The sequence below is a fragment of the Anabrus simplex genome, chromosome 2 (assembly GCF_040414725.1).
Source record: "Anabrus simplex isolate iqAnaSimp1 chromosome 2, ASM4041472v1, whole genome shotgun sequence".
In the NCBI taxonomy this organism is placed as follows: domain Eukaryota; kingdom Metazoa; phylum Arthropoda; class Insecta; order Orthoptera; family Tettigoniidae; genus Anabrus; species Anabrus simplex.
In genome coordinates this window covers 500031931-500104019 of record NC_090266.1, presented here as the reverse complement: position 1 = coordinate 500104019, position 72089 = coordinate 500031931, and positions in this window count along the sequence as shown.

Below are 72089 nucleotides of genomic sequence, written 5' to 3'. Positions count from 1 at the left end.
TACTCGGAGGCCCAGGTTAGATTCCTGGCCGGGGCAGGGATTTTTATCTGGTTCTGAGGGCTGGTTCGAGATCCACTGAGCCTACGTGATTACAGTTGAGGAGCTAACTGACGGTGAGATAGCGGCCCCGGTCTAGAAAGCCAAGAATAACGGCCGAGAGAATTCGTCGTGCTGACCACACGACATCTCGTAATCTGCAGGCCTTCGAGCTGAGCAGAGGTCGCTTGGTAGGCCAAGGCCCTTACGGGTTGTTGCGCCATGGAGTTTGGTTTGATTTAGTAAGGTTGTAGGCCTAAAGGAGAGGGCATTTGAGGATCTGATAAGACCCAGGTAGAACGTCGTTCAATTGTAAGGGACCATTACAAGAATTACCCGATTCAAGAACTGGAAGTGATCCCAAGAAAAGCAGCACGATTTGTTCTGGGTGATTTCCGACAAGAAAGTGGTGTTATGTAAACGTTACAAACTTCGGGCTGGGAAGACTAGGAAGTAACGAGACGAATAGCTAGACTAAGAGTTTTGTTCCGAGTCGTCGGCGGAGAGATGGCGTGGAGCGACATAAGCTTGAGTGGAGCTTTTAAACGCAGGAAAGGTCATAATATGAAGTTAAAACTGAAATTTAAAAAGGACAAGTTGAATCAAATCTTCTTTTAAAGATCACTTAGGGATTGGAATAATTTACCAAGGGAGATATTCGATAAATCTCCAACTTCTTTGAAATCATTTAAGAAAAGGCTAGGTAAACAACTGACAGGAAGCTGCCACCTGGGTGACAGCCCTAAATACCTGTCAGTGGTGATTGATTGATTGATTGATTGATTGATTGATTGATTGATTGATTGATTGATTTTGTCGCCAGAAAACAGAAACAGCCGACAGGGCAGCATAGCTAACATTTGGATGAGTGTGATCAGTGATTCCGAGAACTCCCCATGTCCCAGACATAAAGTATTTCCATGTCTCAGACGTAAAATATTTCCAAAGGGATTTTCAGACATTGCAGTATCTAAACGCGTTTAACCATACATATCACGTGGACATGCGCATTATTCAACACATGAAGGAATGTCTTCCAAACTACTGTAAGCATCTGAGCATATCAATCAATCAATCAATCAATCAATCAATCAATCAATCAATCAATCAATCAATCAATCAATCAATCAATCAATCCCCATTGATCTGGATATAGAGCAGTCGTCCAGATGGCAGATTCCCTATCAGATGTTTACCTAGATTTTTCTTAAATAATTTCAAAGAATTTCGACATTTATCGAACACCTCCCTTGGTACTTGACCCACACATGGAATATGTAACACATTTCTCCCAAGAAGTGAACTTAAGGTGTTTTCAAAATGAGAGATTGAAATACATTTTATAATATTAAAATACTACATTAAGATTCGTTTAAGTGCCCCAACTCTTGTAGGTAAACACATTCGTGATCAGTGTTCACTATTTTGCATCGATCAGATTATGATAAGTACGAGGTTATTACATCGTCTATCTCCTTGTACTCGAATGTATATGTTTTATTCTCCATTTTGTTAACTCTCATGACAAGTGTTTCCTGCATAAGGAAGTCTAGTACAAAGCATGAATTAATTTGGCATTCCTTGCAGTAGGCTACTATTTACTACTATATTGGTCCATCGCCGTGGTCTAGTGGTAGTAGCCTACATCAGTTTCCTGTCCGTTTCCAGAGTTCCATTCCCAGCTCTGATATAAATTTAAGAGTGTTCTGAATATGACTGAAACGTGGTGCACTCGGCCTCAGATAACTGTCTTAGGTCTCGTGCTGAAGCAGCACACCTTGCACCAGCCCTTCGTACCAATGTGGCCACAATGAAGCATCTACTTGAGTCTGCATGTGTTTTCCAAGTTGAAATTCGGTGGCCAAGATGTGCACCTCAATGTGAGACGAATTTATATTACTTAATTCCAGTTTAAGTCCGTGCTCGTGAAAGGAACAGACTTGGAGATCATCCGTTGAACAAAAATGATAAGAGGAATTTTGTAATTTGTATAATGATTTAAGATAACATCCAGACAAGTTATTTTAGTTACATGAGAATGAAAATTTCTACATTCGATGGCCTAGACAAAATTCATTAATTCATCTTTATTCACTGTTCTTCAACACTTGAACAAGACGGTCACGAAACTTTCAACAGAATGAGGTGCTAGGAGCTAGGCTATACAAACGGAAGTTCAATTAGCAGGTGCGGTGCTAGCGTCGGTGCGTACTTCTGTGCGAAAAGCGGTGCACTCTTATGACCACCATCATTTGGTAATACAGTTCAGGGTGCGACTAAGGGTAGTGCAAGGTGCGGTGCTTAGAAGTCTTGTTCCGTGACCCAAGCAAACGTCGCCGGCATTGCGCCATGGAATATTATTGCTTCATCCTTAATCCTGAAAGTGAAACAGTGAAGTTATCTCTATGTAGGCTTTTAAATTAAATCCAATACTGGCTGTGTGGAAGACAAGTACAATAACCTTAGCCTAAGGGAGGTAGGGAAGAATGTTCGCAGTTCGTACAGTATGATATATTTTTTTTAATTTGGCAATTGGTTTGTCCGAGGGAGGAGCTTAAAATACAATGAGGTAGGTAGTAACTTCATTCGCGAATCGGTTTATACCACCCGCCGACTATTCTTCAGGCAGTGAGCATGCGCAATGTCTAAAAGCAGTCTTACCGGGCGAGTTGGCCGTGCGCGTAGAGGCGCGCGGCTGTGAGCTTGAATCCGGGAGATCGTGGGTTCGAGCCCCACGGTCGGCAGCCCTGAAGATGGTTTCCCATTTTCACACCAGGCAAATGCTGGGGCTGTACCTTAATTAAGGCCACGGCCGCTTCCTTCCAACTCCTAGGTCTTTCCTGTCCCATCGTCGCCATAAGACGGTGCGACGTAAAGCAACTAGCCAAAAAAAAAAAAAAAAAAGCAGTCTTAAGTATATCACTGCCCTGCATTTGAACACATCGCTTCACTGCGGCTTCAGGACGTATTCTGCATGCGTAACGAGCAAGCAACAGTTGTAAGTACATCACTACACTTCAGCTGTACAAAGCACTTCACAGCGGCTTCAGGACGTATGCATGCGTAATGTGCAAGCAGCAGTTGTTAAGTACATCACTACACTTCAGCTGTACAAAGCACTTCACAGCGGCTTCAGGACGTATGCATGCGTAATGTGCAAGCAGCAGTTGTGAGTACATCACTGCACAGCAGCTTCACATTGTATCTTACATACATGTTGTATGGAAACGTTCTACGTACAAGACGCAAAATTAATTTCACACTGGAAAATATCGCAATGTTTATCAGCAAAGCACTGGGTCGTTCATCGTTAAATGCTATCTGAATTACAAACACGAAATTTTCTACTTCAGTTTTTTATTTGTGAAATAGGACAATATTTTGACGTCATGCGTATTCAGGACCCTACCAATGAGCAGCAGAAAAACATACAGATTTTGTACTTATCTCTCAAACACGCCGTATTATAGTACGGGGAGTATAGGCCTAGTTTGACTTCGCACTTCGGTTCACAGGCCGTGGGAATCCCCAGACGGGTGCTATAATATATAACTTGTGTCAAGCCTGACGTGATAAGAAGTATTGGCAGCTGAAGCAGCAGGATGTTTATCTCTGTCGCTCAGTTCGCTAGTAACGATTGGGCTGCTAAGGTGTGCTGTAAGGTAATTATCGCCATGGGTAAGTACATTATAGGGCAAAGAATATTTTTGATTGAGTGTTATTTGCATAAGAAGGAACCTGTTAACAGGTGCCTTCGAAAATTCCGTAGACAGTTTCTCGGTTTTACAGTACCACCAAAACGTTATGTGCATCAATTCGTTCACAAGTGGCGTAGTACTGGTTCCGTAACTAATAAGAAAAACAGCAAAGGAGAACAGCTCACACACAAGAGAGGTTTGAAGATAAGTCGCTTCGGAGAGTAGCTCAGGAAACGGGTATTTCACATTCATGAGCACGTAATGCAACACAATTATTACATTTACGATCTTACCGTACTCATTAAGCCATAACATAGCAGCATACAGATGGTATCGTAGACCCGAACTTCTTTTTAATGAGTGACGAAGCCTGGTTTTATTTGAGTGGATATGTCAGTTCACAGAACAATAGGATCAGGGATACAGAGAACCCGCACACTTTAGAGCCAAGACCTCTGCACGACGTGAAAGTGGGTGTACGGTGCGCTATTACTGCCCGACGAATTATCGGTCTGATATTTTTTCAGGACACAATAGTTCCCACCGTTATATTCACAACATTCTCGAACCATTTTTTGCTGAATTGACTGAAGAAGGAAAATGGTACTGCTATTTTTTTTTTACAATCTGCTTTACATTGCACTGACACTGATAAGTCTTATGGAGACGATGGGATAGGAAATGCCAAGGAGTGAGAAGGAAGCGGCCGTGGACTTAATTAAGGTACAGCTCCAGCATTTGCCTGGTGCGAAAATGGGAAACCACAGAAAAACATCTTCAGGGAGTGGGGTTCGAACCCATTATCTCCCGGATGCAAGCTCAGAGCCGAGTTTGCAAGAAATGTTCGATGATGATCAGATCATCAGTAAAGGCTCATGAACCCCTCGTTCGCCTGATTTAAGCATCTGCGACTTTTAGGCTATCTCAAAGGAAATGTTTATAGGAATAATCCTCGAATTGCAAAAGAATTAAAAATCGAAATCAGGAACACTGTGCGTCCCATCACTGTCCATGAACTGCAAAGTGTGTTTCGAAATCTCATTCCAAGATGTGAAGCTTGCATCACACCTCAGGTAGATAACCTTCAACATCTTCTGTAAATACTGGTGAGTTCAGTTTCATTTACTAGTTTATTTATTTATTTATTTATTTATTTATTTATTTATTTATTTATTTATTTATTTATTTGTTTATTTATTTATTTATATTGCCTTGAGCATGTACTGTATATAGGCCTACCTGGCGAAATCAGTTCCGTTTAGTTCGTATGGACGAAATCATGTCGGTTCTTTGAGACGACTACGTTCGCTCTCCATTACTGCACTCCCTGTCCCGAGTTCTCTCCGCTCCTATGCCTCGGTACTCCGCTATGGAGTCTTAAAATATACTCCTGTAGAAGACAAATGCTTTCTTTCTCTAGCCAGGGGTGTCTTCAGAAGTGGAAGTCTCATTTATAAAGTTTTAGACCCAGTGACGGGAATTAGAACCCACCTCCTTCTGCGTGAAGCTAGTTCATTTATACAGCTTAAGCTAGGCAGCCGCATTCGCAACATACTGTCCGATTCTCAGAGGTTGAAGAAATTGGGAAAGAAAGAGACAGAGTGATGGGCCTGATGGGCCTTGTCCTACCAAGCACCGCCTGTAGATCGCGAGGTGACGCGTAGTCAGCGTAACGAGTCATCCTGGCCGTTATTCTTGGGATTCTAGACCGGGGCCACTATATCACCGCCAGATAGCTCCTCAATTGTTCTCACGTAGGTTGTGTGGAACTGGAAACAACCCTGACCCAGCAGGGAATCGAACCTGGGACCTCTGGTTAAGGCTATCCCTAGACCGTGGGGCCGGTATAGTCTCGCACTGATAAATAATAGCCTATATGAATTTGATAGGGCCTATAAGGATTTAAACTAATGTAGTATTGTAAATTTACATTAGATGTAGGCCTACTTATAGGTAATTTTTTAGATAGATGTGTGATATATATAAAATATATTATATATATTAAATGCAGACTGGTATATAATATATATATAAAATAACATGTACTGACTGAATGATTCATCATCGCTGAGCCAAAACTACAGGACATAAAGAAATTAAATTTTGGGGATACATTTAAGTTATATTAGAGTGTAGGTGCTCACTAAGGGAGGATTTTTGGATATTCCGTCGCTAAGGGGGGGGGGGGTGGGGGAGGTTGAATTGTTCAATGAGCATATCTATATCTCAAAAACTTAAAAGTTTACAGACATAAAAGTTGGTATTTATAATCTCCTTTAAAAATAAAGAAATACGTATTTTTGTTTTCGAAGAATCCCCTTAACGGGGGTTGAAAAAAGGTGAAAAAGAGGTTGAATAACTTTTCTCAGGATAACTCAAAAACGGAATATGTTACAGATATGCAAATTGGTATTTGTAATCTCCTTTAAAAATTAAAAAGCACATATTTTTTGTTTTGGATAATCCACTTAATGGGATATGAACAGGAGTGACAAAAGGGGTGAATTTTAAAAAAAACTATGTCTACAGTATATCTCAGAAACGTTAATTGTTACAGACGTGAAAATTGGTAATTGGAATGTTCTGTCAAAGTAAAGAAACACAGATAATTTATTTTCGGAAAATCTGCTGACAAAAGGGGGTGAATGTTTAATATAAGAATATATACAGAACATCTCATAAACTTAACATGTTACAGACGTGAAAATGAGTATTTTTAATGTCTTTTAAAAATAAAGAAACACATATTTGTTGTTGCCGGAGACACTTAGTGGGGGAGGAATAAAAAGGACTGAAAAGGGGGTTGAAATCTTTCTATTACGATAGTGATATCTGAAAAAGTGAAGACGTTACAGAGGTGAAAATTGATATTTGGGGTCTCCTCTAAAAATAAAGAAATACGTATTTCTTTGTTTTCGGCAAATCCACTTAAATGGGGGAGTGATACAATGAGTTGAATTATTTGATGAGGATACGTATATCTAAAAAACTAAAAATGTTAAAAACTGGTATTTGGAATCTCGTTTACATATAAACACGCATTTGGCGGGGGGGGGGGGGGGGTGAAGCGGGAGTTGAATTCTTTTTATGAGGACACTTATATCTCAAAAGATCAAGATATAACAGATACCCATGAAAATTTGTATTTGAAATCTTCTTTCAAAGTAAAGAAACACGTAATTATTTTGTTTTTGTAAAACCCACTTCAGGGGGTTGAATTAATTGAAAAATTAGTTGAATTCTTTGTATGAGGATGCATATATCTAAAAAAACTAAAGATTTTACAGACGTGAAAATTGGTATTTGCAATCTCCTTTAAAAATAAAGGAACACGTATTTTTTGTTTTCGGAAAATTGGCTTAAGATGGGGGGTGAAAATAAGTAAAGGAGTTTAATTCTGTTTATGAGGATACTTATATCCCAAAAACTGAAGATGTTACCGACGTGAAACCTGGTATTTGAAATCTCCTTTAAAATAAAGAAATACGCATTTTTTGTTTTCGGAAAATCTGCCTAAGGGGTTGAAAAAATTGAAAAAATGGTGAATTTTTAAAATCAGTACTGGTATATCTACAGTACATATCAAAAACTTAACCTGTTACAGACGTGAACATTGGTATTGGAAAGTTCTTTAAAAATACAGGAACACGTATTTTTTTTGTTTTCGGAAAAGACACTTAACGGGGGTAAAAAGAAGTGAAGAAATTAGTTGAATTATTTTTATGAGGATACTTATATATCAAAAACTGAAGATGTTACAGACGTGAAAATTGGTATTTGGAATCTCCTTAAAAAAACAAAGAAACTTTTTTCGACTTGAGAGAAGACCGTTTCTCACATGTACAATTTTATGTCGCATGGTCATCTTAGCCCCAAATGGCAATACCATAAACGTGGTTTACATAGAGTTTCGGGGGTAAATGAAACTTAATTTTTCAGTGAGTTTTTGTACCTTAGGGATTTTCAGGTAATGTCTTAGGACAGTACCGAGGAAGGATTTCTTTTATCAAATTACGAAATCCACGCGAGCGAAGCCGCGGGTAACTGCTAGTCATTCAATAAATTAGATCACATGACCCGTCAACCAATCGTAAATTAGGCCTATTATAAGCATATGTTAAATGACATTTCTGGATTACAAGTTCATAAATATTACACAAAAACTTCTAGCTTCGGGCAAGTTTAAGAAACTGGGTAACAGGTCAATAGGTATAAGATCCATATTTTTGGTAAATATATTTGTAAACTGTTTTATGACCGAATAGTAATGGTAGTACTGGAACTATCACCTGTCTGTCGCTTCGGGCTGTTAACGTTTCCTCGCTATAACTTTCTGCAATCCTCTCAGCGTCGGATTATACCTCCAATTTATTACGAATAACTGGACGAGTTGATTACATGGTACGGGTCTTGTACTGTTAAGTTTACATTCGGAGGATGATGGGTGCGTTCTTTCCCCGCTGTCGGCAGCCTTGAAAATAGTTTTCCATGTTTACACCAGGCGAATGTCGGAGCTGTACATGATAAATCAAAGCTAAATCCAGCCCTTTCCTATCTAAGCGTCACCATAATCCCGTGGGGCCCTGTGTGTAAGTGAGAACTTAAAACTTGGAGCTGAACACAAATATAACTTAGATATAACAGCAATAAAGTTAGATCATCGGCGAGAATAGCGTATTGTAAGCATACCGCGATGTTGACCAGGATGTCTCAACAACCCGACATCAAACAACAACAACAACAACAACAACGGCCTATGATCTCGATCCGATGCAGTGTTGAATCCAAGGGAGGTGCGGAGAGGGGACAGGAATCCCCCGATTGTCACTAACTTCCACCTCTGGTTCAAATGATTGTATTCCTGCCAAAATCAAGCAAAAATGTCTCTAACCCAACTCGAATTTTAAATTCCCACGTTAAAATTGAAATCCTCACTGGAGGTAAATGACTTGGATCAAAACTGCGGTGGTATTTAAAGGTGCTCAAATACGCCATTCTCTTGTCAGTTGATTTATTGGCACGCAAAGGGAACACCTGCGGGACAATTTCGGCAGTTCGGCATCTCCAAAAGCGGCAAAAATAGTTAGTCAAATGTAAAACTAGTAACATTATGACAACAATGACGACGACGCAGACAAAGACAACACCACTCAGCAGCACACCTAAACTAAATCAGCCGGGCTGAGTGGCTCAGACGGTTGAGGCACTGGCCTTCTGACCCCAACTTGGCAGGTTCGATTCTGGCTCATTCCGAAGGTATTTAAAGGTGATATAATACGTCAGTTTCGTGTCTGTAGATTTACTGGCACGTAAAAGAACTCCTGCGGGACAAAACTCCGGCACTTCGGCGCCTCCGAAAACAGTAAATGTAGTTAGTGGGACGGGAAGAAAATAACATTATTAGGCTATTATTTAAACTAAATCACGAGCAAACCTGTACATAAAATGTCCAAAATCTGCTAGTTTTTGATATCGTGGTCATAGCCATGGGACCACCAGTTTTACGTGGAATTCAAACATCAAGAAAGTGGCTTTACATTTCAAAAATCCCGCCCCTGTTAGTGAGGAATCGAATAACGACAGCCTTGATGAGAACCCGGTGACCATGCCGCTTGACTATCACACCCCCTATGATAAGACAGACCAAAGCAAATGCTGATGTCTCTAACCACGAACCGTTATTTGTCAATACTTGTAGCCTGCATTTTACAACCAACTTAGCACTTTACATTTGAAAACAAATAGCTCGTAGTTTAGTGAATCGCTCGTCTTAACTCTTCAAATAGTCTGTCTATTTCTGACGGTGTTGTCAGGCGCATGCTCACATGTAATTGAAGCGTTCGTGCAACGAGAATGTGGTATTCTCTCTGCTAGTCTGCTGTTCTTGCAGGCGTGGATTCCACTTTCCTACAGTTTGAGAACAGTCAACAAAATTTGGGGATTGTTTTCAGATTTCTAAAGGAGGCATGCGCATCAGCCCCTGTCACACGTGGTTCACAAAGCACAAATCCTTATAAATACATTTGTTCCGTGTTCTTCTTGAAATTAACGTTCCTTGACAGCGGTATTCTTAATTACTAAATGGAGCATTCGCTCATTCTGTTTAATGAACGTACATGCCCGGTTAATTTAAATCTAGTACATATCCTCAATGAAATGGCGTATGGCTTTTACTGCCGGGAGTGTCCGAGGACATGTTCGGCTCGCCCTGCCGGGAATCGAACCCAGGACCCATGTGACCAAAGGCCAGCACGCTAACAATTTAGCCATGGAGCCGGACATATCCTCAATTAAAAACAATATCACGATAAAACACATGTGGCCGAGCTGAGTGGCTCAGACGGTTGAGGCACTGGCCTTCTGACTCCAACTTGGCAGGTTCGATCCTGGCTCAGTCTGGTGGTATTTGAAGGTGCTGAAATACGTTAGCCTCGTGTCGGTAGATTTACTGGCACGTAAAAGAACTCCTGCAGGAGAAAATTCCGGCACCTCGTCGTCTCCGAAAATCATCAAAAGTACTCAGTGGGACGTAAAAACAATAACATTAAAACACGTGTGAACTGTCAATGTCTAGGTAATGAGGATAAACTAGACACATTTTAATGATCTGGTATGCTTACTTATTGATAAGGTAGTAACTAATCACGACTGTCGACGATATATAAACTTCTATGTTTTGAGATGTCAGACATTAGTTTTACGAAGGGCTCCTGTGAATCTTCATCTGATGACGACAATCTAGATTTATTTGATGCTATTAATCTAAATAGAGCATGGCCGAAGAGTGAAAATCATGAGTTTATTCTGCCAAGTTATGATGCTCAAGAGTTCATGGAAGAGCTTAGAGTCGGTCGTCACCTGGTAGAGCATTTTCCAACTGCCAATATTTTAATTATCAAGCTGAGGGAAATGGAAAGTTAAGTAGCTTCCAATGGACGCTTATATTTTTGTAGTTTGCTTGTCTCATCAAACAGCTTCATATCGTGATGTTAGTGATAGATTCAACATTACCTTAAGCACACTGCACAAAGTCATACAACGTTTAGTGTACTTCATCAGTAATTTATCTGATTAAATAATGAAGTGGCCTAAAGGAGATGAAATCACTACTATTGAAAGACACTTTAGGCATAATCATATTCCCGGAGTACTAGGAGTGATAGATGGTACACATATTCGCACAGACAAGCCAAAAATGATTCTGAGTCCTATCTTAACAGGAAATCTTTAGTCCATCCAGACAAGATACAAAGTGTCTTCTGCAATTTGCTTTACGTCGCACCGACACAGATATGTCTTATGGCGACGACGAGACAGGAAAGAGCTAGGACTGGGAAGGAAGCGGCCGTGGCCTTAATTAAGGTGTTTACCTGGTGTGAAAATGGGAAACCACGGAAAACCATCTTCAGGGCTGCCGACAGTGGGGTTCGAACCTACTATCTCCCGAATAGTGGATACTGGCCGCACTTAAGCGACTGCAGCTATCGAGCTCGGTAAAATGGTTTCACTTTATGGAAGGAATAAGATAAGCCTATCACGAAACCGAAATTTTGCCTTAGTTAGATACATCTAATAGGTCTACTTATCCTTAATTAAAAACAATATTACGATAAAACACATGCGGCCGGGCTGAGTGGCTCTTTTCTTCCACTTCCATTTTTCTTTCGAATTGAGCTTTCTCAAAATCTAACGTATCCTTATGATATTTTAAACTCCCCTATCTCATATTCCATAGCACATCAACTCTATATTTATTTCCGCCTGAGCTTAATGAAAGTCTGTTTTCGGTCAGTAATATGTTATTAGCGGTTTGATTTGTTACAGCCGATATGGGATCATCTACTGCTACAGAGGCTGCCTCACCGCAGTAAGCAAAACTTCCTCCGGCTGTTTCACATGATGCCGGTACCGGAAGATGGGCATTTGTGGTGGTTGTTATGAGTAGTTCGTGGTAAATATTCCGCTTTTTCTGAAAAAAGGCGCCCATTGCCTTAGCATAGGGCCTACTGAAAGGTCTTCCGATCTCTCCCTCTTTTAATAACATTGTATATGTGTTTCTTGTAATTTAGACCCTACCTATTTTGGCAGCTGGCAGAGGAAACTTTCATATTAAACAATTTATTCATTGGTATGAACTACTTTCCTAATTTTCGTCGACCCTACATTGCTCCTATATTTTTCGAATTGACCTTTCATACATAGGCCTACTATTAATACTACCCTGTAAACATCCGTAGAATTTACATAATATAGTTTTCGAAATAAGTTGTTTTATTCGTACGTTGCATGTTGCATACAAATGTTCCTACTATTTGGTCCAAATTATTGATAAATTTACGATAAATTTTTACGTTCAATAGAACATAACCTCAAACAATCAAATCCAATAGAAATTAATTGGGAATGATGCTGACATCTAAAGGCAATATTTCTTCTTCTTCTGCTTCGTATTTATTTGGACTTTGCTTGCGCACTATGTCCAGTCACTGGTTTGATACAAGTATTACTAACCAAAAACCAATAAACGGAAGTTCGAACTATTTAGCGGAAGAAGTTCTTTTATTTATTACATAATCAGGAACAGTATATCCTTCTTTACTATTACGTGACAGTTCGCGGAGGAAAGAATCGGACACCATTTCAAATTGTTCCTAATTCGCGCGTGCGCTCTTATACAAATCACCGACTATCACAACCGAAGATTTGCTGCACGAACAAAGCTATTACATCAAGCAGTTCAAGTATTACATTTATGTCATCGTAGGTCAATATCTAGTAATTAGGTTATAGACTTACCATGTACTGAAATTGTAGGCACTACACTGGATGTTATTATCTCCACTGTGTGTATTTTAATACGTCTATTGCGGTATTATAGATACAATAATAACAACTATTCCACACCGGTCACTCCGGGAAACTGAAGCGCCGAACAGTGCTGCCAACAAACGGGACAGGTCTATCGCTATCGTAATTGCTAAAAGTCGCCAGATGTCGCTAAACAAGGTCGGTAAATAAACATGAAAAAGAGAAATAATTTAAAAATATATTGTGAGATCTGTACATACCCACTCGCTGTCGGAGAAGAGAAATTTATCTTCGTCGTCGTCTCTTTCTTCTCCTCTCCCGCAAGTAACTTCCCTTGCTGTAGAGGTTGGCTGTTTGGAAGTGGACCCTTCAGCAGATGATGTAAAGTAGTAAGATGCAGAAGTACCAACTTTTTTCAACACATCATTCGGAAGATCATACAAATAGCACGATTCTTAAAATCATTTCAGGCCAAAACCAATACACAATTTTGAATTCATCGTGTCTGTAGATATAATGCTGTGATAAATGTCCTAAGGCTGCACAACTATTTCGCTTGTTGACACATGAATACCACTGTGGTCCCCGATGTTAATAAGAAAACTGCATAATATCTCAAAGTAACCAGAATCATTGCTTCCGGCGTATTTCGTGCAGGTGACGTTTTAATTGCACCCTTTATTTGATGCAAGACAATACTTGCTGTTAGCTTACGAGTTCTACATCTATCAAAAACACTGTTTCATCCCATTTTTCAAAATGATAAGCTGTTGTTGGAACGGGTCTTCTTAACCTCACTTGCAAATCAAAATCATTTTCTATTTAACCGAAAACTCAATAAATTCTTTCTAATTTTCTAATGCTGATACTACATTCTAATTTTAGTACGTTTAGTATTTAAGTAAATATTGTAGCCTAGTACTGGTTGTCAAAACTAACCCTTTTACTAGGAAAATCAAAGATACATTTAATATCATGTCAAGAAGGTTTAACATAAACAACAGTTTAAACCTTCGTAGGCCTACATTTACCTAACTTTGAACTAAGATTAAACTTGATACAAACTTTAAACGAATGTGGAGAAAATGAATGTTAGTTTAAACTCTGGCTTAAAGTAGATTAAAAATAACCTAATTTAAACTCATTCGAAGAAAATGGTCCTAGGAAGTGTAGTCTCTGATGCATGTGACACTGCAAGCTGTAGTGAGCGACACATATTATTTCCTTAATATTTCATGTAGACCTTTATTAATACCGTACCTGTCCTTACAGAGGCGATATCAGTACCTATACGTATACGATTTTTCCAGCTTTATGCCCATATTTTTAATGGATTCTGCCAGCGCTAATGCAAGGTACCTTGCAGTGGCTGATTTTAATGGTATGAGGCACATAAACGTAGAAACAACCCTGCACTTACTTTCACTGATATATCGTATAGGCCCTAAGTGTTTTGAAACTGTTAGATCAGTGGATCATCAAGTATAAGACTGTACTTTTTAAAATCACCCAGATCACTGACAAGCTTCTGTTTAAAATGTGGAATTAGTTCTTCCCTTGGGGCCGCGGTTTCGATTTCCGGCCAGATCAGGGATTTTTACCTGAGGGATGGCTCGAGGTCCACTCAGCCTACGTGATTACAATTGAGGAGCTATCTAACGGTGAGATAGCGGCCCCGGTTTAAAAAAAGCCAAGAATAACGGCTGAACTTATTTGTGTGCTGGAAAGGGTCCATTAAACTCCTAGGTAACCTATCCTCCTCCACTCGCCTCACATGACCCCACCACCGAAAGTTAAGTAGCTTCCAATGGACGCTTATATTTTTGTGGTTTGCTTGTCTCATCAAACAGCTTCATATCGTGATGTAAGTGATAGATTCAACATTACCTTAAGCACACTGCACAAAGTCATACAACGTTTGGTGTAGGCCTACTTCATCAGTAATTTATCTGCAGGCCTTCGGGCTGAGCAGCGGTCGCTTGATAGGCCCTGGCTCTTCGGGGCTGTTGGGCCACGGGGTTTGGTTTGGTTTTGTGTACTTCCCTTTTACCTTCTGTACACTTCGGTGTAGTCATATTCCGAGTTGCACTGGAATCGGAAAAAAATATTTTGACGTTCATATGTTAGAAGTGAGGAATGTTTTGCAATGAACAACGGAAGCGTACTTTCGGCTTTACGAGCAGGAATTTCAAGACTTTCTGGTCTAAATGGTTTTGTTTTCATGAATGGTGTGGTTCCCATACTTTTTGTGTTTTAAAGTATCAGTGTTTTTCTTTATATACTTAAATTTGCGTATATTTCAGTTCTGCAGTAATGAGAGTACGCTTTTGATGTGTCTGTACTGACAGATTGCAACCGCCCCTTATATTTTGGGTCTTTCTCACAGTTACTTCTGTAACGCTGTCCGTAATTTTTCTTACGTAATAGCAAATACATTTTTAAAGCTTAGGCTTCCAACTGTAACTCAACACTTCCTCACTACTGCATTACTGCATACAATACAACAAAAAACTCTCTCATATACTGAAACACCGTATCTAAAACAAAAGAATAAAATCATACAAACGCTAACCCACACCACATGACATGATATTCACGCACTTGTAACTTGCTCTCACTGACTACATAGACTGAAAGAGAATGGAAAGGGTCCATTAAACTCCTAGGTAACCTATCCTCCTCCACTCGCCTCACATGACCCCACCACCGAAAGTTAAGTAGCTTCCAATGGACGCTTATATTTTTGTGGTTTGCTTGTCTCATCAAACAGCTTCATATCGTGATGTAAGTTATCGATTCAACATTACCTTAAGCACACTGCACAAAGTCATACAACGTTTGGTGTACTTCATCAGTAATTTATCTGATTATATAATAAAGTGGCCTAAAGGAGATGAAATCACTACTATTGAAAGACACATTAGGCATAATCATATTCGCGGTACACATATTCGCACTGACAAGCCAAAAAGTGATCCTGATTCCTATCTTAACAGGAAATCTTTTTATTCCATCCAGACAAGATACAAAGTGTATTCTGAACTTCATTTTAAGCTACAGGCCTACTCTAAAAATCGGTAAAATGGTTTCACTTTATCGAAGGAGTAAGATAAGCACGTGGTAGAAATTTTTCCAACTGCCAATATTTTAATTATCAAGCTGGGGGAAATGGAAAGTTATGGAGGGTAAGAGAAGTAGAGGGAGACCAAGACGACGATGGTTAACTCAGTTTCTAACGATTTAAAGATAAGAGGTATAGAACTAAATGAGGCCACAGCACTAGTTGCAAATAGAGGATTGTGGCGACGTTTAGTAAATTTACAGAGGCTTGCAGACTGAACGCTGAAAGGCATAACGGTCTATGATGATAATGTATGTATGTAATAATAATTCGTTATTTTACACTTTTAGTACAGTAGTGTGAATTTCCTTCTATTAAGTAGCCCTTTGGAAGGGCTTGGAGGCATCCGTTTTCTGCTTGCTTTGAATTGCATCGTTTCAGTTTATGCGTACAGATTCATCCATCGAGTTCATTCCTAACTTAGCCTTTATCTCCTCAGTCCGAGTACCCTCCTGCCATTGTTCCCATCTCTTTGTACCAGAAATCATTCTCGCTACTTTCATGTATGTTATTTCTAACTTATGAGTAAGATATCCTGAGTCCACCCACCTTTCGCTCCCGTAAAGCAAAGTGGGTCTGATTTATTATTATAGTGCAATAAATATAATAATTTGTAGGTCCTAACGGATAAAATAACTAACGACAACAATACCAGATGTCGTTGCTGTAAATTTAAAGTGTCGTTATATTTGTCATTAGGCGCTTTTCTGATGGACTGCATAATTATATGTGGCTGGGAGGCGTGACCAGTCCTAAGGAGAATAATGGGTAGGAAGAGCATTGTGGGATGCGAGGTTTTGCCGGTGCAGCGAAGGCATGTCGGTAAGAGATTCGTAAAACTTGCTAGATTTAGCGACATCTCGCTAAATTGGCAACAGCGCGGGCGAGCCGTGAGGCGGAGAACGTTAGGTATGTTTCCATATAAGTTAATAGCAGGCGAAGAAAGACCTATGAGCGGATGTTGTGTCGACAACATTTCCGCCATGATTAAACGAAGCTTCATTCTGTCGCCAGCGATTACTTGCATCACCATAGACTCAACTGAAACCTTAGTCATAATTTACTTCCCTTGTTTACCATTTATTCCCTGTTTCATGTCATATGTCCGGGTATTTTGAGAAAAAAATTTCCAATTTGTTTATTTGATCCACAGTATTGTTCCTTTTTTGTTTACCTTTTTAACGTCACAATAATAAATACAGTTTTCCAGCGGCATTGGATCAGGAATAGAGTAGGCACTAGGACATGGAAGATTCCGTCATTTGCCTGTTGTTAAAATTGAAAGCCACAAAAAGGCTATGTTAAGTGTCATCGAGGGTAGGGTTCGAAACCACCATCCCTCGACTGCAAGTTTACAGCTTTATAACCCATACCACGTAACCAAATTGCTCAGTATTACCGTAAGTTGTTGTTTATAGTGGTGGTGGTTGTGGTGGTTCAAGTAATTGGTTTGATACAATACATCACAATCAACAGTCCTATGTCCGGCTCCATGGTTAAATGGTTAACATGCTGTCCTTTGGTCACGGGGGTCCCGGGTTCGATTCCCGGCAGGGTCGGGAATTTTAACCATCATTGGTTAATTTCGCTGGCACGGAGGTTGGGTGCATGTGTTGTCTTCATCATCATTTCATCCTCATCACGACGCGCAGGTCGCTTACGGGCGTCAAATCGATAGACCTGCATCTGGCGAGCCGAACTTGTCCTCGGACACTCCCGGCACTAAAAAGCCATACGACATTTCATTTCAACAGTCCTATGTACTTAATGGGTACAATAACAATATCAGCCCCGTGGTGTAAAGAGAATCCTATCTGCTTTACCGGGAGGCTCTGTGTTCTCTTCCCGACTTGTCCAATGATGTTAATCCTGCACTGAGCGCTGGAGCGAGACCCTCCAACGAAAAAGCCGTCTGATATGAGAGGCAGAGGACTCTATCAAGAAAGTCGAGTAATAATGCTGAGGTTGTTGTTACGTTGACCACGTGACACTCCAATATCTAAAGGCCATCTGCCTTGGCAGTACGCACCTTGGCATGCCATGCTCTTTAAAGGGCTGTATGTGACACAGAGGGCGGGATAAAACACTGTTGTAACAGATGATAGGCTTGAATTTTTTGGAGGTAAACGAGCTAGGACTAGGAAGGATGTGACTGTGCCCTAACTCCTAAGTAGACTACCATGTGTTCAACGGTGGCTTGGTTAGTCGTACCTCCCTGAGCACAAGGAGAACGACGGCTCAGACTCTCATCAGGTTTTAACACGCCCCTTACCGCATGATCCCCACCAATGGGACCCTCCGAGGTGAGGAATTGAGCTGGGCAGTAATACTCATCACAGCTGACAGACAAACCTAAACCCCATGGCACTACAGCCCTTGAAGGGCTTTGGCCTACCAAGCGACCGCTGCTCAGCCTGAAGGCCTGCAGATTACGAGGTGTCGTGCGGTCAGCTCGACGAATCCTCTCGGCCGTTATTCTTGGCTTTCTAGACCGGGGCCGCTATCTCACCGTCATTAGCTCCTCAATTCTAATCACGTAGCCTGAGTGGACCTCGAATCAGCCCTCAGGTCCAGGTAAAAACCTGACCCGACCGGGATTCGAACCCGGGGCCTCCGGGTGAGAGGAAGGCATGCTACCCCTATACCATGGGGCAGGCCATCACAGCTGACAAAGTGTGTAAAGTTATGCCTGTGTAGAAATTGTTAGCTGTTATTATAACAGATGTTATTTGGCAGTCCGATTCTCATTCTGGATGGTTTCCTTGCTAGGTAACGCAATTGGGCTAATATTCCACACGCAGCCACTCTAGAAAAGGTTCTCCGTTGTTTTTCATTTCTTTTTTCTAGTTGCTTTACGTCGCACCGACACAGATAGGTCTTATGGCGACGATGGGACAGGAAAGGCCTAGGGATGGATAGAAAGTGGCCGTGGCGTTAATTAAGGTACAGCCCCAGCATTTGTCTGGTGTGAAAATGGGAAACCACGGAAAACCATCTTCAGGGCTGCCGACAGTGGGGTTCGAACCCACTATCTCCCGGATGCGAGTTCACAGCTTACCGCGCGGCCAACTCGTTCGGTGTTTCTCATTTCAACTCCTGACAAATGAAAAGGAATTAATCGAATCGAACATCAATGATCTGCATTTAGGGTGGTCGCACAGGTGGCATATTCCCTATCAATTGTTTTCCTCATATTTACATTTATTTATAATCGTTTGCCTAACTTTTCCTTAAATATTTTCAACCAACTTGGAATTTTATCGAACATTTGCCCTGATGATTTATTCCAATCTCTTACTCCTCGTCCTATAAATGAATATTTGCCCCAATCTGTCCTCTTGAATTCCAGCTTTATCTTCAGATTGTGATCTTTAATACTTTTAAAAGCTCCACTCAAGCTTATTCTTCTACTTATGTCATTCCACGCCAGCTCACTACTAACAGCTCAAAAACATACCGCCTAGTCGAGCATCTCGTCTCCTTACTCCCAAGTCTTCCCAGCCCAAAGTTTGCAACATTTTAGTAACACTACTCCTTTGTCGAAAAATGTCCGGCTCCATAGCTAAATCGTTAGCGTGCTGGCCTTTGGTCACAGGGGTCCCGAGTTCGATTCCCGGCAGGGTCGGGAATTTTAACCATCATTGGTTAATTTCGCTGGCACGGGGCTGGGAGTAGGGCCTATGTGTCGTCTTCATCATCATTTCATCCTCATCACGACGCACAGGTCGGTCGCCTACGGGCGTCAAATCAAAAGACCTGCACCTGGCGAGCCGAACATGTCCTCGGACACTCCCGGCACTAAAAGCCATACGCCATTTCATGTTTTGTCGAAAATCACCCAGAATAAATCGGGCTGCTTTCCTTTGAATGTTTTCTAGTTCTCGTATCAAGTAGTGCTGGTGAGAGTCCCATACGCTGGAGCCATACTCTAACTGCGGTCTTACCAGAGACTTATACGCTCTCTCCTTTACATCCTTCCTACAACCCCTAAATACTCTCACAATCCTGTGAAGAGATCTGTAACCTTTCTTAACTACTTCGTTAATATGATTACCCCAGTGAAGACCATTCCTTATATTAACACCTAGGTACTTACATTGTTTATGCCGTCCGCGCGGTGTAGGGGTAGCGTGGCTGTCTCTTATCCGGAAGCTCCGTGTTCGATTCCCGGCCACTATTTACTTAGATCTGAGGGTTGGTTCAAGTATCTAACTTAAAGGCCACGGTCGCTTCCTTATGAATCCCTGCCCTCATAAATTACGAATATATATAACGACACCACACATACACAGGTTAGCTTACACGCTTCACTCACTAAGACGACCCCATTTCTCCCTGAGGTCGGGAAACTCCAATGTTGCTGATATCGTTCAAGGCACCGCACACCGTCTAGTTCTTACTTAATTCAGTCCCTATGACAACATTTTATTGTTAAATCTATCCTCCTAATAAATACACATAGCATAATGCAAATTTAAACTTCACTTTTGTCATATCTAAAACTGTTTCGACCCTACTTGGGTCTTCTTCCGTAGAATATTAAAATTGGCATGTAAGCCTATAATGGTTAAACACTTAAATTAAAACGAGATATGATGTGACTGTTAAAACGTTCTTAATGAGTTCATGTAGGCCTACTCGATGAACTGAGGTCAAATCTTCCATAGGCCCTATACACTAATGACCACTTGTCCAGATGATGTCTCTTGATGCTTAAATAGTTAGAAAGTCAGTGAATAGGACTACATCATTCTACTGGGCAATGGGAGACATTTTTATCACCACGCCATTTGTTTTCTTAAACTCCTAATTGGCAGCTACCCTAAATATGAAACATTGAAGGTTTATCAAATACTGCCCAATTCGGTAACTGACTTCCGTTAACTTGCTGTATTGTCAAAATGTATTTTATTTGGTATTCAACTACTATTAATCTGTTTTTATTGGTTCTTACGCCCCACTAACTACTTTTGCAGTTTTGAAGACACCAAGGTGCCGGAATTTAGTCCAGTAGGAGTACTCAACCATCTGAGCCACTCAAACCGGCTAGACTACTATTAAAGTATAATTATCATTGTCACGTCATTCAAGTCTATCTGCCACGAATTAATTCTTCAAAAATGTGTACGTGAAGACAATTCTTCTTCTTATAGTTTTGCCATAGGTTCCAAAAGCCTTTTTTTCTGATATAATTTTGAAAGGAATAATAATTGTACCTGGGAGCTAAAACAACGTAAGTCACATTTTATTCATTTTATGAACCTTACAGAGCCATATAAACGTAAATCCACTGCCATTGTCTTTTTATGGCAATAAAATAATAAATAACCATTTTAAGTCCAAATTATATTAATTAATGCATTAAGTGATCAAAATTACACAGAATATATCAAGAACAATGATGAACATTTATTGCCTAAGTCACAACGCAGAAAACATTCTCTACAAATTGTTTCTCCTCTCCCCTGTAAAATGACAAAAATATGACTTGCAGTACGTTGGTTTAGCTCTTAGGTACAGAATATACAGACCTGCCAACAGCGGGGTTTGAACCCACTATCTCCCGAATGCAAGCTGTCAGCTACGCGACACAAATATTATTATTATGTTAAAGAAGAGAGAAACTAACTACATGTACAGATGTACAGAGGTGTCAAATGCCTTAGTGTAATCAACGAAGCACAGAAAGGTCTCAACATTGAACACTAATGGCTTTTCCACAATCTGTCGGACATTCTAAATTTTCCTTTGATGAAGCCACATTGCTCTTCAGTTATTTCAGGAAGTGAACGTTTTTGATCCTATTGTGGCCCGGCTCCATTGCTAAATGGTTAGCGTGCTGGCCTTTGGTCACAGGACTTCCGGGTTCGATTCCCGGCAAGGTCGGCAATTTTACTCATAATTGATTAATTCCCCTGGCACGGGGACTGGGTGTATGTGTCGTCTTCATCATCATTTCATCCTCATCACGCCTACGGGCGTCAAATCAAAAGACCTACCCCTGGCGAGCCGAAGTCTTGGGACACATCCCGGCACTAAAAGCCATACGCCATTATATATCCTACTAGCAAGATACCCGTGCTTCGCTACGGTATTATACTGAAATTTACAATTGAAAGCTTATTGTTTTAGAAATATAATCAGACGAAATTCGCGATCTGACTCAGAATCCGCCAAAATTCGCGATCTGACTCATTTTCTAATAGATTACGGCATGTTTCCTCCCATTTTTCAATCTTTCTTTCCAGCAATCGATTTCGTACTTCCCGGGCTAGGTCCAGATATTCCACCCGGTCGGTTGGGTCCCTAAATCTTTGCCATCTTTCCCTATAAGGATTTTTAATATGGATCAAATCCTTCAGGAGATCCGGCGTGGTGTCGTCTTGGGTGCCTTGGCGGTAATGAACCCTCGGCCGGACTGCATTCTTAGTCACTACCCGTCCAGGACCCGTTTCCAGGGTGGTCCGCACTATTATTATTATTATTATTATTATTATTATTATTATTATTATTATTATTATTATTATTATTATGAGATGTTCTGGACCCCACAGCAAGATGCAAGACCGCTACTTGGCGGTAAATTACATTACATCTGCTGCCAGTGTCATTGTTAAAATGTGACCAGCACCATCGTCGCGCGTAGGCAAGTGTGCGGCATTTCTGGCGATACCAATGACATACTTCCGTGCATTATTGACCTTATTATAGAGGTGAACAATTTGACTGTCCATCTCATTCCTATCGTTTATTTCAAATGTGTTTAAATTTTTATTTATATGCCAGGAGAATCTACTGTAATCTAAGAACGTTCTCCGAATGAAAAGATGGCTGTTGAAAACGAACCCAGGAAAGATTAAAAATGAACGGTTTATGAATAGGTACATCGAAACTATATAGCCTGTTTCCAGTCATTCGACACGGTCAGGAATGGAATGAATAAAGCCCCATCTAGCGGCGACAATAGGAATTGTGCCGGCTGACGAAGCACACATCTGGGGCAATGATCAATGAATGACAAATGAAATGAAATATTGGACAGTGTTGCTGGAATGAATGATGACAGGGAAAACCGGAGTCTTCGGAGAAAAATCTGTCCCGCCTCCGTTTTGTCCAGCACGAATGTCACATGCAGTGACCGGGATTTCAACCACGGAACCCAGCTGTGAGGGGCCGGCGCGCTGCCGCCTGAGCAACGGAGGCTCCTTATAAGTACATTATGAACAGTAAAATCAATTGGTCTCACCTCCTTTTACACCCCACCGCCGTTAAGTTTATTTACCCCCATCCCCACCCCCACCCCCCCAAAACATTAAAAGAAGGCGTGTTTCTTTATGTTTAAAGGAGATTCCAAACCCCAGTGTTCACGTCTGTTACCTTCAGTTTTGGGACATAAGTATCCCCATAAAAATAATTCACTTTTTTTCGCTTCCTTTCACACTCCCCCCCGTAAGTGAATTTTCCGGCAAAAAATACTTGTTTCTTTAATAGTAAAGGATCTTCTAAGTAGCAATTATCACGACTCTAACTTTTTCAGCTTTTGATTTATGTGTCCTCATGAAAGGAATTCAGCTCCTTTTCACTCCCGCCCACCAAGATGGTTCCCCACCCCCAAAGCGCGTTCTTCTTTGTTTAAGGAGATTCATATACCAATTTTCACGTCCGTAACAACTTTAGTTTTTATTGTATGTATTCTCATACAATTAAGTCAATTAATTTTTCTATTATTTCAAACGCCCCCCCCCCCAAACCTTCATTGGATTTTCCGAGATTACGTGTTTCTTTACTTTTAAAGCTGATTCCAAATGTCTAATTTCACGTCTGTAATATCTTCATTTTTGAGATATCAGTAGCCTAATTAAAAGAATTCAACACTAATTTTAGTCACTTTTACACCCACCCCCCTTTCCACACAAGTGGTATTTCCGAAAAACTAAAAATACACTTTTCTTTATTTTTAATAGAGATAAATAATTCCATTTTTTCACTTCTGTAACATGTTAAGTTTTTGAGATATACTGTAGAAATTCTCATTTTAAAATTTCACCCCTTTTTAGTTCCCCTTAAGTGGAGTTTCCAAAAACAAATCTTTCTTTACATTTACAGGAGATTCCAAATACCACTATTTACGTCTGTAACATTTTACGTTTCTCAGATATTCTGTAGATATAGTCTTTCAAAAAATTCACCCCAATATGTCACTCCTGTTTAACCGCCATTAATTGGATTTTCCAAAAACAAAAAAAAAATACGTGTTTCTTTATTTTTAAAGGAGATACAAAACACCAATTTTCAGGTTTATAATATCTTCAGTTTCTGAGATATAAGTATCCTCATTAAATGCATTCAACACCTTTTTCACCCCTTTCAACCCCTTCTATTGGGATTTTCCGAAAACAAAAAATGCGTGTTTGTTTATTCTTAATGAAGATTCTAAATACCAATTTTTACATCTGTAAACTTTCAAAGTTTTGAGATATAGAAACACTCATTTTAAAAATTCACCCCCCTTTCCCCCTCCCATTAATTGGATTTTCCAAAAACAAAACATACGTGTTTCTTTATTTTTTAAAACATATCAAAAGTACCAATTTTCAGGTCTGTAATATCTACAGTTTCTGAGATATAAGTACCGGTATCCTGATTAAAGGCATTCAACCTATTTTTCACCCTTTTAAACCCGTCCTATTGGGATTTTCTGAAAACAAAAAAATACGTGTTTCTTTATTTTTAATGATGATTCTAAATACCAATTTTTACATCTGTAAACTTCCTTTCAAAGTTTTGAGATATAGATACACTCATTTGAAAAATTCACCCCATTTTACCCCCCGATTAATTGGATTTTCCAAAAACAAAAAAATACGCGTTTCTGTATTTTCAAAGGAAATACAAAACACCAATTTTCAGGTTTATAATATCTTCAGTTTCTGAGATATAAGTATCCTCATTAAATGCATTCAACCACTTTTTCACCCCTTTCCACCCCTCCTATTGGGATTTTCCGAAAACAAAAAAATACGTGTTTGTTTATTCTTAATGAAGATTCTAAATACCAATTTTTACATCTGTAAACTTTCAAAGTTTTGAGATATAGAAACACTCATTTTAAAAATTCATCCCCCTTTTACCCTCCCATTAATTGGATTTTCCAAACAAAAAGAAAACGTGTTTCTTTATTTTAAAAGAGATCAAAATACCAATTTTCAGGTCTGTAGTATCTACAGTTTCTGAGATATAAGTACCGGTATCCTGATTAAAGGCATTCAACCCCTTTTTCACCCGTCCTATTGGGATTTTCTGAAAACCAAAAAATACGTGTTTCCTTAGTTTCAAAGAAGACTCTAAATACCAATTTTTACATTTGTAAACTTTTAAAGTTTTGAGATATAGATACACCCATTTTAAAATGTCACCCCCCTTTTCACCCCCTTAGCAACGGAATATCCAAATACCCTCTCTTAGCGAGCACCTACATCTTAATATGAATGAATCCCCAAAATTTCATTTCATTATGTCCAGTAGTTTTGGCTCGGCGATGATGAATCAGTCAGTCAGTCAGTCAGTCAGTCAGTCAGTCAGTCAGTCAGTCAGTCAGTCAGTCAGTCAGTCAGTCAGTCAGTCAGGACAAGCTATTTTATATATATATAGATATCTGGTACGATGTCCATATCACCCCGTACTACCAGGCTCTCTCATGGCTTAAGCCTGATAAACGTCGGCAGCTACACATTTTAACGATGGTGTTTAGAGTGTTGGCTGAAAATCAGCCACTATGTATTTCTTCTAAGTTCACCTTTTTATCATCATTTCACTAACTAAATACACGTTCGAGATCCTTTCTTTCTATTCCAGTGCACCTGACAAATAAAATTAATAGATCATTTGTGAAGTCCGGCGCCAGATTATGGAATTCCCTGCCAGCTCAGGTCAGAGGAACTAGCTCTTTGTCAAGATTAAAGGTCGCCTGCCGAGACTACCTGCTGAGGACAGCTGACTGAATGGTTGAAGTATGAATGTGTGTGTGCCTGAGCATTAGTCAATTTTAAGAGTTTTAAATATTAATTAGTTTTAATATTAATTTAGTTACTAATTTATTTAAATTCATTTTCAATTCTATTAATTTATGGGCCAGAGAGAGAGAAAGAGAATGAGTGGCATACAGGGATGCTCTAGTAGAAACAGCTAGGGAATGCCTAGGAACGACTGTGTGTAAAGACGGGGAAAAGCGAACATTTTAGTGGAATGGTGAAGTGAGAGCAGCTTGTAAACTAAAAAAAAAAGGCTTATCATAAATGGCTCCAAACATGGGCCGATGCAAACAGGGAATTATACATAGATGTAAGAAACAGAGCGAAACAAATAGTTGCTGAATCCAAAACGAAATCATGGGAAGATTTTGGTAATAACCTGGAAAGGCTAGGTCAAGTAGCAGGGAAACCTTTCTGGACAGCAAAAAGGAATCTTAGGAAGGGAGGGAAAAAGGAAATGAACAATGTTTTGAGTAATTCAGGGGAACTCATAACAGATCCCAGGAAATCACTGCACAGGTGGGGGGGAATACTTTGAAAATCTTCTCAACGTAAAAGGAAATCTTTTTGGTGGTGTAGCGAACAACCAAGTTCATGGGGAGGAAGAAAATGATGTTGGTGAAATTACTCTTGAGGAAGTGGAAAAGACGGTAAATAAACCCCATTGTCATCAAGCAGCAGGAATAGACGAAATTAGACCTGAAATGGTGAAGTATATTGGGAAGGCAGGGATGGAATGGTTTCATAGAGTAGTAAGATTAGCATGGAGTGTTGGTAAGGTACCTTCAGATTGGACAAAAGCAATAATTGCACCTATCTATAAGCAAGGGAACAGGAAGGATTGCAACTATTATAGAGGTATGTCATTGATTAGTATACCAGGCAAAGTATTCACTGGCATCTTTGAAGGAAGGGTGCGATCAGTGGTTGAGAGGAAGTTGGATGAAAACCAGTGCGGTTTCAGACCACAGAGAGGCTGTCAGGATCCGATTTTCAGTATGCGCCAGATAATTGAAAAATATTATGAGAGGAATAGACAGTTGTGTTTGTTTCGTAGATCTAGACAAAGCATATGGCAGGGTACCGAGGGAAGAGATGTTCGCCACAGTGGGAGACTATGGAATTAGGGTAGATTATTGAAATCAATCAAAGGCATTTAGGTTGACAATTGGGCTGCAGTGAGAATTGACGGTAGAATGGGTTCTTTGTTCAGGCTACTTGCAGGGGTTAGAAAAGACTATAATCTTTCACCTTTGCTGTTTGTAGTTTACATGGATCATCTGCTGAAAGGTATAATATGACAGGCAGGAATTCAGTTAGGTGGAAATGTAGTAAGCTGTCTGGCCTATGCTGACGACTTGGTCTTAATGGCACATTGTGTCGAAAACCTGCATTCTAATATCTTGGCACATAAAAATGGGTGCAATGAGTATGGTATGAAAATTAGCCTCTCGAAGACTAAATTGATATCATTAGGTAAGAAATTCAACAGACGTGAATGTCAGATTGGTGATACGAAGCGGGAACAGGTCGATAATTTCAAGTATTTAGGTTGTGTGTTCACCCCGGATGGTAATGCAGTAAGTGAGATTGAATCAAGGTGCAGTAAAGCTAATGCAGTGAGCTCTCAGTTGCGAACAACAGTGTTCTGTTTTGTTTTTGTTTTTTTGCTAGTTGTTTTACGTCGCACCGACACAGATAGGTCTTATGGCGACGATGGGACAAGAAAGGGCTAAGCGTGGGAAGGAAGCGGCCGTTGCCTTAATTAAGGTACAGCCCCAGCATTTGCCTGGTGTGAAAATGGGAAACAACGGAAAACCATTTTCAGGGCTGCCGACAGTGGGCTTCGAACCTACTATCTCCCGAATACTGGACACTGGCCGCACTTAAGCGACTGCAGCTATCGAGCTCGGCCAGTGTTCTGTAAGAAGGAAGTCAGCTCCCGGACGAAACTATCTTTACATCGGTCTGTTTTCAGACCGACTTTGCTTTACGGGAGCGAAAGCTGGGTTGACTCAGGATATCTTATTCATAAGTTAGAAGTAACAGACATGAAAGTAGCGAGAATGATTGCTGGTACAAACAGGTGGGAGCAATGACAGGAGGGTACTCGGAATGAGGATATAAGGACTAATTTAGGTATGAACTCGATGGATGAAGCTGTACGCATAAACCGGCTTCGGTGTTGGGGTCATGTGATGCGAATGGAGGATGATAGGTTACCTAGGAGAATGATGGACTCTGTTATGGAGGGTAAAAGGAGTAGAGGGAGACCAAGACGACGATGGTTAGACTCGGTTTCTAACGATTTAAAGATAAGAGGTATAGAATGAGGCACTAGTTGCAAATAGAGGATTGTGACGACGTTTAGTAAATTCACAGAGGCTTGGAGACTGAACGCTGAAAAGCATAACGGTATATAATGATAATGTATGTATGTATGTATGTATGTATGTATGTATGTATGTATGTATGTATGTATGTTAATTTATGTAGTTTTAACTATTTTAAGCATCTTAGTATTTTATTTAATACTAGCAAGATACCCGTGCTTCGCTACGGTATTATACTGAAATTTATAATTGAATGCTTATTGTTTTAGATATATAATCCGCCTAAATTCGCGGTCTGACTCGTTTTCTGCGAGAACCCACCAAAATTCCCGATCTGACTCGTTTTCTATTAGATTACGGCATGTTTCCTCCCATTTTTCAATCTTCTTTTCCAGCAATCGATTTCGTACTTCCCGGGCTAGGCTCAGGTATTCCTCCCGGTCAGTTGGGTCCGTAAATCTTTGCCATCTTTTCCTATAATCATTTTTAATATGGATAAAATCCTTCAGGAGATCCGGCGTGGTGTCATATTGGGTGCCGAGAAGGCACTGAACCCGCGGCCGGACTGCATTCTTAGTCATTACCCGTCCAGTAGCCGTTTCCAGCGCGGTCCGCACATTTGACGACGGTCCGGAACATTATTATTATTATTATTATTATTATTATTATTATTATTATTATTATTATTATTATTATTATTATTATTATTATTATTATTATTATTATTATTATTATTATTATTATGTGTTGCTGGAATGGATGATGACAGGAAAACCGGAGTATCCGGAGAAAAACCTGTCCCGCCTCCGTTTTGTCCAGCACGAATGTCACATGGAGTGAACGGGATTTGAACCACGGAACCCAGCTGTGAGAGGCCGGCGCGCTGCCGAGGATCCTTATAAGTACATTAAGAACAGTAAAATCAATTGGTCTCACCTCCTTCTACACCCCACCGCCGTTAAGTTTATTTACCGGCACCCCCCCCCCCCCGCAAAAAAATTAAAAGAAGGCTTGTTTCTTATGTTTAAAGAAGATTTCAAACACCAATGTTCACGTCTATTACCTTCAGTTTTGAGATATAAGTATCCCCATAAAAATAATTTACTTTTTTCACTTCATTTCACACTACTCCCCCCCCCCCCCTAAGTGAATTTTCCCGCAAAAAATACTTGTTTCTTTAATAGTAAAGGATCTTCTAAATACCAATTTTCACGACTCTAACTTCTTCAGTTTTTGATTTATGTGTCCTCATGAAAGGAATTCAACTCCTTTACACTCCCGCCCTCCAAGATGGTTTCCCCCCAAAACGCGTTTTTCTTTGTTTTTAAAGGAGATCCAAATACGAATTTTCACGTCTGTAACAACTTTAGTTTTTATTAGATGTATGTATTCTCATTCAATTAATTCAATTAATTTTTTGAATTCTTTCAACCCCCCCCCCCCCTTCATTGGATTTTCCGAGAATACGTGTTTCTTTATTTTTAAAGCAGATTGCAAATATCAAATTTCACGTCTGTAACATCTTCATTTTTGAGATATCAGTAGCCTAATTAAAAGAATTCAACACCATTTTCAGTCACTTTTACCCCCCCCTCCACCCAAGTGGTATTTCCGAAAGCTAAAAATACACGTTTCTTTATGTTTAATAGAGATAAAAAATACCATTTTTCACTTCTGTAACATGTTAAGTTTTTGAGATAAACTGTAAAAATTCTCATTTTAAAATTTCACCCCTTTTGAGTTCCCCTTAAGTGGAGTTTCCAAACACAAATCACCTATGTTTCTTTAGATTTACAGGAGATTACAAACACCCACTTTTTACGTCTGTAACATTTAACGTTTCCAAGATATTCTGTAGATATAGTCTTTCAAAAATTCACCCAATTTGTCACTCCTGTTTAACCGCCATTAATTGGATTTTCCAAAACTAAAAAATACGTGTTTCTTTATTTTTAAAGGAGATCCCATATACAAATTTTCAGTTCTGTAATATCTTTCGTTTCTGAGATATATGTATCCTCATTAAAGGCATTCAACCCATTTTTCACCCTTTTACACCCCTCCTATTGGGATTTAGCCTACAGGAAACAAAAAATACGTTTTCCTTTATTTTTAGAGGACATTCTAACTACCAATTTTTACATCTGTAAATTTTAAAGTTTTAAGATGTATACACACTCATTTTAAAAAATTTACCTACCCCCTTTTTACCCCCCAATATTTGGATTTTCCAAAAACGAAAAAATACGTGTGTTTATTTATTTTTAAAGGAGATTCTAAATACCAATTTTCACATATATAACCTTTAAACATTTTGAGATAGATACACTCATTTTAAAATATTACTCCCTTTTCACCCCCCCCCTTAATTGGATTTTCCAGAAACAAAAAAAAATACGTGTTTCTTTATTTTTAACGGAGATCCCAAACACCAATTTTCAGGTCTGTAATATCTTCAGTTTCTGATGTATAAGTAGCCTCATTAAAGGCATTCAACCACTTTTTAGCCCCTTTTCACTCCTCCTATTGCGATTTTCCGAAAACAAAAAATACGTGTTCCTTTATTTTTAATGAAGGTTCTAAATACCAATTTTTACATCTGCAAACTTTAAAGGTTTGGAGATATAGATTCACTCATTTTAAAAATTCACCCCCTTTTCACCCTCCCATTAATTGGATTTTCCAAAAACAAAAAAATACGTGTTTCTTTATTTTTAAAAGAGGTCAAAAGTACCAATTTTCAGGTCTGTAATATCTTCAGTTTCTGAGATATAGGTACCGGTATCCTGATTAAAGGCATTCAACCCATTTTTCCCCATTTTCACCCCTTTTCACCCCTCCTATTGGGATTTTCTGAAAACAAAAAAATACGTGTTTCCTTATTTTTAAAGAAGATTCTAAATACCAATTTTTACATCTGTAAACTTTTAAAGTTTTGAGATATAGAGCAACTCATTTTAAAATTTCACCCCCGTTTTCACCCCCTTATCGAAGGAATATCCAAAAATCCTCTCTTAGCGAGCACCTACGTCATAATATGAATATATCCCCAAAATTTCTTCTCTTTATGTCCAGTAGTTTAAGCTCGGCGATGATGAATCAGTCAGTCAGTCAGGACAAGCTACTTTATATATATACTAGCAAGATACCCGTGCTTCGCTACGGTATCATACTGAAATTTACAATTGAATGCTTATTGTTTTAGATATATAATCCGACGAAATTCGCGATCTGAGTCGTTTTCTGCGAGAATCCACCAAAATTCCCGATCTGACTGGTTTTCTATTATTTTACGGCACGTTTCCTCCCATTTTTCAATCTTCCTTTCCAGCAATCGACTTCGTACTTCCCGGGCTAGGCTCAGGTATTCCTCCCGGTCAGATGGGTCCGTAAATCTTTGCCATCTTTTCCTATAATCATGTTTAATATGGATATAATCCTTCAGGAGATCCGGCGTGGTGTCATATTGGGTGCCTTGGCGGCACTGAACCCGCGGCCGGACTGCATTCTTAGTCATTACCCGTCCAGGAGCCGTTTCCAGCGCGGTCCGCACATTTGACGACGGTCCGGAATATTATTATTATTGTTATTATTATTATTATTATTATTATTACTATTATGTGTTGCTGGAATGGCTGATGACAGGGAAAACAGGAGTATCCGGAGAAAAACCTGTCCCGCCATCGTTTTGTCCAGCACGATTGTCACATGGAGTGACCGGGAGTTGAACCACGGAACCCAGCTGTGAGAGGCTGGCGCGCTGCCGCCTGAGCAACGGAGGATCCTTATAAGTACATTAATAACAGCTAAAATCAATTGGTCTCACCTACTTCTACACCCCACCGCCGTTAAGTTTATTTACCCCCCCCCCCCCCTCCAAATTAAAAGAATGCTTGTTTCTTTATGTTTAAGAGAGATTCCAAACACCAATGTTCACGTCTATTACCTTCAGTTTTGAGATATAAGTATCCCAATAAAAAATAATTTACTTTCTGCACTTCATATCACAATACTGCCCCCCCCCCCCCCCTAAGTGAATTTTCCCGCAAAATATACTTCTTTCTTTAATAGTAAATGATCATCTTAAATACCAATGATCACGACTCTAACTTCTTCAGTTTTTGATTTATGTGTCCTCATGAAAGGAATTCAACTCCTTTACACTCCCGCCCTCCAAGATGGTTTCCCCACCAAAACGCGCTTTTCTTTGTTTTTAAAGGAGATCCAAATACGAATTTTCACGTCTGTAACAACTTTAGTTTTTATTAGATGTATGTATTCTCATACAATTAAGCCAATTAATTTTTCAATTCTTTCCCCCCGCCCCCCTACTTCATTGGATTTTCCCAGAATACGTGTTTCTTTACTTTTAAAGCAGATTGCAAATATCAAATTTCACGTCTGTAACGTCTTAATTTTTGTGATATCAGTAGCCTAATTAAAAGAATTCAACACCATTTTCAGTCACTTTTACCACCCCCCTCCACCCAAGAGGTATTTCCGAAAACTAAAAGCACACGTTTCTTTATGTTTAATAGAGATAAAAAAATACCTTCACTTCTGTAACATGTTAAGTTTTTTTAGATATACTGTAAAAATTCTCATTTTATAATTTCACCCCTTTTGAGTTCCCCTTAAGTGGAGTTTCCAAAAACAAATCACCTATGTTTATTTACATTTACAGGAGATTTCAAACACCCACTTTTTACGTCTGTAACATTTTACGTTTCCAAGATATTCTGTAGATATATTCTTTCAAAAAAATTCACCCCAATTTGTCACTCCTGTTTAACCGCCATTAATTGGATTTCCCAAAAACTAAGAATTACGTGTTTCTCTATTTTTAAAGGAGATCCCATATACAAATCTTCAGTTCTGCAATATCTTTCGTTTCTGATATATATGTATCCCCATTAAAGGCATTCAACCCATTTTTCACCCCTTTTACACCCCTCCTATTAGGATTTACAGGAAACAAAAAAATACGTGTTCCTTTATTTTTAGAGGAGATTCTAACTACCAATTTTTACATCTGTAAATTTTAAAGTTTTAAGATGTAGACGCACTCATTTTAAAAAATTCACCCCCCCCCCATTTCACCCCCCCAATATTTGGATTTTCCAAAAACGAAAAAATATACGTGTTTCTTTACTTTTAAAGTAGATCCAAAATACCAATTTTCAGGTCTGTAATATCTTCAGGTTCTGAAATATAAGTAGCCTCATTAAAGGCATTCAACCCATTTTTCACCCTTTTACACCCTTCCTATTGGGATTTTCCGAAAACAAAAGAATGCGTGTTTCTTTATTTCTTTATTTTTAAAGGAGATTCTAAATACCAATTTTTACATCTATAAACTTTAAAAGTTTTGAGATATAGATACACTCATTTTAAAAAATCACCCCCTTTTCACCCCCCCCATTAATTGGATTTTCCACAAACAAAAAAATACGTGTTTCTTTATTTTTAAAGGAGATCCCAAACACCAATTTTCAGGTCTGTAATATCTTCAGGTTCTGAAATATAAGTAGCCTCATTAAAGGCATTCAACCCATTTTTCACCCCTTTTCACTCCTCCTATTGCGATTTTCCGAAAACAAAAAAATACGTGTTTCTTTATTCTTAAAGGAGATTCTAAATACCAATTTCTACATCTATAAACTTTAAAAGTTTTGAGATATAGATACACTCATTTTAAAATATTACCCCCCTTTTCACCCCCCCCTTAATTGGGTTTTCCAGAAACAAAAAAAAAAATAAGTGCTCCTTTATTTTTAAAGGAGATCCCAAACACCAATTTTCAGGTCTGTAATATCTTCAGTTTCTGAGATATAAGTAGCCTCATTAAAGGCATTCAACCCATTTTCACCCCTTTTCACTCCTCCTATTGCGATTTTCCGAAAACAAAAGAATACGTGTTTCTTTATTTTTAAAGGAGATTCTAAATACCAATTTTTACATCTATAAACTTTAAAAGTTTTGAGATATAGATACACTCATTTTAAAAATTCACCCCCTTTTCACCCTCCCATTAATTGGATTTTCCAAAAACAAAAAAATACGTGTTTCTTTATTTTTAAAAGAGATCAAAAGTACCAATTTTGAGGTCTGTAATATCTTCAGTTTCTGATATATAAGTACCGGTATCCTGAAGGACATTCAACCCATTTTCCCCAATTTTCCCCCTTTTTCACCCCTCCATTTGGGATTTTGTGAAAACAAAAAAATACGTGTTTCCTTATTTTTAAAGAAGATTCTAAATACCAACTTTCACATCTATAAACGTTTAAAGTTTTGAGATATACACTCATTTTAAAATTTCACCCCCCTTTTCACCCCCTTACCGAAGGAATATCCAAAAATCCTCTCTTAGCGAGCACCTAAATCATAATGTGAATATATCCCCAAAATTTCATTTCTTTATGTCCAGTAGTTTTGGCTCGGCGATGATGAATCAGTCAGTCAGTCAGTCAGTCAGTCAGTCAGGACAAGCTATTTTATATATATAGATAGATTTTGACTAATATGTGGTTAAGTGTAAGAGAGGGCCGCGAGCCCTAACTTCGCCACTGTATAAAACCACTAGTAAATAAAATAAATAAATAAATAAATAAATGAATAAATAAATAAATTCCATTTATGTTCGCGCTTAGTACTGTTGTAATTAGGATACTCTGAACGTAGTTTAAAATTATTGTGGTGTACAACTAAGTAGTGTTGTAGTGTAGTAGTAGCCTATATTAATTACCTTATTCTCGTGTGATCTTTGTGAACTATCCTAGACAATATTTCTTTCCTTTCATTTTTATTTCGCACAGAAAAAGTTATTTTATTTATCCTTTTCTTTTCATTATTCCGTAAATAATGGCTAACGAGAGCAAGTGTAGGAACTGTGGGTGTGGCCAGGCATTAAGGAGTATGAGGGAGGAGTTGGAGAGTTTGAGAGAGATAATTAGGATTCTCTCAGAGGACAGGAAGGAACGTAGGCCTCCCTCAAAAATGTACAGGATACAGTAGGTGTAAAAGAGGGATGGGAAGGAAAGGGGGACATTGTAGAAGACAGGTGGTTTAATATTTTAAGGGGAAGGAGATTGCAGGCTAAGGGCTCCATTCAGGATCAGAATACAGGACATGTGTCTGCGAGAAATCGGTACAATTCACTGCGAGTAGAACAACCGAGCCAAGATGATGAACAGGGAACTGTTGCTGAGAAGTGTGGAAGTAGGAGGAAGGAAAAAGGTAGGAAAGGAAATTTGGAGTAGTGGATAGGAAAAGACAGGTGGAACAGGGTCATAGGAGGGAGAAAAGGGAGGAGGAGGTAACGTCTGCAGCTGTCAGGAACGATAGGGCTGACCAGGAGGGGAGGGGATCAAATGAGGTGGATAGCGTTTAGGCTCTGGTCATGGGGGATTCCCTCGTTAGACATGGGGGAATGTGTGTGGATGAAAGGGATCCAGGTTAGAGTGTTATCCAGGAATTAGGTTGAGGCAGATGTTGAGGAAAGTAGAAGAGAAGGCGTAGGGAAGGGAGAACTTGGTAGTGTTTCACGTTGGTACTAACAACGTAAGACAAGCAGGTATAAGTACGAACATAGCTGGAGATGTGTGGGATCTGGTAAATGCAGCACGGGTGAAGTTTAAGGAAGCGGAGATTGTTATCAGTGAAATACTGTTAGGAGGGATACTGACTGGAAGGTGATTGGGGATTTAAATGAGTCTATGGAGTGGGTATGTGGGAAACTGGGAGTGAGATTTCTAGATATTAATGGGTGGGTAGGAGATAGGGATCTGCGCTCAGATGGCCTTCACTTAAACCGCAGTTGTATATTTAAGTTAAGAAATTTGTTTAGAAGGGTTATAGGGAGGTACATTCAGGGAAACGGGGTGGCCTAGGGAGCGTTGATAAGGGTACAGGGAACTGGATGTCAAGTAGGGATGACATAAAAATGTTAGTGCTAAACTGCAGAAGTATTGTAAAGAAAGGGATAGGATTAAGTAATTTAAAATATATATACTTACTAGATATTGGATGTGGTGCTGGTAAAACTAGATGAGCTTTATAGAGAAACCGAAGTAATAAATGTTATTAGTGTTTATGAAGCTGTTTTTCTCGTAGTTAAAAATAAGTGTGAAAGAAAGGAAGGTATTAAAATTAGGACTATTAGGCTGTACCATAAGGCTGATGAAACAGACATGAGGGAGTGTTTAAAAAGTAACAATGATCGGTGTAAAACGGCAAATAAAAATGTAAACAGGCTCTGGGATGGGTTTAAAGCAATTGTTGAGGAATGTGAAAATAGGTTTGTACCTTTAAAGGTGGTAAGAAATGGTTAAGATCCACTATATTATAACAGAGAAGTAAAGAGACTAAGAAGGAGGTGCAGGTTGGAAAGAAATTGAGTTAGAAATGGCTGTGGAAGTAAGTAGAAATTGAAGGAACTTACTAGCAAATTGAATCTAGCAAAGAAGTCAGCTAAGGATAACATGATGGCAAACATAATGGGCGGTCATACAAATGTTAGTGGAAAATGGATGGTTATGTACAGATACTTTAAGGCAGAAACAGGATCCAAGAAGGACATTCCAGGAATCATTAATGAACAAGGGAAGTGTGTATGCGAGGATCTTCAAAAGGCAGTAGTATTCAGTCAGCAGTATGTAAACATTGTTGGCTACAAGGACAATGCCCAGTTAGAGGAGGTGACTAATACTAGAGAAGTATTAAAATGTACCTATGATAACAATGACATTTACAGTAAGATACAAAAATTGAAAACTAGAAAAGCGGCTGGAATTGGTAAGATTTCTGGGGATATACTAAAGACAATGGGTTGGGATATAGTCCCATATCTGAAGTACTTTTTGCATGAAGGAGCTATACCAAATGAATGGAGAGTTGTTATAATAGCCCCTGTGTATAAAGGAAAGGGTGATAGACATAAAGCTGAAAATTACAGGCTAGTCCGTTTGAAATGCATTGCATGCAAGTGTTAGGAAAGCATTCTTTCTGATTATATTAGACATGTTTGCGAAATTAATAAATGGTTTGATAGAAGGCAGTTTGGGTTTAGGAAAGGTTATTCCACTGAAGCTCAGCTTGTAGGATTTCAGCAGGGTATAGCAGATATCCTGGATTCAGGACGTCAAATGGACTGTAACGCGATTGACCTATCTAAGGCATTTGATAAGGTAGATCATGGGAGACTACTATTAAAAATGAGTGAAATTAGATTAGGAAAACGGGTGACTGAATGGGTTGCTATATTTCTAGAGTTATTACGCTGTGCTGGCAACTCTGATCACGATTAGTAGTGTTTAGTTTTGCCAGTTCAGTGATTCTCCCACCAAATCTAGTGGGTTCGTATGCCTGTCTGACGGGAAAATGTTGTATCTAGTGGCTAATGGGAATTTTGGTGGATATTAAAAGCATTTTGGTTGTACAATTTGAATGTTGAAAACACTTCTTAGCAGATGAAGTAGGGGTCCCCATAGACTACGTGCGAAAAACGTGAAATTAAGCAATTTCCTCAATTACGCCGAAAATTGAAGGGCTAAAGGGCCCAAGAAGGTTTCAAATTCTGAGTCTTGGATAGCTCTATCAAACTAAAAAAAAACATCCAAATTCAAATCCGGCCTGGATGTAGTTCCTGAAAAACAGCCTAAAATCGCTTGTTTCTTTACTCGCTTTGATTCAAATCCTTGCCAAATTAACTTATTTACATACTTCCATTCTGCAATAGGCCTATCTTTCTTGGTACTACCCTCAGGCGTTTTTGGAATTTTGATAAATGTCCAAACCGAATGTGGTTATAAGGGCTAAAGTGAAACTCTGCATTGATTCACAGTAGCGCTCTTAAAAGAGGCAAACTGCTAATCTAATCGGCCGGATAACGCTGATTAAAAAAAGGATTGTAATTTTTGGGAATAAAGAATATATTCCTATACTTTCTTATATTTTATTTGCCTAAAATTATGGCTCATATGTCTAGGACGTTTTCGACATTGAACTCCTTGCCTGAAGGGCTAGAACTATGGAATGTTTCTTAAAATCACAATAAATGTAATTGTTGGGACGGTGACTTTCTCATATGTTTATTTGTACAGTTGTTCCTATTGTATTTGTTGTCGTATTTGTATTATTGAAGTGATTTTTGTGTGTTCCGCTTGGCTACTCTGTTGGACGCCCTTAAAAGTGGGCTGGAGAGACTATTGGACTTGTCTTGGCAACAACGATCGATTCTATATTTGAACTTGGGCTACTATGTTTCGCTTATCGCGCAGTTAGTAATGATCGCCATGTATCTGAACTTCTTCAGTATTTGATGTAAATATGGTTAGTAAATTTGTATTAATTGTCTTCCGTACATGTTTTACAAAATGAGCTACCAGAGAGGTGTTATCTTACCAGCAAACAAACAGTAATGGAATGTTCAATTTGTCAATGTATCTTGTCATTATCAAAGCAGTTGCTGAAAAGTCTTCCAGACAGTATCGAAGCTTTGCGAAACTGTCACATCTTTCACTGCCATATGCACTAAAGGTTGTTAGAGGTCTTTAATTCCACTTCTTGAATCGCTTAACCTTGACGTCAGTGTAGTCACATAGATTAGCAACTGAGTCGGTTAGTTCGAAAATTCAACATGTCCATGTTAAACTGAAATGAGAAAAAATTGTCATCAGTATCAATATCGGGGTTAAACCTATGAGAATATCGTCCCTTAGAAAACAATACCGCGTATCTGACAATGCTGTTCTTATCCAATATTTTCCTTAAGTCTGATCACGCCTCCCAGCCACATATGGATATGGAAAAATGAACTTTAAATACATCATACTCTATGAGGAGATTATGTTATGCAAACATACATTCCTACAGTACGGTACAGTGAGGTTCATTTTCCCTTACACACTCGCATAGGAAAATGAACTGAACGATGATTATTGTGATGGACTGCGTATCAATGTGGCTGGGAGGCGTGACCAGTCTTAAGGAACATAATGGACATGTAGAGCATTGTCAGATAATCGGTGTTGTTTCTTAAGGGACGATATGTATTATGATAAAGGCAATTGTTATGATTGAAATAACAACAATGACAATAACATAGCATTTCACTACAGTTAAATAGTAATTAACGTTTGTTGAACATGTTGAGTTTTGGAACGTACAAATGGACATGTTCAATATTGGAACAAACAACGGACACAATGTGGTTTGGAATGGATTTGAGCGAAGCTGCAGACTTAATACAACTAAACATTCTTATTTTCTCATTAAGTACAAGATAGCTCTTGTTTGTAACAATGCTATATTTTACAGTGGAAAAAAATTGGAACATTTTCATCTTGAATGATTACGTCAACATTAAGAGTAAATTAATAACCGGGCTGAGTGGCTCAGGCGGTTGAGGCGCTGGCCTTCTGACCCCCACTTGGCAGGATCGATCCTGGCTCAGTCCGGTGGTATTTGAACGTGCTCAAATACGTCAGCCTCGTGTCGATAGATTTACTGACACGTAAAAGAACTCCTGCGGGACTAAATTTCGGCACCTCGGCGTCTCCAAAAACCGTCGAAGTAGTTAGTCAGACGTAAAAACGAATAAGATTATTATTAATAGTAAATAAATATTGTATTATTGGAGAACACTCTCAAATAGCATCACTGTCAATCATTGGCTCATCTTCCTCGTCTTGTTGTTCTTCCTGCTCTTGGAACTTGTCTAGAATTTGCCAGTTCCTTGTAGAAGCTGTGATATGAATCAGATTCCCATTCACTACCATAATGCTTTTTGAGTAGATTTAGAACGGCATTGACTTTTGAAACTTTAGGTAAAACACCGAGCTTTATTGGTGTTTGGTTTATGTTCTTGTCTCTTCTGCAAACACCTTTCGGGTCCCCAAGGTTTGTGGAACATGTTGCTTTGCCTTGAATGGTTACTGTGGTTTTGTTCCCTTGTATTTTGAATCTTTTCGTGGGAGCAAATTTGAAATAGCAGTTAGCAGGTGGTTTTAAAACTTCGCTAATTTCTTAACAGTTAAAAAATTATCGGGACAGATTATAATTCCAAATTTCTGAAAACTATATCTAAAATTCCCCGGCTTCAGAATTATTTCCCGCCTTCGGATTTATTCTTCAATTCGACCAAATTCTCTGTCTGGTGTAATAAAAGAATGCTCTCGTACCGGAAAAAGTACAAGTACTGACTTTGTATGGTTTGGAGCGTAACTTTCAAACCACTTACTTAACATCCCCATCATAATATGATTTTTGTTTTGCCCCTCACAACTATCGGCAAAATGGTGAATAGTATATGCACAGTCGCAAGGAAGACCGTATAATTTAACATGCGATGAACACAATGAGCTGTTTCGTTGGAGCTTTTAAAAGCAGCAATAAATAAACGCCGTTTCTTTCGATCGAACTGTCGTAGATGTTCCTTCGCAATTGAAACCGAATATGGATGGATGAGTGCAGTTTCGCTTCTTCGGAAGAGATTTTGATAAACACCAGAAATTTTAAAAAATGTGATAATTTCGATACCATAAGGAAATCATTTGTTTTGATTTATTCATGATTTGAAGTTTAACCTCAGGCTAGTCTAATACTATGAAATAAAATGCCGTGTGACCACCGGCGAGGCCTGGTGCAGGTATTTTTATTTAACTCCCATAGGCGACCTGCGCGTCGTGATGAAGATGGAATGATGATGAAGACGGCACATACACCGGTCTCTATGGCAGGATAATTAACCAATTACGGTTAAAATTCCCGACCCTGCCGGAATCGAACCCGGGACCCCTGTGACCCAAGGCCAGCACGCTAACCATTTAGCCACGGAGCAGGACGTCTAATGCTATGATAGTATTAAACTGATCCATTAAACCGAAATATTGTAGATACACTGCTCATCTTGCTCGTTTATGTCTGTTTTCCTTCCATGAACAGATATCTCTTTATCTTTTCCTACTACGTACTGGCTCCACAAACTCTAATCTCTTGTTACCATCCATATCACTAGTTATCAAAACTACGTGAGTGTGAACACGAATTTATGTATAGTGAAATAAGTCACTTTCGATAGCCATACAATGAACTACACATTATTAACAGCAGCACTTTCTTACAGTACGTCGGTAGATGCAGAGTGGGTCTCTGCCCTGCCGTGGTCCAAACAGCTCTTCACTCTTCAGAGGAGGGATGGCCACGGCCTTACCGTGGCTCTACGCCTCTGCACTTGGGAGACGGGACTGGGCTGGACCTCACGGCCGGCCCCAACCGTCGGCTGTTCTGAGAACGGTTTTCCGTGGCTTTCCATTCTCCTGCATTAAGGCGAATGCCGGGACACTTCTTAGCACAGGCAACGGCCGCCATCCCCCTCACCTACTCCGTGTATCTCCTTCACCGAACTAATCTCCCGGCCTGAGAGACGGCGTCACCGTCTAGGAGGTCCACTTGCCCCTTCAGAGGAGGAATGAAAACAGTTTAGTAGTACTAGTAGTAGTAGTCTTACAATAATAAGCATCCTTCCGTTACCAAGTTACTTTGGACATGGCATGTTATGGAACACACATATTGTAGACACACTCAGTTTTGGAACAGAACTGAAAGTTCAAAACTTAATATCAAAAGAATAAGAAGAGTTATGGAACAAAACATTATCACGTATTAAATCGAGAGCCCCAAATATTATGAAACATACTTATAATATCTAATTTATTAATTTTTGTGGACATGTTGAGTTTTGGAAGTAACCGACTCAATTCGTCGCTGTTCGGGCAAAAGATTATATCACACAATGCTCTGTCCGGCTCCATGGCTAACTGGTTAGCGTGCTGGCCTTTGGTCACAAGGCTGCCGGGTTCGATTCGTGGCAGGGTCGGGAATTTTAACCATCATTGGTTAATTTCGCTGGCACGGGGGCTGGGTGTATATGTCGTCTTGTCATCATTTCACGTCCATAACGATGCGCAAGTCGCCTGCGGGAGTCAAGTCGAAAGACCTTCAACTGGCGAGCCGAACATGTCCTCGGACACTCCTGGCACTAAAAACCATACGCCACTTTATTTTGCTCTTCCTATCCATTATTTTCCTTAAGACTGGTCACGCCTCCCAACCACATATGGATATTTAGTCCATCAGAACAATATTCGTTGTGGTCATTTTCCTTTGCCGATTTATAAAGGAAATTGAACCGTACTGTACCGCACTCTAGGAATGCATCTTTGCATGACTTATTCACGCACCCCTACAGTATAATGTACTTAAGGTTCATTCTCCTTTACACCTTGGCATTTTGTTGGATGCAGCAGTTATGTAGAAATCAAAAGTTTAGCACAGGATAGGGTAGCATGGACAGCTGCATCAAACCAAAGAATCAAAGAATTCAACTCATTTTAATTCATTTACCCCCGCCCCTTAATTGAATTTTTGAAAACAAAAGAATGCGTATTTCTTTATGTTTAAGGAGATTCCCAATACCAGTTTTCACATCTGTAACATCTTCAGTTTTGAGATATACAGTAAGTATCATCATAAAAGGAATTTAACACATTTTCGAATCCTTCTGACAACCCCCACCCCCTTAAATGTTGTTTCCGAAAAAAAAGTGTTACTTCATTTCTAAAAGAGATTAAAAATACCAATTTTCACGTCTGTAATATATTAAGTGTTTGAGATATACTGTAGATATGCTCATTTTAAAAATTCGCCCACCTTAACACTTCCCCTTAAAAGGATTTTCAGAAAACAAATTATGCGTGTTCCTTTACTTTTACAGGAGTTTCCAAATACCAATTTTCACGTGTGTATCATCTTCAGCATTTGATATATAGGTATCCTCCTAAACAAGAAATCAACACTTTCTTCATTTCACTTCATTTCACCCACCCTGCCCACTTAAGTGGATTTTCCGAAAACAAAAATAAGTGTTTATTTTTAAAGAAGATTCCAAATACAAATTCTCATGCTGTAACATCTTCAGTTTTTGAGATGTAAATATCCTTTTAAAAATAATCCGACCCCCTATTAATTCCTTTCTTACAGCCCCCTTAAGTGAATTTTCCGAAAACAAAAATACATTTTTTATTTTTAAAGGAAATTCCAAATACCAGTTTTCACATCTATAATGCCTTCAGTTTTTAGATACCAGTATCCTAGTAAAAATAATTAAACCCCATTTTTCAGTCATTTTTACTCATCCCCTTAAGTGTTTATTCCGAAAAAAAAAACACGTGTTACTTCATTTTTAAAAGAGATTAAAATACCAATTTTCACGTCTGTAATATGTTAAGTTTTTAAAATATTCAGTAGATATGCTCACTTTGAAAATTCACCCCCTGTAACATGTCCCCTTAAGTGAATTTTCAGAAAAAAAAGTATACGTGTTCCTTTAGGTTTACAGAATATTCCAAATACCAATTTTCATGGCTGTAACATGTTACGTTTTTGAGATGTATTGTATATGTTCAGTCTTCAGCCCTAAGGCTTATTGGATCCTCAACTGCTCTGCCATCAGCTGTCATAGATGGCCTAGACATCACTGAAGAGGCGTACTAGGGAAATGAGGAGTGAGGTAGTTTCCCGTTGCTTTCCTCACCGAGCCAGAAGTTGCTATTACATACCAGTCGGCCAAGCCCACTGAAATGCATGCACCAACCGACCCTATGAGCAACGTTTTCACACCATTCATAACAGGGACTGGCTGCACAAGGAATCGCATTACTAGCATCGATCATACCTCAGTCACTTTCATATTGTCAAAGCCAAGGATAAGACAGAGACAGATCAATGGAAGTAACAAAATTGCTCTAGCCCATACCAGAAGACATAGTTGACTGTTAACTCTAGGTCCTGCCAGTAAAGGCATAGATATATTGCAGATATTCTCATTTTAAGAATTCACCCCCTTCGTCACTCCTGTTTACTCCCTCGTAGTAGATTTTCCCAAAACAAAAAATATGTCGATGGATTACTTCTAAAACCTCATATCTCCCAATGCTCTTCCTATCCATTATTGTCCTTAACAGTGATTACGCCTCGCAGCCACATATGGATATGCACATCAGAACAGTTTTTGCTGTGTTCATTTTCCTATGCTAGTTTGTAAAGGAAAATTGACCTTAAATACATTATGCTGTAGGAGGGTGTAAATTCGCCACGCAAACAATATCTCTACAATACTTTATGATATGGTCATTTTTACTTTACACACCGACATAGGAAATTAACACAACGAAAATTATTGTGATGGAATGCATATTCGTATGTGGCTGGAAGGCGTGACCAGTCTTAAGGAATATAATGGGTAGGAAAGGCATTGGGACATATGTGGTTATAGAAGTAAGCCATCGATGTGTTCCTTTATTTTTAAAGGAGATTCCAAATACCAATTTTCATGACTGTAACATCTTCAATGTTATATATAAGTAGCCCCATAAAAGGTATTCAACCCCATTTTCACCTTTTTTCACCCCCCTTAAGAGAATTCTCCGAAAACGAAAAATACGCGTTCTTTATTTTAAAACGAGATTCCAAATAGCAATTTTCACGTTATTAAATTGTTAAGTTTTTGTGATATAGATACACTCATTTTAAAAGTTCACCCCCTTTTCACCCCGTTAGCGACGGAATATCTAAAAAAATCCTCCCTTAGTGAGCACCTACATGGTTACAGGATCAGATAATGCTTCACATACTCTAATTCTCTGAGTTCTGTTACCTAGAAATATAGCCACCCATTCAGTCACTCTTTTGTCTAGTCCAACAGCACACATTTTTGCCAGTAGTCTCCCATGATCTGCCCTGTCAAATGCCTTGGATACGTCAGTCACGATACAGTCCATTTGACCTCCCGTATCTAGTATTTTGGACTATTGGGTAAATTCAGCTTATAACACTTCTTTGATTAGTTTTAACTTTTGAACTACAGGGATAAACTTATTTTTCATGTGGATACAGTATTTTTGTTCCTTATCAAAGCTTATGATGGAGTTGAACTAGTGGTTTCTGGTGATTTTCAGGCAGCCGTTTAGTGGGTAATCACATTCCACTGCTGGCAACACTGGTAGTATCTCTTACCGCGGCGAGGCGTGCAAATTGCAACAATCCGGCAGTTCATCAGAGTCGCTCATAAGAACTGCTTACAAGAAACACACACCGCAATGGCTCGAGGTATGGAATATACCAGTACTTTATTTTTTATACAAACTAATGTTGATTTTATGTACATGTACTATTTGAGTATATTTGAGAGATTCCACCAATAGAGGAATTGTATTACTCGTACTTTGAACAGCTCGTTTATGTAATCCAGTGAATGTTTAAATCGTAGGAATAACCTCCAATTTTTATGCGGGAAGGAACGTTCAAAAATATACTATCATACCAGGATGTTCATAAATTTGTTCTTTGAGTTACTTTTATTTTATGCTGTGGTTGATTTTGAGGCCCAGTGCTATTCTGGCTATGAGATGTGTGCACTTTAAATACCCGATGTGCGTGGCTCGTAGTTTTACGTAACTGTTGATAATTATCATGTTCATAGCTAAATGATATGTGTTACTGTGGGCTGTGGTACTTAAGTGATTGTGGGATAGGGTAGTTGGGTATCTGGTGAAGTGGTCGAGAACTGTTGAAAATATGGTCGCTCTTCGGGTAAAAGGTCATATCTCTCAATGCTCTTCCTGTCAATTATTTTCCTTAAGATTTGTCACGCCTCCCAATCACATATGGATATGACCTTTTGCCCTAACAGCGGCGATATATCGGTGGCTTACTTCTAAAACCTCGTATGTCCTAATGCTCTTCCTACCCATTCTATTCCTTAAGACTGGTCACGCCTCCCAGTCACATACGAATTTTTATTGTGTTAATTTTCCTATGCTGACGTGTAAAGGAAAATTGACCTTATAATACGTATTGTAGAGATATTTTTTTGTATGGCGAATTTACACACTCCTACAGTATAAAGTATTTAAGATCCATTTTCCTTTACACGCTAGCATTGGAAAATGAACACAACGAAAATTGTTCTGATGGGCTGCATATCCATATGTGGCTGGAGGCGTGATCACTCTTAGTATAATAATGGATAGGAAGAGCATGGGGAGATACGAGGTTTCGAAATCCCACACTGTACAGGAAATTGTCAATGTAGTCTATAGGTTAGGGGGGCCGATATCCGGATAACTCCTATTTCCGAACTCTCGTAACATTTATGTGGTTTACATTTGAAATAAGCCTCAGATGTGTTTTCGAAACAGATAACTAGATGACAGCACCCTCTTGCAGTAGAGTGAAACGGTAATGAATGATACGTGACGAGCGGTTCTTGCTCCAGACAATATGAAAAGAAACACGGTAAGACGCGCCTCCTGTACTTTTCCTTCATACATACATACATACATACATACATACATTATCATTATAGACTGTTATGCCTTTCAGCGTTCAGTCTGCAAGCCTCTGAGAATTTACTAAACGTCGCCACAATCCTCGATTTGCAACTAGTGTTGTGGCCTCATTTATTTCTATACCTCTTATCTTTAAATCGTTAGAAACCGAGTCTAACCATCGTCGTCTTGGTCTCCCTCTACTTCTCTTACCCTCCATAACAGAGTCCATTATTCTCCTAGGTAACCTATCCTCCTCCATTCGCCTCACATGACCCCACCACCGAAGCCTTCACTGTATGTTTATTCTGATCCTTCGTTTCACATAAATTGAGAAAATGTACAACCTGACAGCGAGAGAATCTGTAGTTTTGAAGATGAAAGGTTTAACCAGACAATGTGTGTGTGTGTGGGGGGGGGGTGATAAAATGTATGTCACGGCACGTGTGATCATGGCGCGAAATTTGAATGATGGACAGACTTGTTCCTCTTTCCGGACGCTCGATTGTTTCCAATTACGGACAACGATACATACCAACGATATATTCAAAGCTGGTTAATTGTACTGGTTAAAGAGACCACTGACATGTACAAAGACAATTTATGAAATATTATTACTCTTTTACGTTTGATAACTTTGGTTCTCAAACTATCAGCTCAACTTAGAGGCATGCCCACGATAAAGGGGTATGATCTTTTCTTCACATATCAGTACAGTAGTGCTGTAGATACATTCTGAGATAAAGAAATTTCTCAGTAAACGCAAAATACTATCTGCGTCTGACGGGAAGTCGCGGCAGCTCGTAGGTACGGCAGGAGTAACAGATAGTCATTACACACATTAGTCATGACAGAAAAATCAGATCCATATTCATTATTTTGTTCATTATGCAGTACTTATAGTAAATGTATAACTAAGGCACAATTGTAGTACCACTTTAAAACTTAACAACACCACCTCATTTCGCAAGAGTGAACACAGACGTAACAGATGTTTTTTTGTCAGGCCTTGAGACTTGAGATAGACACATGCGTAGCAGCAATGCTTATCTCTCGCCCCCACCCCCCCTAACCCGCAAACCATACGACTTCGCTCACTTGCTTCTTATTCGAATGTCAGGTGGAGAAAGGAAGATACAGTCGTAGGGAAAATGCACCCTCAAAAGCTATTTCTCTAAGCCCATTGTGTAATGAGTTCATAACGACTGAACCCTTATCGGGTACCCATATCAGACAATTTAGCACTTTTAACAGGACAGACTTGATATGACCCTCAGGGCTGATCAGCTTCTGTTACAGAGGGGTGTCCTACTCAGCATCTGATCAATAGAGATGGCAGCTGAAGAATCAACCTCCTCGTAATCTTAATTCCCCTGGCTCGGGGATTGAGTATTTATAACGTCTTCACCAGTCATTTCATCATGTCACCACCAAACCCCTCCAGAGGCCATGTATTATTATTATTATTATTATTATTATTATTATTATTATTATTATTATTATTATTATTTACTTCTTAATCCGTTTGACTTCCAGGGTTGGCTTTTCCCTCAGACTCAGCGAGGGATCCCACCTCTACCACCTCAAGGCCAGTGTCCTGAATCGTGAGATTTTGAGTTGAGGGAAACAACTGGGAAGGAGAACCAGTGTCTGGCCCAGGCGGCCTCACCTGCTATGCTGAACAGGGACGTCGTGGGGGGATGGAAAGATCGGAAGGAATAGACAAGGGAGAGGGAAGGAAGCGGCCGTGCCCTGAACGGAAATGGGAAACCCCGTGGTGTAGGGGTAGCGTGCCTGCCTCTCACCCGGAGGCCCCGGGTTCGATTCCCGGCCAGGTTAGGGATTTTTACCTGGACCTGAGGGCTGGTTCGAGGTCCACTCAGCCTGCGTGATTAGAATTGAGGATCTATCTGACGGTGAGATAGCGGCCCCGGTCTAGAAAGCCAAGAATAATGGCCGAGAAGACTCGTCGTGCTGACCACACGACACCTCGTAATCTGCAGGCCTGCGGGCTGAGCAGCGGTCACTTGGTAGGCCAAGGCCCTTCAAGGGCTGTAGTGCCATGGGGTTTGGTTTTGTTTTGGAAATGGGAAACCGCGGAAATCTACTTCGAGGATGGCTGAGGTAGAAATCGAACGCTCCTCTACTTAGTTGATCTGAGTGGACCTCGTTCCAGCCCTCGTACCACGTTTCAAATTTCGTGGCAGAGTCGGGAATCGAATCCGGTGCTCCGCTGGTGGCAGCTATCACACTAGCCACTACATCACAGGGGCGGACATTATTATTATTATTATTATTATTATTATTATTATTATTATTATTATTATTATTATTATTATTATTATTATTGAAAATGAAAACCTACAACCTGTTTTCCAGTCATTGACCGGGTCATAGATGAAATGAATGAAGCAGATATAGGCTATTAGTACGATGGGGTCGCCACTCCCAAAGTGATTTATTAATGACTGATAGATGCTATGAAATGAGAATAGAGAGTGTTGCTGGAATGAAAGATGACAGGTAAAACCGGAGTATCCGGAGAAAAACCTGTCCCGCCTCCGCTTTGTCCAGCACAAATCTCACATGGAACGACCGGGATTCGAACCACGGTATCCAGCGGTGAGAGGCCGACGCGCTGCCGTCTGTGCCACGGAGGCTCCTTATTATTATTATTATTATTATTATTATTATTATTATTATTATTATTATTATTATTAAATTAAAATATAGACTTTTGTTGAGCGAGTTGGTCTTGCGGTTAGGGGCGTGTACCTGTGAGCTTGCATTCGAGAGATAATGGGTTCTAACCCCACTGTCGACAGCCTTGAAGATAGTTTTCCGTGTTTTCCCATTTTCACACCAGACAAATTCTGGGGCTGTACCGTAATTAAGGCCACGCCCGCTTCCTTCCCACTGCTAGCCCTTTCCTATCACATCGTCGCCGTGAAACCTATCTGTGCCGGTACGACGTAAACAAATTGTAAATATAATAGACTTTTACAGTATTTCCAGGATTCGTACCCGTCGTTCACTGAGTTTTAGCTTCATCGTGGCTGATCAGTGGTGGTGTCCGACCCATGATCACAGATTCCATTACAAACAACAAAAGACAACACTAAACCTGAAAGATTGCATTTAATTTTAGAAGATCAACCTATAAAAATATTATTTTACTTCTACCTGTATCCCTGAAGAGTTTTCCTATACGAATGTAGAAGCAGACGGTAGCGAAATACTGTTATCTACTCTATATGGTTAATAATGTTATTTGCTTTACGTCCCATTAACTACTTTTTCGGTCTTCGGAGACGCCGAGGTGCCGGAATTTAGTCCCGCGGGAGTTCTTTTACGTGCCAGTAAATCTACCGACACGAGGCTGACGTATTTGAGCACCTTCAAATACCACCGGACTGAGCCAGGATCGAACCTGCCACGTTGAAGTCAGAAGGCCAGCGCCTTAACCGTCTGAGCCACTCAGCCCGGCACTCTATATGGTTAAGCCAGAAGTGTGAGGTGAGGAAGTATATACTATGAAGACACATGCGTTACTTATACATATCATAATGTTGACTGGAGAAACATACCACATGGATCTTAAAGGGGTCTTATCTTCACGGCCAGTTATCTTTTGATTTAATATGCTGTAACTCGAAAACTACTGCAGATAAAATTACGGGGATTTCTCCAGTCGCATCGTAGAACTGTTTTTCATATCGCTAGAGCCCTGAGCCGATATACAAAAAACATACGCATCCGCTCCGCATCTGCACATCCGCATCCGCGAATGGTTATCCGCATTCGCAAATGGTTATCCGCGGATAATATCAATATTTACCTACAGTATATTACAGACAACGTATTGAAACGGATAGATCTATTAACATAATTTAATAGGCCTGACACCTGGCAGCACAACCCCTACAATCTTAGGTTTATGAGGGATTTTCTCTTGCAACAACTACCGACGAATTGACTTTTGTTCCTTTTTTCCACTAATTGCGGGCAGAAGCCAGTTAGGTTTAGGTCAGATTTACGGCTTTATGATCTCAAGGCTCTGTATATCATCATTCTCCCATACCAATGTCAAGGGTCGCCTAACTACAAGCAAAAGTAAGAGAATACCTGAGTGCTGATCAATAACCATCATTAGAAATTATCAACAAAATTATCCGCTCTGGCATACAGTTTTTATCCGCCAAGGCACTAACTTCGCAGATATCCGTGCAGGGCTCACAATCCTTCTAGTATTGCCATCAATCTGTCTGATTGGTGATGATATTTATGTTTCACTGCGAGCGTGAGGAGCCTTTCTAACTGGGCAACACTGCGAATTCCCGATTGGTCACCGCTGACAGTAGTGAAAAGAACAAAACGCGTAAGGCCTGATTTCTACTATGGTCAGCTTTCAATGTAAATCAGACAAAATTAAAACACTTTTTAAATCTAATAAATAAACAAATAAATGCATAAATAATTTGCATTTTCCTGTTTTATCTGCCCGTGAATTCCAGCCGTCTTTGTCTTTTGGTAAACTTTGTGATGACTGTCAAAAAAGGCCTCCATATGGATTCTCCTCAGGGAAACAAGAATCTCATTTTCTATCGACAAAAGAATCAAGTTGCTGAGATGAATTTGTCCTTGTATTGCTCGAAAGTATGATTTTATCCTCTTCAGAGCTGAAAAACGTCTTTCAACACTTGCGGTAGTAGAAGGGAAAGTTAAAATTAATGTAGCCAACTTGTAAACTTCAGTATACACAGTATGGGGATGGTTTACGTTCATGTAATTTCCAATGGCTTGCACTGATGTTTGAGAAAATTCCTTAAGAGAATATAACCCTTTCAGTTCATTCTTTAAGGCCACTAAATCGAAAGACGAACAATAGGGTTCCTTGAGTTCACAAAATATGTTTGTAGGAAAGGTAATATCATAATTGCCAAAACGTTTACAATCCAATAAAGCCACAAATTTCAATTGCCTTTGTAATTCAAATCTTAATTTAGTTTTGGACATAACAGTGTCGAGAATTTCACAAAAATTCCTCGAATACATTTCCTCTTCATTGCAGTTTCTCCTTTTTGACCAAGGCTCTCCTCTCTCTTTCTCATAATCACACTTTGTGACAACATTTCTTCAAATTCTGTGTCTCTGATGTTTTGCAGCGTGTCTACAAATGCATTAAATTTTTCTGTGCAATGAGATATACCCATGCTCTTATTTTGTAAAATATGAAAGGGTACATCAGGAAATCGATGGCTTACTTCTAAAACCTCGTATGTCCCAATGCTCTTCCTACCCATTATATTCCTTGAGACTGGTCACGCCTTCCAGCCACATACGAATATGCAGTCCATCAGAATAATATTCGTTGTGTCCACTCTTCTTTACACAATAACATGGGAAAATGAACACAACAAAAATTGTTCTTATGGGCTGCATATTCGTATGTGGCTGGGAGGCGTGACCAGTCTTACGGAATATAATGGTTAGGAAGAGCATTGGGGCATACGAGGTTTAGAAGTAAGCCATCGAAATGTAAAAAAATTCCTGAATATATTCAGGAAAAAGACGGTTTGAATTTTAGAAAGAAATCGCAGAAAGTCCAAAGCAATACTGACTTCTTTACTAGACCAGTCCCCTGGTTCGTCTTCGATGGATGAAAAAATCAGTGAGATGGCTTCTGTAGTTATGAACAGTACCTACAAGCCTAGATACAAAATTGCAACGTATCGAGGTGATACTTGGCATTTTCTTTTCAGTAAAGGCTTTTAGGACCTCTGTACGTGATGTAGAATGCGAGAAAAAAAGCAGGCAATCCATTAAGTAAAACAAAGAACTGTCTTGTTTCTTTAATAAAGGGGCCGATGACCTTCGATGTTAGGCCCCTTAAAACAACAAGCATCATCATCAAGCATCATCTTTAATAAAGTTTACAGATTGTGAAAGGATGAGATTAAGCCAGTGACTGTAACAGTGAATAAATGTGGCAGCAGGGTATTCGGCTTTAATTGTCCGACTCGTTGGCTGAATGGTCAGCGTACTGACCTTCGGTTCAGAGTGTCCCGAGTTCAATTCCCGGCTGGGCCGTGGAATTTAAACTTCATTGGTTTCTTCCAAAGGCCCGGGGGCTGGGTGTTTATGCTGTTCCCAACATACCTGCAACTATCACACCATACATAACACTATCCTCCACCATAATAACAAGTAGTTTATTTATTGTTTATCGTATGATGTGCACAGATAGATTATATAAATAAGTATACAATATATACACAATATATACAACCAGAAGCCTATAGTTCCAAATCAAGTCCATTGATCCATTTTAAGGCCTCCTGTTGCGTTATGAATGTCCTCCAAAGAACCTTGAAATGCTCTCTGTGGACACTCGACAGTTACGTGGTGGATGGTGTGTGAGGTAGCTCCACAATCACACCCAGAAGACTTCTGCCAGCCCCATTTATAAAGAGTATAGCCGCATCTTCCTTGATTGACTCTTATCCTGTTTAGAGTCCTCCATTGACGTCTGGGTAGATGGAATCCGGGAGGTTGAACATGAGGTAGAGTCACAAGATGTTGATTGGGAACAGAAGACTGCTGCCATTGGTGTAACCAGGCGTTCGTGGAGAACACAAAGGGCCGATTGCAGAAACGATGACTAGTTTTAAGCCGTAGACATCGTCTACCTAACCAATGCCTAAATCGTTCACGATCTTCCATTGCATAAACAATGTTCAGTCGATGTTTAACTAGACATCCCTTAAAGTTTCAATTTTGGTTTGAAAATGGATACAGAAGTATCTTTCATGCAACTCTTTGCTTGTCGCAACCAATGAAATTCACCGGTGCGCGCGCCGAACGCCAGTCAGCTGTTTGTCTTCCTACACATTACTCAAATATGGCTGAGCATGACTTGCCCACAGATAAGAGTATCGCTTTCGGTGGAAATTAAATCTCATCATATTATCGACACTAAAGCGACACGGCACCGTACGGGGAAGTGTAGCTTTCATTATAGCGTTGTTACAGTGAGTGTAATCTACTCATAAATACGGTAGCTTCGACGAAGGGAAGATGAAGCAATAGTAATGTGTAACCGAGTGTATTGTACGGGCCATATAGATGCAGCTTGCATTCTGGAGATCGTAGGTTCGAAACGCATCATCGGCAGCCGTGAAGATTGTTTTCCGTAGTTTCCCTATTTTTACACCAGGCAAATACTAGGGCTGTTACTATGGCCACGGCTCTTCTTCCTCAGTCCTCTTTAAACTATAATCATCACCACTTGCCTTTTCCTATCTGATAGTTGCCGATGATATATATATATAATAATCCCATACAACCTACTTTTTAGTTTTCACTATTATGAGTGTTTACTTGGCAGTAAATATAAGTGAATCCCTACTGATTGATATATGTGACAGCCCTCAGACGATCGGGACACATAATTCTGATATGTATGTAGTCGAAGTGACCTATAATTCCATGGAAATTACCTCATGTACATAATAAAATATATTGGATCCCAAGAATTGTATTCAAGTTGACAGTTACCGGACTGTCACTTTGTCAGTCTCAAGAAACAAGTCTCTCGTAAAGCGAAATCTTATTTTATTGCTATCTCCCCGTGCATGTCAAACGAATTGCTGCGATTTAGCAGCGGACGACCCACAGAGAGGCCGTCGGACTAAACTTTTTTTCCGGAACCGTTTCAACATGATCATACAAATTACATATTTTATGGTACATAACCTCTGATTGTGATTCACTCCTCTCATTTGAGGTTAAACAGTGCTCTCGGCAGTGTTTAAACATGACCGGTTGAACATCGGTTTTAGACAGTGTCTAAGTGATAAATAACGTCTCTGCAATGCGGCAGCCATGCTTAGGCATTGTTTAACCGTAGACATCGTCTAAATACCGTTTCTGCAATCGGCCCAAATTCTTCCAGTGTAAGTGCAGTGCGCCAGGGAGGAGATCTAGACTTAAGTCGTGGAGGGGCAGGTTGAGTAATATCCTGGTGAACGGGGAGGTTGGAGTCCAGGCTGGTCTTCTTCCGCAGTTTTAGAGGAGCTTCAGACCTTCTTAAGCAAGGCGGTGGAATATTACTGAGTGTAGGCAGCCAGGCCACGTTTGTAGAGCGAATACAACCAGTTATAATGCGCATTGCTTGATTTAGTTGAGCATCAATCTTAGCAGTATGAGCACTGTTCAACCAAGTTGAAGCGCAGTATTCGGCAACTGAATAGCAAAGAGCTAGAGCAGTAGATCTCAACACTTGGTTGTTTGCGCCCCAGGATGTGCCGGCTAATTTTTGAAGAATATTATTCCGACTTTTGATCTTGGCGGCTGTATAAAACGTAGTTACCTACACATGGCAGATGCCCCCATGTTGTGCTTATGTATCGTAGAACTAGAGAAAGCATATGACAGGGTACCGAGGGAAAAGATGTTTATCACACTGGGGGACTGTGAGATTAATTGTAGATTATTAAAATCAATCAAAGGAATTTATATTGACAATTGGGCTGCAGTAAGAATTGATGGTAGAATGAGTTCTAGGTTCAGGGTACTTACAGGGGTTAGACAAGGCTGTAATCTTTCATGTTTGTTGTTCGTAGTTTACATGGATCATCTGCTGAAAGGAATAAAGTGACAGGGAGGGATTCAGTTAGGTGGAAATGTACAGTCACTCCCATAAATATTCGGCCACTGATAAAATCCGCGAAAAAGTGATGATAATAACGCACCCATGAGCCGAATGTGAAACCAAATGTGTCCAAGTTATGAAACTACATTTGGCTGCTTAGGCTGAAGAGGAATCACGGAACATTGATGTACAGTATGCTGTAAAAGAAAGGACATTGTGGACATGAGTGAAAAGACACGCCTGAAATATATTCGGTCACCCGAAAAGGCCGGGATTGCCGTTGTGTTCATTGACAGAGACAGGGCAGATAGCGTTGCAAAAGTTCAGTTCAGGAGTGCGGTGCCGCGAGACACGTCGTGCAGAAATCATATGCTGCAGTGTTGTGGAATGGTATTAAATGGGGTGCAAAAGACAACACAATACCACTTTTGAAGACCGCCAACTCGTGATATTCCATCGTGCTCGAGGTAAATCGCATAGAAAGGTATCGCAGATGCTTGACATAACCAGAACAACAACTGGAGATATAATAAGATGATGCAAAAATGAAGACAGAATAGATTCAATTCCCCAGACAGGCAGACCAAGAAGGCTGACACAACGAGAGGAGCGGTTGTGCTTCAGAATGGAAAACGAAATCCGAAAATTAGTGCTCCGAAACTGGCAGCAGCTGTTTCAGAGGAGTGTGAAAAGAAAGTGGGTACTGATACCGTGCGAAGAGCACTGCGAAGGAATGAGTTCTTTCGGAGAAAAGCTAGGAGGAAACCATACATTATTGCAGTAAATAAAAACAAGCGGCTAGAGTTCGCAAAAACCTTCGTACGCAAACCCAGTGCTTGGTGGGGGGATGTGTTATTTGTTGATGAGTCAAAGTTCAACGTCTTCGGGTCCGGTGGAAAGCAATTTGTGTGGCGGAAACGTCACGAGGAACTGAGAACAAGCAATTTACAAGCAACGGTAAAAAAAAAAAAAAAAAAAGTTGTGGAGGAAGATCAATCGTGTAGGGATGTGTAGCATCGAACGGGGTTGGTGCACTGAGTTTCATTGAAGACTCTTTGACAAAAAAGGGGGTATTTGGCTATCCTCAAAAACAATTTGCGGAACAACTTGGTATACAGTGAACTTTCAAGTTCTACCAAGATATCGACCTCAAGCACAAGTCGTAACTTGTCAGGGAGTGGCTGTTGTACAACTGCCCGAAGGTCTTGAAACTCCACCACAATCACCCGACCTGAACCCCATCGATAAGGATTCGAATGTAGGCAGCTCTGCAATTGCCAAGTTCCTTCAGAGACTTGAAGAGGAGACTGCTACAAGAATGGGCGGCATTAAGCCCTGATTATATCAAGAAAGTTATCGCCAGTATGCCGAATCGACTGGAATAGGTCCTAAAACATCAAGGTGGACCTACAAAGTACTAAATGTGTAACATTGTTGTGAATTATGCGAGTTTATGTTGCTTTTTGTATAGTGGCCGAATATTTTTGAGGTGGCACTGGAATTATTGCTTTTATTTAATGTACGACAGAGGGCGTACTAATAACTGTCAGAAGATTTTGAATTACATCACAATGTTTGTAGAACGTGTTACTATGTTTTCCTACATGTTTCGTTGTATTAAACGTTATCACTATAGTGTAAGAATAACTACCAATAAAAGTGTGTGAAAAATCAGACTGACCGAATATTTATGGGAGTAACTGGTGATACAAATTTCAAGTAGGGCCTATAATAATAATTTCAAGTATTTAGGATGTGTGTTCTCCCAGGATGGTAATATAGTAAATGAGATTGATTCAAGGTGCAGCAAAGCTAATGCAGTGAGCTCGCAGCTGAGATCAACAGCGTTCTGTAAGACGGATGTCAGCTCGCGGACTAAACTATCTTTACGGGAGCGAAAGCTGGGTGTACTCATGATATCTTATTCATAAAATCGAAGTAACAGACATGAAAGTAGCGAGAATGATTGCTGGTACAAAGAGGTGGGAACAATGGCAGGAGAGTAGTCGGAATGAGGAGATAAAGGCTAAGGTAGGAATGAAATCGATGGATGAAGCTGTACGCATAAACCGGCTTCGGTGGTGGGGTCATGTGAGGCAAATGGAGGAATATAGGTTACCTAGGAAAATAATGGAGTCTGTTATGGAGGGTAAGAGAAGTAGAGAGAGACCAAGACGATGATGGTTAGACTCAGTTTTTAACGTTTTAAAGATAAGAGGTATAGAACTAAATGAGGCCACTGCATTAGTTGCGAATAGAGGATTGTGGCGACGTTTAGTAAATTCACAGAGGCTTGCACACTAAACGCTGCAAGGCATAACGGTCTATAATGATGTTGTATGAAGTATGTATGTATCCTTTAAGTCGCACCGACACAGAAAAGTCTTATGGCTACGATGGGAGAGGAAAGGCCTAGGAGTGGGATGGGAGCGGCCATGGCGTAAATTAAGGCACAACTGTTTGCTTTTACTGCAGGCCTACTAGATGGCAGATTAATCCGAATCCCTCTTGGGCGTCAATGGTTGAGCCTGAGTGAATTTTTTCGAGTAAACACCGAATGTGTCACCAGAGATCTTTACATGCCGACATCGTACGACATGGAGTCTCGCTGGAATTTTTCTTCTGCCCTTCAAAACTCCGACTACGCCTGTCGGATTTGAACCCGCTCACTTGGAATCCGGAGGCCGAAACTTTACAACTTATCCAGAGGGAGCTTTATGTAGGCCTATGTTCAGCTCCCAGCCCAAAGGCTGGTTGGATCCTTAACAGCTCCACCATTAGCTGGCGTAGATGGGCTAGGAGTGACGTAGTTTCTCGTTTCTTTCCTCGCTTAGCCAGAAGTTGCTATTACATATCAGTCTGTCAAGCCCACTGAAATGTATGCATAAACCGACCCTATGAGCAACTTTTTCACACAATTCATAGCAGGGACTGGCTGCGTAAGGAATGGTATTACTCGCATCGCTCATACCGCAGTCACTTTCATATTGTCAAAGCCAAGGATAAGACTGAGACAGGCCAATGAATGTAGCAAAATTGCTGTAGCTCGTAGCTGAAGACATAGTACACTGCAAACACTAGGTGTCGCGAGCAAGGCTATTATAGGAATTATTATTTTTTATTTTATTCCATAATCGGACTGAGTGGGTCAGAAAATAGAAGCGCCGGCTTTCCTGGCCCAAGCTGTCAAATCGATCCTGGTTCAGTTCGGTGGTATTAGGAAGTGCTCAAATCCGTCAGTCTCCTGGAGGAAGATTTCCTGGCACGTAAAAGAACTCCTGAGGGACAAAATTTGGACACATCGGCGTCTCCGAAAACCGTAAAAGACATTCTTGGGAGGATAAATCCGATACCATTATTAGTCTATTATTATTATTATTATTATTATTATTATTATTATTATTATTATTATTATTATTATTATTATTATTATTATTATTATTATTATTATTATTATTATTATTATTATTATTATTATTATTGACGTTTAATGAATTCGCAGAAACCTGCAGACCGAACTCTGACAGGCATAACGGTCTATAATGATGATGTAGGCCTATGTATGTTATTATTTGAACTGGAATTTTTATGTAAATACAAATTCGGATTTTAATTATTTTGGTCTACAGTTATTTTGTCATATGTTTATAAAACATAAATTGAATGATTATAAACATTTTATTTTCCACATTCGTCTATATTTTGTGTTTTAGTACATGTTTTTATGTATTTCAAGATCCGTCACATAAGCCTATGCAGCATTTACATAATTTGCCTTAAATTTGTATGATGTTTTCTAGTTTCATATCAGAAATCACTTACAATTTATTTTACTAGCATGAGCATTTCAAAGATGGATTCTAGTGTTCCTATCTAGAAAGTAAGTTATGCACTAAGCTTGCCGGCTTTGACCTTGTCACTCAACCCGCTGTGACCCATATCAAAAAGGTTATACTTTTGTTCTGTGGCGTTCACTTAAAATACTTTTAATTTTATTTTTACAACTGGTCTGCATTTAGGGCTGCCGCGCAAGTGGAAGATTCCCCATCAGTTGTTTATCTAGTCATTTTTAAATAATTTCAATGAAATCGCCTGGAACATATCGATGGCTTACTTTCAAAACCTCGTATCTCCCAATGCCTTTCCTATCCATTATTTTCCTTAAGAGTGATCACGCCTCCCAGCCACATATGGATATGCAGCCCATCAGAACAATTTTCGTTGTGTTCATTTTCCCATGCTAAAGTGTAAAGGAAAATGGATCTTAAATACATTTAACTCTACGAGTGTGTAAATTCGCCTAAAATACGGTATGATAAGGTCCATTTTCCTTTTCATTCATTTTCCTTTACACACGAGCATACAAAAATGAACACAACGAAAATTATTCTGATGGACTGCATATTCGTATGTGTCTGGGAGGCGTGACCAGTCTTAAGGAATATAATGGGTAGGAAGAGCATTGGGACATAGGAGGTTTTAGAAGTAAGCCATCGATATTTGCTGCATTCCTTTGGATCTCTTCCAGTTCTCGAACCGAGTAATCTTGGCGTGGGTCCCATAAACTGAGACCAAAAACTAATTCGGTTGTTACTAGAGCCATATACGCACTCTCCTACAGTTATTTCTGGCTTTTATGTTTAAGCAATAAATCTTTAAAAGTACTCATTTTATAAGAATGAAAACTTGCTGCAATACAGATATTCTTTATATTATTTTGCACCACTTTTATAAAAATGTTCATATTTTGAAAATACTTAGCCCGTATGTGTGTTCATATTTAGCCATTTCTATTACATTTAAAACCATGTATTATAATAATGAAAAATGAAATGGACACTGGAAAAAATGAATCCAGTGTCCATTTCATTTTCATTATTATTATTACTATTATTATTATTATTATTATTATTATTATTATTATTATTATTATTATTATTATTATTAATATTATTACCTAATAGAAAGGGAAGTTGCAATACCCAACGAGTGGGCGGGGGGTGTTAACCCTGATAACCCCTCCATCCAGTGCGTAAGCCACTGCGTAGGCCGGTAAATTGTCACAAAGCTTGAAAACAAAATTATTTACCTGCCTAGAGTTATTGAGATGAAAAATGCAGAGAAAATTAAACTCGGGATGGCCGAATATCACCCTGGTGGGAAATTTAACAGTATGACAAAATTAACTCAAGTATTCCCAATCAATTAAATATGATCATTCAGCCGTTGCTGAGTTCAGATTAACCTTGTCAGCAGTGGAGCATAATTTCAGTTTCAGTTCCATGGAACATACTGTAAAACTAGCTCAGACAATTTTTCCCGATTCAAAGATTTGCGCAAGTTTGAAAAGTGCAACGCACTAAAATAACGAGTAGCCCTATAGTCAAGAACGTTCCAAGTGGGAAACCACAGAAAACCATCTTCAGGACCCCACTGTCTGCAGCCCTGAAGATGGTTTTCCGTGATTTCCCATTTTCACACCAGGCAAATGCTGGGGCTGTACCCTAATTAAGGCCACGGCCGCTTCCTTCCCATCCTAGCCCTTTCCTGTGTCGGTGCGACGTAAAGCAACTTGCAAAAAAAAAAAAAAAAAAAAAAAAAAAAAGTAAATGTGTATGGATCCACAGTATATTAGTGAAGAACTAAAATCAAAATATGTTTCTGTGCTGGTAGACGAAAGCATTGACATGTAAGGCATGTGCCAAGGATTTGTGCATTTTAGCCAGAAAAAATTGTGATATTAATACAAATGTTTGCTGGGGATTGTTCAAATAGACGCAGATGGCGCAACCACAAATAATTTGTATGAATTATTTGAGAACTGTTTAAGAGAGCAACAATTTGTCAATCAAATTATTGAGTATTGCAGTGAATCAGCTGTAATCAGGATTACTAATCAGCCGGGCTGAGTCGCTCAGACGGTTAGGGCGCTGGCCTTCTGACCCCAACTTGGCAGGTTCGATCCTGGCTCACTCCGGTGGTATTTGAAGGTGCTCAAATACGTCAGCCTCGTGTCGGTATATTTACTGGCGCACTTAATAGAACTCCTGCGAGACTAAATTCCGGCACCTCAGCGTCTCCGAAAACCGCAAAAGTAGTTAGTTGGACGAAAAGGCAATAACATCATCATTATTATTATTATTATTATTATTATTATTATTACTTTTACTTTTACGGGTTTCTGAGACGCAGAAATGCCAGAATTTAGTCGCACAGGAGTTCTTTTACATGCCAGTAAATCTACCGAGCATCCACAACAGTTCGATCCTCGTACATGGATTTTGTTTTGTGTAAATTATGATAGTGATTATTTACTTAATTTAAAGCAGTTCGTCTCTGTGGTGTAGTGGTTATTGTGATTAGCTTCCACCCCCCTCTCCGGAGCCCCGGGTTCGATTCGCGGTTCTGCTACGAAATTTGAAAAGTGCTACGAGGGCTGGAACGGGGTCCACTCGCCCTCAGGAAGTCAACTAATTAGAGGGGGGGGGGGGTCGATTCCCTCCTCAGCCATCCTCGAAGTCTTCTCGTGGTTTCCCACATTTCCTCCAGGCGAATGCCGGGTTGGTACCTAACTCAAGGCTACGGTCGCTTCCTTGTCTATTCCTTCCAATCGTCCCATATCCTGTTCAGCATAGTAGGTAAGGCCGCCTGGCGAGGTACTGGTCGTCCTCCCCAGTCGTATCCCTCGACCGAAAGTCTCACGCTCCAGGACACTGCCCTTGAGGCGGTAGAGGTGGGATCCCTCGCTCAGTCCGAGTGAATTAAACCTGGAGGGCAAATGGATTAAGAAAGAAAGAAAGGAAAGAAAGAAAGAAAAAAGAAAAATGTAAAGCAACATATTGATGGGTGAATAATTAGGAGAGTAGTGCTATAAATACACATGTAAATGACTGTCTATCTGCTCAAATACTTTCAGCTTATCCTTGTTGTTTATGAGGTCGCTGGAGCCACTCAGAATTACTCCTGCTCTTTGCTGGCGGTTTAATTCTCGGATGCCATTCGTGACACTATGTGAGTTTTGAGATGAAAATCTCAGCCCAGGATTGACTGGATTTCGCACCTTAGTCTTCTGGGTAGGAAGCCATCAGCTGAGGCAGTGAGATAATCATGTACCACTTTCGTTTACATAGCTTTGATGTGCATAATATCACAGTATCTTAACCATGTTAACATATTAATTTCAGGTTACATTATGTTAGGACGAGGTGATAAAATACAATTTATAACAAGTATTTCATGCCCATAAACAAAATAACCGAAACTAAAATTCAAAATTCAAATAACCTGCTAGGGAAAACGTAGGGACATTTCGACGGCTCTGTAGTTATATCTTGTACTTCTATTTCCCACCTGGCAACACTGCTTTCCCACCTGGCAACACTGCAGCGAAGGTTTCCTGCCGTCAATAATCGCGCTCTACTTGAAATGCTATACCAATCGCGTATACATTGTTGAAAGGTAGTGACGCAGTTGCTCAGCTGTTCTGTTCGCTTTATACTATACATTTGGAAAGAAGCATCGATGTTCAATGAGAAAGGCCATTCATTCAGTTGACTAGGAAATTCACGGCAAACATGGTCGATAGTGGGTTTCGAACACACGCACTTCCTGATGCAGCGTTTCACAGTATTAATCTGGTTATGTTGATGTTCCATTCAAAACGTTTGAGAGGTTCAGTCATCATATTTCTGTACTTTGCACGTGGGAATTATATCTCTAAACCTGTGTTCTGATGTCTATTTTTAACTTTTTCGTTGTAATACAGTACATCACTGTAAAGCGTTGGACCCCTCTGGTCGCTCGGAGCAGCTTTGCTGATGTAGGCTATTTAATTTGATAAGACTTTCAGATAACTGTCTTTACGTCTGTCCTCACGCTCATTAAAATGACGGCAATGTGTTGACATTTTGCTTTTTGACACCGGAAACCGAAATGTGTTCTACGAAATCACTGTGGACTGCTCACTAGATTTCAGGGACTATAGGGGTTATGAATTACGGTCTGGTAAATTCAGATTTTCGAATACATTACAGTTTCAAGTCATAAGCTCAAACGAAATAGTTGCTAGGTAATAATCCTACCGTCAGAGGTCCGAATCGTGGTGACATTGGTGCGAAATTTTCATAATGCAGTCAACTGAAGGTTTTTCAGGAAGCCCATCTAATCATTAATTCTCAGTCTGGACTAAAGTGGTCTACGGCAGCTCCAGCGTTTCGAATCCAGATGTAATTGGGCCATAATTGAAAGTGAAAATCCTCAGTCTGTTTCCAGCCATTCGACCGGGTCAGGAATGGAATGAATGAAGCCCGATCCAGCGGCGAGGATAGGAATTCTGCCAGCTGCCGAAGCCTGTCGCACTCCCCTGAGGCAATGATTAATGACTGACAGATGAAATTAAATTATATTGGAGAGTGTCGCTGGAATGAAAAATGATAGAGAAAATCGGTGTACCTGGAGATAAACCTATCCCGCTTCCGCTTTGTCCTGCACAAATCTCACATGGAGTGACCGGTATTTGAAACACGGAACCCGCCGATGAGAGGCCGGCGCGCTGCCACCTAAGCCACGGAGGTTCTTGGGCCTTAATTCTTCTTCTTCTTAATCTGTTTACCCTCCAGGGTCGGTTTATTCCTAGGACTCAGCGAGGGATCCCACCCCTGTCGCCTCAAGGGCAGTGTCCTTGAGCTTCAGACTCTGGGTCAGGGGATACAACTGGAGAGGATGACCAGTACCTCTCCCAGGTAGATTCACCTGCTATGCTGAACAGGAGCCTTGCGGGGGATGGGAAGATTGGATGGGATAGACGAGGAAGAGGGAAGGAAGCGGCCGTGGCCTTAAGTTAGGTACCATCCCGGCATTTGCCTAGAGGAGAAGTGGGAAACCTCGGAAAACCACTTCCAGGATGGCTGAGGTGGGAATCGAAGCCACCTCTACTCAATTGACCTCCCGAGGCTGAGTGGACCCAGTTCCAGCCCTCTTACCACTTTTCAAATTTCGTGGCGAGCCGGGAATCCAACCCGGGCCTCCGGGACTGGTAGCTAATCACACTAACCACTACACCACAGAGGCGAACTGGGCCATAATTAATAAACAAAATTAAAAATACACAATTTTGAAAGTAAGTTTACCGCCATATTGGTTGAAAACACATTTTATGTAGATTATTATCATTTTAACTCAAGAGCCTCCGTGGCTCAGGCAACAGCGCGCCGGCCTTTCACCACTGGGTTCATCACATTTTTCTCAGTTACGACGGTTTCGTTCCCCATTGTTCAACTTAATACATGCACGGTACATTCCTATTTACATTTACATTTCATATTGTTTTACAACACATTTGCCACACAAAAGTCACGCTTTCATGCTGTTCTCACACAAATTTCGTGAAGCCATGTCTGGCACAGGCCGCACTGAATCCATGAACCCATTCGTTCAAAAACGTTACTGAAATAGCCAATACCACAAAAAACACATAAACGTGTATTGCCCTTATCATTTTTTTAATTTTTCAGGGCGGGGTTGAGGTAGAGATTCATTTCCGCTCTATCATGGACATCCCTATACAACCGAAGGTGGTCAACCCTGAGGGCCATATCAAGTCTGTTCTGTTAAAAGTGCTAAATTGCCTGATAAGGGTACTTGATAAGGGTTCAGTCGTCCTGAACACAATACACAATGGGCTTAGAGAAATAGCTTTTCAGGGTGTATTTTCCCTGTAACCGTATCTTCCTTTTCCCACCTGGCATTCGAATAAGAAGCAAGTGAGGGAAGTCGTATGGTTACGGGGTAAGGTGTGTGAGAGATAAGCATTGCTGCGGTTTAATACATAAGAGTAATTTTCGAAACCAAATTGCACTTTTGAATAAATCCACGCATCAAAAAGGTACTCTGCTACCTTTTCTTTCATTCATTTCTTTAAATGTTAGACAGGAGATGAGAGCGTGAAGAATTATAAGGATGGTTTGAATTTATGTTTAGAATAAACCCCAGCAAATAGCTTTAGAAGTCTCTTGTGTGGTCCTGAAAAAGTATGGGCGGATGCTCGGAGCGCAGCAAGGAAAGTCAAGGGAAACCGCAACGGGCGTTCATTACATCTAGCTCTCGTGCCAGTAGCGAATTATTTATTTCTGTTTATGCCATTACGTTACAAGCAATCCGTATGGGAGATAAGATAATTCATAATCTGAAGTTTAGAAAACCCTTACTCAGGTATTTTCTTTGCAGTGTTCCTTCAGTCAGTTCACTGTTTGTCCCCCATAGCGGCGCGTTCGGAATGTAGCCTTCATTATGGACACTGTTCACGTTGTTCACGTTGTTGAGTCGTACGTACGACTACAGTTGCGCCCATACCATCACAATAGTACTGAACTCAAAATCGTACGAGGGTAAACGAAGAACGATACCAACATCTTTCTGTCATTTTAACATTTTTACTTGCATACGTATTAAATAGACAGCGAACTATGAAAGGCGAAGCACTCAAACTACGCAATACTGGCAGGCTGCGAGGGAAGAAATGTTTACGAAGTTTTTCTTAAAACCATGAATGTGAGAAATGCAATTCAGAAAGCTTCTAGGGCAGTAGGGTGTTCTGAAAGAATCATTTCGAATAAGAACACTGGCGAAAGTAAAACCGAAAAGAAAAGGAAACCAGAAAACAGACAGAAAAATAATGCATATCGGTACCGTCTTGTAGAAAGTGGGTTAAAGCGTATTGTTCACACGCTATTCTAAGCCAATATCCCTCCACTCCCCCACTTGAATTATAATTGTAGCCGAAGTTAACAGTGACGAATTAATGCCAGATATCTCTCGTATCTAAGAAGGGGAAATAAAGCTGGATTTCGGTGGCTTACTTCTAAAACCTCATATGTCACCGTGCTCTTCCTACCCATTCTAATCCTTCAGACCGAGCTCGATAGCTGCAGTCGCTTAAGTGTGGCCAGTATCCAGTATTCGGGAGATAGTAGGTTCGAACCCCACTGTCGGCAGCCCTGAAAATGGTTTTCCGTGGTTTCCCATTTTCACACCAGGCAAATGCTGGGGCTGTACATTAATTAAGGCCACGGCCGCTTCCTTCCAACTCCTAGCCCTTTCATGTCCCATCGTCGCCGTAAGACCTATCTGTGTCGGTGCGACGTAAAACAACTAGCAAAAAAAATCCTTCCGACTAGTCACGCCTCCCAGCCACATACGAATATGCAGTCCACCAGAATAATTTTCGTTGAGTTCATTTTCCTATGCGGGTGTGTAAAGGAAAATGTACCTTATCATACCGTATTGCAGGGATATTGTTTGCATGGAGAATTTACACACTCCTACTGTATAATGTATTTAAGATCCATTTTCCTTTACGTATTAGCTTAGGAAAATTAACACAACGAAGGTTTTTTGGTGGCCTGCATATCCATATGTGGCTGGGAGGCGTGTTCACTCTTAAGGAAAACAATGGATAGGAAGAGCATTGGGAGATACGAGATTTTAGAAGTAAGCCATCGAGTTATAGTGAGATATCGTGGAATTTCTTAGCGCCATTCTTGCGTAAGACAGAGATAAGAGACAACCAATTATCTCATACAGATGAGCTGTGGGTAAATGTGGGATTCAGTGTCAGTTAAGAATGGAAATGCACAACAGTTTCAGAAGTACTCGGCATGCAACCATTAAAATCTCAATTTCAGGACTGTAGGCCTGTAAGTGATGGGGCCGCCCTGCTTGCTTTAATGCATACGTATTATGAGAACAGCTTCGTTCGACATGCTGCTTTTACTTCTCTGTGTAAAAGGAACACTGCCAACGCCCCAAATCAATGACTTTGTGCTATTTTGCTTTACGTCACACTGTGCCGGGTTTGAGGGGAGGGGGGTATTACGGTGACTATGGGATAGAATAGAGTCTGGGAAGGAGGCGTGCATGGCCTTAATTAAGTTTCAGCTCCAACATTTGCTTGGTATGAAAATGTGATATCACGAAAAATATTTTTAGGGCTGCCGATGATGGGATTCGAACCCACCATGACCTGAATGCATGCTCACGGCTACGTGACTGAACTGTGTAGCTAAATCGCTCGGTGATGAAATTACTGCAGATGGGTGGGATTTTTCTTCTGAACAGCTAGTGCCTAGTTTAGGTATATACATTCGGAGGAGCAGTTATTGTTTTAGATAACGTGTCGTACCGCAAGCGGGTTGTGTGAACCACTTGCAGTCCACTGTAGGCGTTAGAGGACATGAAACTAGCTTAAAGGAACATACATTCATTTTGAGAACAGGATATTTAAGCGTTAGTTGAAGTAAATCATAGGAAGGGATAGCAAGTATTAACTGAAAAAATACAAAGAGAGTGGTTCGTATTATTCTTCGTTTACCTTCGTACCATTGTGAGCTCAATACTGTACCCGTAAAAACGTGTTCATATCTTTAAGGCGCTTGATATTAAATGAACGGGCATGATTCTTAATCTAGGGAGTGGCTTTATCATTGGAGCTGGTACAGAGAGAGGTATAGTCATCAATTTGAGAGATTATTTTGATAAACTGAGTTTATTGATCATCAAAAGCAAGTTCATATCACCTTCGTACAGCAGCGTGGAAGTGTCGTGGCTGGTTGGTACCTCCAAGTCCTGGGATGGTGCTGGACATCGACTGGGCAGGGACCACACCTGCTCGGATGAGGAGTTCTGGAATGTCTGGAGGTTCTGGAAATGTCTCGACGTTCTGGAAGTCTCGACGTTCTGGAATGTCCCGACGTCCTGGAATGTCTCGAAGATGGGCACACGTTCCTGGGTTCGATTCGAGACGTAATTCACACCTGAATTTCCTGCACGGTACTCCACACATTCAGGGCACTGTCTGAACAGATATGACCCTTTAATTATGGTTACTGCACTCTAGATATTAAATCAAAACGTTCTGGAATAATCACTCGAAGAACAAGTACTGGTAGAAATGCAAGTTCATAATGCAAGCTCACTATAAGTCAGAATGTTCTAGAGGATTACTGTCACTGCAGTCCTAAATGCATAGTTCTGAAGATTTAAAACATATTGGCAATGAACTGAATAAGTAGCACTCGGAAACTGTCCTGTTGCATTAATAAGCGAAGTGAATAGCCATTAAAGAAAATAATATTCGAAAGAAATAGTCTGACTTCATAAATTATGGATCACTCAAAATACTGGAAAGTTCTAGGCTTTCGGGAAATGCGATATGCGTATTCCGAATTGTCACAGTCTTTAAGAATCAAAACATAAGTCCCTGTGCAGCACTTGGAAAGCATTGCATATTTCGCAATTAAACGTAATGTTGAATGTCCCCTAAGTTCAATGTTCCAGAAATTGATTCAAAAATATAAATTCGAATAAGTTCGAAACGTAAGTTCAATGCGATACACAACACACGTGAAATTCAATCGTCGTCGAATAAGTAAGTCCTTATGTGGCACTTCAAAAAAAAAAAAGTTCCAATGTGTAGAAATAACAAAGTTTCAATGTGCCGAAATGTTAAAGTCCCAACACGACACTCGAAGAAAATAAAGTTCCGATGATAATGTTCCAGTACGTCACCTTAAGAAAATAATAAAGTCTTATCATCGCGACACTTGGCTAAAATAACTAAGTTCCAATGAGACGCTTCAGAAAAAAAAACAAAGTTCTTATATGGCACTTTAAGAAAATATCAAAGTCTAATCACGACACACGAAAAAAACAAAGTCCCAATGTGGGAATATGACAAAGTTCCAATACGATGCTCTCAAAAGTAAAGTCCCATTCAGGCACTTCAAGAATATGATAAAGTCCTGATACAGCACTTAGAGAAAATACCGAACTTGGATTTCGCAGACTGTCGACTAGAAGTTCGACACGCACAACACTTCTCTTGTCACCCGTGTCACAGAGACGGCGGAGTGACAGACACTGAATTCGTAGGTCGGGTGGGCCTCCTTTTATACACGTTCGCATGGAAGTGTCTAGAACTCGGGTACTATCTACCCTTATAACTTCTATAATACTCGGTGGATTTTCTTGAAATCTTAAGATATGATGTCCATTGTAAAGGCTTTCAAGTTGGCAGTGTCAAAATAGCGATGAATTAGCTCAAAAATGTACTTTTGAGGACGAGCTGGATCATTACCATATATGGTAGCGGATAGCTGGCTTACGGCGGCCACGTCACTCGCTGGGTACGTCACTGCGTTCGGCGGGCTGCCTACCTTCCATCTCGCGCGAAGTTCAACAAACATACTTCGAACTTCTCTCGTAGCGGTGTTCCCGGTACAATACTATTGTAATGATATGGACGCAACTGTAGTCGTACGAACAACTCAATAACACAATGTTTTATACCAAAGTATTGTGACCCTAATTGCATAGCTTTTTGCGCACATATCAATTGAAAACTGGATGAACTATGTGGAGAAAGTGAAACAAAAGGGACAAGACCTATGGAAGGCGGACGAATTTCAAGATAACGAAGTACGTTTCTTAATAAACATGTCCTCATTCACTGTATTATCATTATCATCATCACCATCATCGTCGTCGTCGTCGTCGTCGTCATTCTCACGCCAACCTTGCCCATCTGGTCTGTCCTCGGCAACTGGGTAACGTGCCAGAAGCGACCGTGCCGGTTGCGACCACGCTGATATCGTGCCGGATGCGACCAATCTGTCAATCAGTCAGTCGGTCACCGCTGATCGGTATTAAGATTGCCTATCGGTTGTTTACCTAGTCTGTTCTTAAATTACTTCAGAGAATTTTGAAATTAATCGAACAGTTCCCTTGGTAAAATATTTCAATATTTAACTCAGTTTCTTGTGTAGGTATGTATGTTGGGTATTCAGCCCGAAGGCTGGTTCGATCCTCCACAGCTCCGCCAACAGCCGTCATAGATATCCTAAGCGTCACTGAAGAGGCATAATAGGAAATGAGGAGTGAGGTCGTTTCCCTTTGCTTTCCTCACCGAGCCAGAAGTTGTTATTACATAACAGTCTGCGAAGTCCACTGAAATGCCTGCACTAACCGACCATACGAGCGACATTTTCACATAATTCATAACAGAGACTGGCTGCATAAGGTATGGCATTACTAGCATCGCTCATACCTCAGTCACTTTCGTATTGTCAAAGCCAAGGATGAGACTGAGACAGGTCAATGAAATAACAAATTTATTCTGGCCCGTACCAGAAAATATCGTGCACTGTAAACACTACATCGCGCCAGCAAAGGCATACTCAATTTCTTATAAACGAATATTTGCCTCAATTTGTCTTCTTGAATTCCAACTTCATCTGCATATTGTGATATTTCCTACTTTTGAAAGCACCACTCAAACGTATTCGTCTACCAATGTCATTCCACGCCATCTCTCCACCGATATACCGTTTATTCGAGCAGCTCGTCTCCTTTCTTCCACGTATTAGCGTAACGGCGCAAGCATGAAACCTGAAAATTACGACATCGTGATCCTCTCTCCAAGATCTGCTGTGTTAATTTGGTGCATCCATGCTGTATATACTGGAATGTGGTTTGATTTTGTAACATGATCCCACGAAACTTCAAAGTATGTGAATAAATGCTACCATTTCTTATGATTACCTTGGACGTTTCCAAATGTTATTTTTTAGCGCAAGACTTTTAGTGCCGGGAGGTCCGAGGACATGTTCGGCTCGCCAGATGTGTAGCTCCTTTTCCCGGTACACCCCACAGGAGTGAGCTACATGTACTACTGTGGGTGTAATTGTACGGGCTAGGAATGGGAAGGAAGTGGTCGTGGCCATGCGAAAGGTACCATCCCGGCGTTTGGCTGGAAATGAACATTTTTCGAGGATGACCGACGGGGGATTCGAACGCAGCCGTCTCCCGAAATAGCCGTAACAGGAAGTGCCGTAACGCACTGAGATAACTTGTTTGGTAACTTCTCCCAGAGATGGAAACGTATCTCTATATATGGGCATGTTGCAGGATAAAACGTAAACGCATCACCATATTTCATGTTAAAACTACCAGTTTCCCACTAAATTTTTCAAAAGCAACTTAGGAAGATGCTGCTCTGTCATTTCTGCTTCTGGAAAATCCAGGGACTGAACTTCATGATCCCCAAGAACTGTGTTCATAGATAAAGTAACTGTGAAACAAATATAATTAATAGGCTGAGTAGCTCAGGTGGTTGAAGCGCTGGCCTTCTGACCCCAGCTTGGCAGGTTCGATTCTGACTCAGTTCGGTGGTATTTGAAGATGCTCAAATACGTCAGCCTCGTGTCGGTAGATTTACTGGCAAGTAAAATAACTCATGTGGGCCTAAATTCCAGCATCTCGGCGTCTCCGAAAACCATAAAATGAGTTAGTGGGACGAAAAGCCAAATTACTATTATTATTATTATTATTATTTACAAACATAATCTTCGTTAAAATATAACTGAACTTGTGTTATTGTAGTATTTATAGTAGAATTACCTGACTGTACATCCCCCCCCCCGCATTCTTAGGGTTTTGGCCTAATATCTCTTGCATTATTTGTTACCCATCTATGTTTTCTGTTGGGGAGGAATATCTCTATTAATGGCATTCCAATCTATACATTACAGTGATTTGGTTTCAACGACGAGTTCTTGAGTTGGTTTCAGATATTACCTTTGTGTATGATATAATGTATGCATGTTTTATTTGAACTTTTTTTCGTAGAAAAGTACTCATTAAATTGTTATTTATAAACATTTCACGCAATCGTTGGGTTTGTTCTCTGTAAATATTCATATCGGCTGTATTTACCGACGACTCCAGTTCCATGGCTAAATGATTAGCGTGCTGGCGCTGGCCTTTAGTCTTAGGGGTTCGATTCCCGGCAGGTTCGGGAATGTTAACCATAATTGGTTAATTCCGCTGATACAGGGGCTGGGATTATGTGTCGTCTCCATCATCTTATCCTCATTATGACGTGCAGGTCACCTACAGGCGTCAAATCAAGAGACATACACCTGGCGAGCCGAACATGTCCTCGGACACTCCCGGCACTAAAAGTCAT